The sequence below is a fragment of the Zingiber officinale genome, chromosome 10A (assembly GCF_018446385.1).
Source record: "Zingiber officinale cultivar Zhangliang chromosome 10A, Zo_v1.1, whole genome shotgun sequence".
In the NCBI taxonomy this organism is placed as follows: domain Eukaryota; kingdom Viridiplantae; phylum Streptophyta; class Magnoliopsida; order Zingiberales; family Zingiberaceae; genus Zingiber; species Zingiber officinale.
Window position 1 is genome coordinate 24,760,182 of NC_056004.1, and position 71,795 is coordinate 24,831,976.

A 71,795-nucleotide genomic window follows, 5' to 3' on the forward strand; every position below is an offset into this window, starting at 1 on the left:
GTAGCATCTCTGGTTCAGACTATATGACATACAGGACAAAAAATGCAGGAAAAAAAAACTGAAATCAAGCCCAGTGGCATTAGGACATCCATAGTGGAACCTCTTCATGAGCTCCTTCATTATCATATTTGTGTTATATTAAAAATAAAAAAATCTCACATATCTCTCCACTATAAAAAAAAAAAAAAAAAAAAAAAAAAAACCTTCTCACCAACTTCTCATGAATCCTAACACTTTGTTATTATATTTTATTTTATATATAAATAAAATTTAAATTGATATATTATCATTAAATAATATTAATAATTAATAATTAAATTACATTATTTGAAATAGAAGACCTAAAATAAAAAAAATTATTAACTTTTAAATTTAAATTAAAACAACTATTTTAATTTTTTTTTTTAAAAAAAGGAAGGACTGGGGTTCCTTCTCTCCCACTACGTCTACAATGGGAGCTCCTATTGTGAATGCTCTCAGTAACAGTGGTGGAACAAGTGCTTCCCAATTGAGATGGCACGTGGGCGTAAGTAAAAAGGGTTGCTGAGCACGAAAGTACCCACCTTTCCTCATGCCTTAACCTCCTCAAGGACAACACCCTCACTCAGTATACTACAGCAACAACGGTCGAAGGTTGAGAAGAGAGCCCAAGACACCAGCGGCTGAGGAGGGAAGGGGAGGGAAGGATGGAGACGGTGAATGATCCCATTTGGTGAAAGGTGGACTATTGATGGGTTTAAGTAGAGGTTGATTGGAAAAAGATTTAAAACTGGGAAGGAGGAAGACAACCGTCAATAAGTAGGTCAGGGATCTCTGGTATAGCTACTTCGATAATCAAGTTAAAATTCTAGGAAGAAGAAGAACAATGGAAAGAGACTCCTTTTATAATAATACTTTTGTGATCTCCACATTTAATAAGGCATCGCATCACCGTTAAATAGCATGTCTAATCATCCCTTATTGGCATATCAAAATGGTCACATTGTATATGTGTAATGAGTATCTTGTATCTTCATAGAGATACTGTTTCCTTGATTTCTAATAAGTCCAAGTGGGGTAATTAATTACAAAATAGGTCCATGGACCAGGAGGCTTGATGGACCGCTGGTCGTCTACCCTATTAGTAGGAAGATGAGTCGTAGACAAGGAGTCCAGTTTCCGGTTAGAGGTGACTAGGCCCATATGCAACTGAGTGAGGAGCCATGCTACTTGGATATATGATTGGCATTAGTCGATCGAGGTGTGATAGAAAGCAGAACCTTGTAAATAGTTGATCAAGGAGCTGAGCTCCGATGATGTCTGAGCAAGGAGTTGGGCTCTTGGGATGTTCGATCGACATTAGCCGATCAGAGTGTGATGGGAGCATGGCCCTATAAGTAACTAAGCAGGGAGATGAATCTTGATAGTATATGAGCAGGGAGTTGAGCTTTGGCATGTCCGATCGACATTAGTTGATCTAAGTGTCATAGAGAGTAGAGTCTCGTAAGTAGCTTATCGGGGAGCTCGACCGTAATTGATATTTGAGTGGAAGCTGGACCCCTAAGATGTTTGATCAATATTAGTTGATCAAAGTATGATGGAAAGTAAAGCCCTGTAAGTAGTTGAGCGGATAGCTGGAACTCGATTGATATATGAACGAAGAGTTGAGCCTCGATTGATATCTGAGAGGACTAGACTGTGCTGGTACGGGAAGAGTGTGTTGATCCCTTGGCGGTCGGCTAGAGGGGGATGAATATCCCTATAAATAAAAATGAACTTTTTTCGAACTTTACAACTTTATTAAAGCAGACACTTGCATAAAAAAATAAGAAGTAACTAAAGACAGAGGCACAAACGGAATTACTTGGTTTGCAATCAACGGATTGCTAATCCAAGGAAATTAAAACTCACTAAACTCATTAAAGTCTTCTTCAGGCGGAGAAGCCTCTTACAACAGTCAAAGCTCACAATTACAAAGCTAAATTTAAATACAATCAATTACAAGTATTAATTTGAGCTTCTAGGATCAGAGTTATATTTATAACCCTGATCGAGGCACCTGGAAAGGTTCTAGACACTTAGAATGAGATAAAACTTTATCCACGTCGCACCGAATTGCGACAATGCACGTTTAGATAATCTTTCTGGTCCCGTCGCCTAGAAGGGTTCCGGGTGTTGGACCAGGTTGACACAGCCCACCTGGGCGAGCCACCCAGGGGGCTCCCAGGTGATTTGGGCCCCCAGACCAAGTCAACCTGCTTGTTGACTTTTCGATCTGTGCTCTTGCTTCGGTTTCGCTCGCTTGGGTTCGGGACTCCTGCTCCAACTCTGCTTACTTGGGTGATTCCTGTCATGGGCTCACTCAAACCCATTCTCCGGCCTTCTCGAGCACTTCCGTCGACTCTCTCTCGTGCCGTCCTTCTCGCTAGCTGCATCCTTTGCTCAATCTCTTGTGCTCCTAAGTTTCTACACACTTACCCTCTGTTTGGATGGGGTGAGCGAAGGTTCATTAACGGAAAGGGAATGGAGGCGAATAGAAGGAAAAGGAAGAGAAGTAAAATATTTATATTCTACTTGTTTGGAAGGGAGGGAAGGTTTATTGACGTAACATGTGTAATCGTGTTTGGGAGGAAAATGAGGGTAATGAAGGTTAAATATATAAAATTATAAAATTACCCTCACTTTTATTAAAGACTTACGCGTTCAAAAAACTCAGTGCATCTTACATATATTTATTGGTTAAGACTCACACATTCAAATAATTGTAGCTCATTTGTTAAAGTCGGCATCAGCGTCGAAGTCAATGTCGATATTGAAGTCGGTGTCGGTGTCGAAGTTGGCGTCGGCGTCGGCATCAACGTCAAAGTCGGTATCGACAAAGAAAGAGTGTGAGCGTTGGGCAGTGCAAGTAGGGTGATGCGAGTGTTTTTCGTCGTGATAAAAAAATATCTAAAATAATGATTTTTAGAATTAATATAATAAAATAAGAATAAACTTGAAATATAATTTTTTTTAATTCCCTTTATCCTTCCTTACACCCCAAGTCAGGATGTAAAAAATTATTTCATTTTATGGGTAAAGAAAGTTAAAACTTACCCTTCCTTACCTTTTCATTCCGTAGCTCACTTCTTTTAAATAGGATTTCAAATTTCCCTTCCTTTTCTTTACCTTTCTCTCACCTTCTCCGAAATAGTCCATTAGACATATAGTATTGACCCCACAGGTCATCCGAGTTGGTATGTGGTGGGATGCTTGCCACATGAGGTCGCGGGGTCGAAACTCAGGGTAGTCGGGGCGTAAATCCCCGGTCCCTGTGCAACTCACCCCACCTGCCACATGCTCGCTCAGGATGCTGTGATTTACCTTCCTCATGATGGTCTTGGGTCGGATGCGATGGGGGCGCTGGGGACGAGTAATTTTGCCTTTTGCCATATTAGACATATAATATTAAAATATAACATGATCTAATTTGATTTATTCATATTAAAATTACTATAGATACATAGAGAGGGTATCAAATAGATTATTTAGACTTACCTACATTATCTTTGACTGCCACCTGTTCTTGCCAGTCGACGTTTGGACCTCATCTGAGCTCCTCCTAATCCATCATCCGCCGTATCAGTGAATCTTTCGATCGGAAAACGGTGGAACATACCGGCGCGATGGCTGCGATTCCAGTGGCTGATCAGAGCATAGATCGGCCGGCTTCAACGAGAGAGAGAGAAGGGGCAAGTGAACGATCTCGTCGACTCAACGACGGTCGATAGATACGATAACTTTTGGGTTTTACCGTCAGTATCAATTTGGAGAGCAAACTAGCACCATTGGAAGGAAATCCTGTATGTTGTTTGAGACACACGGAAGGAAAGTGCAAATTAATGCTCGGTTGCCGTACGACCGTATGTTCTCTATCCGACGGGTGGATATGCCCCTGGAGGCCTGGACCCAACATTAGGATTAGGGCGAGGTTTAATCATAGACCTAAACGGCAGATACGCCGCTACTTAAAGCGGCCCACTCAACTCTCATCGCCGACTCTGCCCTTCTTACTTCCTTTCCGGCTACTTGAGGTAGCGGAGACAATCGTCCTAATTTCTCTATATTACTTCTTTCTGTTTTGATATCTGATCAATGCTTTCATCATTTTGGTCGATGGATCGATCAAAATCGGGTTTTGACGTTTTGATATCTTTGGTTGACATGCAGATATCGTCCTCGAAAGGCAACATGTCGGACGAAGAGCATCATTTTGAGTCGAAGGCAGACGCTGGGGCATCCAAAACCTACCCGCAGCAGGCCGGAACTATCCGCAAGAACGGGTACATCGTAATCAAGGGAAGAGCGTGCAAGGTTGGCATTAATCAGACTTGTCCTCTTATTTATTGCTTCGATGTCTTTTAATCATGATCGTTTGGAAGCACAACTTACTTTTTTTCGGACTTACGGTGCTTTTTATACACAGAATTATCTGTTTTGAGTTTTGTATCTTTTTTTTCCTTTTTTTCCTTTTTTTGTTTGGTTGATTTGCAGTTAACTTGTAATGCTGGTTGCTTGTCTTATATGGTAGAGGATTGTATTGTTTTCTTTTTTTATTCAAATCAGTAGATGTAACTGATTGTTTTAAGAAATTGAAACAACAACAGCTTTTACAATTTTTTCCTTTTTTACTTTTTAATTATGAAGAACGGTTACTTGCATTTCTAGGAGTTACGTTGGTTTAAAGCTTGAGTGTACCATATAAGTTAATATACAAATCTATCCTAATTATTTAACTACAGAAGAAGGGAATAAGTGTTATAGTTTTCACTCATCCTCTATTTCTTATAGTCACAGTACGAGAAATTAATAGAATTGGCATAATTACATGATTACCCTTTTAAAATTATATACAAATCTATCCTAATTTATAATATTATGTATAATTACTATCACTTAGGCGGTGCCTACACAGCCGAGGCAGTAGGCAGTCACCGCTCAGTCAATGACTATTGTCATTTACAACACTGTCTTCTAGGAATGATCCCAATTGTTTTTTTTTTTTTACGAATGAGGCTATTCAGCCATATCAATCAAATCAACAATAGATTGACATCTGCATCATGTAGTAATTTTTTCTCAAAAAATGTGGCTACAATATGCATAGTTACTACCATCAATGAGTCTCTGCAACCATGTGAATTCAATCAAGTGCATACCAAGACAATTTAGGTTTCCCCACACATCCTCTGCGGGATGTTACCACATGCCTAGTCACATGCATATGCATGTGATTATCAAACAGTAGTGCATCTGATACCACATTTCCACTGCAGAACATTACCTAGTTTTTATGTGATACTGGTAGCAATAGGGGTGATCATGGATCGGATTGGTTCGGTTATTAGGATAAAAAATTATCTGACCCTACTAGATCAGATAATGTAATATCAGGACCTACATCCGACCCTATATCCAGCGGTTCTTATGTATCAGATATTCGACGGATTATCAGTTATTTGGATATCCGACCCTATATTTAATGAAATATAAAATATAAATATAAATATAACAAAAAAATAAAATATTTTAAAATGATAATAGACATTACTCATTATACGTTGTAGCAGCTAATCGGAAATAACTACTACAACGTGTAGCAGCTAATCGGAAATAGCTACTACAACGTGTAGCAGCATATCAACAGTAGCTGCTACAACGTATAGCAACTTATCAACACTCAACAGTAGTCCCTATAAGTAGGGATGATTGCGGATCGGGTTGGTTCGGTTATAGGATAAAAAACTATCCGGCCCTACTAGATCAGATAATGTAATATTAGGACCCTACATCCGGCCCTATATCCGGTGGATTATTTTTTTTCGGTTAGGTTCGGGTCGGTATAAGCGGGTTGGTCGATTTGGCGGGTTGACTGCTCACCCCTAGGTAGCAAGTAACTTGTCTGTTTAGGAACTCCTTTAAAACTTTGGTTTGAAACATTAAAGTACGACGAACTTGGAAGGAAGACTTAAATGTTGCACTATCCTTTAAATGACCACATATTTTACTGATTGAATCCGGATCAGTCCTAAACAACACCTCAAAACAGTCTTCAGTATTCATGATGATTACAAAGGATTATACAAAAAAAATATATTTGAAAGGAGTAGGATATAGAATTTATTGTGCAACAGATTGAAGGCCAACCTTTTAACAGTACTTTTTACAAAAAATTAAAGTACTCCGCTTATATATGTGGAGAATCTTTGCACGAGCATGATTTTTGAAGACATACAAGGCATCTTTAACTCGAGAATTGTCCTTTTTTGTGAAAGAAGTGGATATTTTGTTTGTTAATATCTGTAACCTTTGGAAATTTGGACATATTTTCTTGCTTGCATATGAGGAAATTGGATGAATTTTAGCAGTTCACTCAGTTCTCACAACAAGAATAGCAAATTTATGTGATTATATCATACAAATTCTAAGTTGTCTATTCAATTTATATATTCAGTGATTAGTTATTATTATTTTTCTTTTGTTTACATTGTTGATTGCTGCACTAGGTTGTTGAAGTTTCAACTTCCAAGACTGGAAAGCATGGTCATGCTAAATGCCACTTTGTAGGTATTGATATCTTCAATGGAAAAAAACTAGAAGATATTGTCCCATCTTCTCATAACTGTGATGTACGTGTCTTCAAATTTTCATCTCTATAAGTTTTTTGCCTAAGAATGCTATTGATGTTTTTCATTCAATTATAGGTTCCTCATGTCACTCGTACTGATTATCAACTTATCGACATCTCTGAGGATGGATTTGTATGCCGTCACTGTGCTTATTATCTCTTGTTTAATCTGTTCATTGGTTAAGCTTGAAGTTTTCCTTCTGCAGGTTAGCCTGTTGACTGACAATGGAAGCACCAAGGACGACTTGAAACTCCCAACTGATGAAGCTTTACTTGCTCAGGTTTTTTGTGCTTGCATTATCAATGTGTTCCTTATTCACTAGCATTGGCCATTTGGTTGGAACTTCTATGAATCTTCTTCACAAGAGCGCGTCTTATTCTATATTTGTCAATTCTCATCTCATTGCTAATGGCTAGTAGCAATTTTTACCTAGTTTAAACATGGGTTCGTTTGTTTATTTGGAGTTACTTCTATTGTTGCTCCGATATTATTTTACAGTTGAACTGAGTGATATTCTAAATAAAGAATAACCAAATCATTTGGAGCTCTAGAAGCGTAGCTTTTGTTTTAGAATTGCTGATGTTGTGAAATTGTGTTTTATCCTATCATTTGAGCATCTTTTGATTTGGTTGTTCTAGATTATTCTCTGTAGTTTATGCACAAATAACTTGAACGGGTGAATTTATACAAGAGCCAGTTTTTTTGCCCCTTTCTGTTACTGGCCACTGGAATATTTTGTTTATGCATCAATAGTAGCAAGTTGATACTTCAAAGCACACACCATTCAGAAGTATACCGTAATTCATGTGAATTGCCTCACCTATAGAAGACAGGTGGTAGAATCAATGATGCACCCACAATGTTTTACAGTGCTTTTATTTCTGAGAAGCATGCCATAAGAAAATATAACATCAATTCTGTTTTAATCGACATACAACAGCGAGCAATTCCATGGTTAGGATTAGGAGTGTCTTTGTAGGTTTTTAGTGGTCATATTCCTTGTCATCTAGCGGTTGGAATTTCCTCGTGTATGTTTTTCCGAGTAATGTTTTTGTGGATTAGAAGATAACTATCAAATTGTCACCAGTAACTGGACAACTGTGTTGGTGTTTGCAGAATTTCGAACAATAGCTTCAAATGTTCTGAAATACTTGCTACAAAAACCAACTTAAATCTAGCTTGGCCCTGCTCCCTAATTGTAGTTTTTTGCATGATGCAGATCAAAGACGGTTTTGCCGAAGGGAAGGACCTGGTGGTGTCTGTCATGTCTGCAATGGGCGAAGAGCAGATCTGTGCGTTGAAGGACATTGGTCCCAGGTAGATCTCATCCTATAGTGCTTTTGCATTTTAGCAATTGCTACTCTGAGCAACGAAGGCAGTTGTATTGCGGGAGGAACAAATGCCTAATTGCTGCAAGGATTTTAATTCATTCTATCTTGTCTTTTTTTGGATTATAACAATTTGAAGATAAATTAATTATTATTTCGTATCGGATCCGAACTGTAGTAGTCAATCATCGCAATAGAATAGGGGTTGATGCGTAGTACTAATATGGCTGTGGGTCAGGAAAAGGTTAAACGGAGATGCGTGGGACACTGTTCCTTGCACATTTGAGATGAGCATTGCTGAAACAGTGCCATGCTAACCTTGTGCTTCGCGTACCAAACTCTTCAATGTATCAATGTTTCTTTGCCTGGTCATTGAATCATGAATACCGTGAAGTACATGGGTCCGCTTCGATACACAGATCACCAGCTTGATGCTGTTGCGCTAGCAATTTCATTGACTCTTCTACCAACAATGCCAAACTGACAAGAGATAAAAACTGGCAGTCTGCAGCAATTTAGCCTCTAATAATAAAATGAAACCAGATGCTTTTAATAATCCACTTCTCATACTGTTCACGTGAAACAAATATAAATTGGATTTGCAGAGACCGTGCAGCAGATACTTGGCCACCCAGTGAGACTTGAATCACATGTAGTTAGCTGAACGCCTGGACCTAATTGGCGATGGTCCCCTAGGGTAGAAAAGGAGGGAACAAGAATTCCAAGTCTCACTTTAGTCAACTCAAAGCATAGGCACTGTGACCCAAGCATGCACTCTAAAGTTGAACCAAATTGATTGCATGTGATTCTTTCTGAAAACTGATTACGTAATGACCTTGAATTAGAGAAAAAACGATTTCTTCTTTCTTTCTGCCCACATCAAAAAGGGTAAACATGATGTCAGTACTAAAAATTAGGAAAGAAGTTTCTGATAAGCACTTTTCGATACTTAAATTAGTATATTAGCTGAGCGGAAATAAGAATGGTAGATGAGCGTGGATAATCGAGCGTAATTGAGAGTAAATGTGATTTTACGTATCTCGTTAACGGAGAAAACTCCTTCGTTGTATATTACCTTTCATAACCTTTGCAATCATGAAATGGCAGAAAATATCGGGTGTCAAAAGTTGTCGAGTAAAGAAATATGTACAGCCTAGGAGGTGTATGGTCACTTCTATTATTCGTGCGCACCCTTTTTGTAACTTATGTCATTAATGAGGTGGTTGAAGGAATATGTTGTCATAAGCTATCAACTGATGGAGTGTAATCATCTTCGAAGAAGGTTCTAATGAATGCTCATATTACAGTAGAGGAATATTCTCTGACAAAACGGTAGTTACTCTGATAGGTTGTTGTGATTCTTTGACTATGTTGTCTACCAAATGTATCTTGATTGGATTTTTAAACCGGCTAATTATATAGTCACCTTTCCCTTAAGCCGTTTGGTTGTGCACTAGGTGATGCCGGAGATCTGCTCTAGAAGTAATATGAAGCTAAGTCCCCTAGGTCCGATCGGTTCTTTAGCCGACCATCCATATACTGGGATACTTGTCTCTGATAAATAAAAAATTGAGTCCCAGGAGATTCGATCGGTACTTTAAGTCGATCGTTTAGATGATCGAAGACTTGCCTTTGAAGTGAGAAACTAAGATCTAGAAGTCTGGTCAAATTTATAAGGAGAGTTGCTTTATATTTATCTTCTGTACGTATAAGAGACTGGCATATTGAGTCGTATAAATATGACCAGAGTTATTAACGATCAACTATACAAAGGAGGACTGATATGTGAGAAAACTCATAAGGTAGACCTGCAGCGGGGTCGACCGGTTATATACTGAGAGACTTGTACTGAGTGGGGAGCTGGACCCTTTTACGTCGGCTAGACGTGTGATCGGCTGGCTCTGTGGTAGGTCAGACATCCCTTAAACTCGACCGGCCATCGAATGATCTGAGATATAATAGATGTCTTAATACATGAATGAAGTACTAGGTCCCCTAGTATGACCAACTCACAGGCAGATCGTCCTCATACGGAAGGCCTTAGTGCTGGGCGAAAAGCAAAATCTTGTTAAGAGTGACACGCTGACTGTCACGTCCCTTTGACTTTGACTATCACGTTACCTTGACTTTGACTTCCATGCCATACTCGAGTCCGTCCGATTATATGCTGAAAAACTTGTACTGAGTGTGGAGTTCGACACCTTTACATCGTTCTGACGTGTGACTAGTCATCTCTGTGGTAGGTCAGACATGTTGCCTATTTGTCAGCATGAATCAAACATAGGAAAAAGCTGTAACCACTCACAGTGATCTCCCGAAGAAATCGAAGAAGAATCGCTTAACATCGCTACTGTCGGAAGCATGATCACGGGTAATCGGAAAGTGCTTCAAGGTTCACGAGCCAAATCCCCAGTCTCTCGGACGTTCTCCTTTGCTCGACCAACATTGATCACCGTCGTCTCACCCCTTATGCTCTTTTCCCTTTCTTCTCATGGCTTGGACACGCCATTTATAAGAAGATTGAGGAAGACGAAGGAGAAAGGGCGTCCCTTTGTCTCCTTGGTGTTTGCAGCAAAGAGAGAAATGAAGGGAAAACGATGTCCCTTCGTCTCCTGCAACGCCCAATATCTCCCACTCGTCCAAGTCAATCCATAAGGTTATATAATCATATAGACCATGTCAGTCATATAGACTACTAGGTGATCATGTCATAATGCCAAAGCCAAATATTAATTGGTCACAAAGACTGATTAAGTCATATAGACTTTATGATGATCAAGTCATGAAGATCAGAGCATTAATTAGTCACAAAGACCATATAAGAACATCCGTTCAATACATTAGGGAAAATGGTTCGTGCAACAACAAGCATACTGAGTATTTATTGCTAAGAAGATTATTACACCTTACATAGCTGCTCTTTAGAACGAATAAGAGGCATCAATGACTTGTCTTTACCCCAAATTAAATTATTTACATCATTATAAACATCTCTAATCCCTCATATTGACTATATGTCAAGAGCATGTTCAACATCTATAATTAAACAAATTATTCACAATTACATTTTATGTACTGAACTAAAAATGTAACTGGTACCAGTGAATAAATGTCACAAATGTAAATCAATCTTAATATTCCTTTTTAGCTAGAATCTATTCATTCTAATCAGTCACTTTTCTAGTTATGCTCCATAAATCGAATCATCCATAGTCAATAGAAAACATGCTAAAGTAGCAGACACTGATCAGAACTTCAAATAGACAGCTAAATAGTCACTTAGGGCAAGATTAAGATTAACTTATAATCTCAAGGGTCTCACATAGTAGAGAAGCAGAGATACATTCTCCTATTACCCTTCTTGTTGCCATAGCACATGTGATATGAATCACTTGCTACGATGTTATTCTCTTTACTAAAAAGAGCGCATGTTTTTCTCAAAATTTAACATTGTACAGATTTCGATCTAGACATACCTAATGTCTAATCCTGAATTCAACACATGAATTCCAATATGGCCTTAAGCAGATCAGTAAATGATGGGTGCATTTACTCTAATCATTACATAAATGATCTCATCTTGACATAATTATCAAGACGATCTTAACTTACGGGTATGTCTCTATTCATAGCTACATAAGTTATCCAATAAGCAACAGTATTACCTTTATTCGTACTTAACAAATAGAGATGATTGTCCATATGAGTGGACCAATCTCAATCTGCCAATATGCTTATCGAGACTTTTTATTCAAATGTAACAAATACATATACACTGATTAGATCATGACATTTTCTATTTATCAAAATGTCTTTACAATAAGTTACATTCTTCGAAGTCCCAAAGACTTCACATATCCATGAAATGACTCTTTAGTCAATGACTTAGTAAAAGGATCAACAAACATATTTCATGTAGAGATGTACTCAAGAATTATCTTTTTCTTGTCAATAATATCCCTTACAAAATTATACTTAATTTCTATATGCTTGCCTTTGCTGTGATATTTGGGATCCTTAGAAAAAACTATTGCAGCTTGACTATCACAGTACACTATAACAGGACTCCCACTATCCTCAGCAATCTTCAGATGATTCAGGAGCCTTCTTAGCCAGACAACCTCTCGCACAGCCATTGCACAAGCCACATACTTAGCTTTCATTGTCGACAAGGCTACACAAGTCTGCTTCTTATTGTTCCATGAGATGGCGCCACCATTTAGCAAGAAGACATAGCTAGATGTGAATTTTCTATCATCAAGGTCCCCTGCCCAATCTGCATCTGTGTAGCCACTTAGGTTCATATCTGATCCTTAGAAACAGAGGTAATATCCGTTGTTCCTTTGAGATATCTGAATACCCTCTTCACCGCTTTCCAATGTCTCGATCCAGAGTTTGACTGGAAATGACTAACTAAGCCAACAACATAGCTTATATCAGGACGAGTACACAACATAGTGTACATTAAACTACCAATAACACTGACATATGATTTTTTCTTCATTTCGACTATTTCCTTAGGAGTCTTGGGATACATACTTTTGCTCAAAACAGTACCTCTCTCTATAAGCGTCTGTTCAATGTGGCAATTTGACATATTGAAGTGTTATATCATCTTAGTGATGTAAGCTTCTTGAGACAAACTCAAAAGCCTTTTTGATCGATCTCTAATGATCTTCACTCCTAAGATGTACTCTGCTTCTCCTATATCTATTATGTCAAATTACGATGAAAGTCAAGATTTGACTTCTATCATACACTTTATGTCACTTCCAGCTATTAGTATATCATCAACATATAATGATAAAATGACAAACTTTCCTTTTTTCCTTTCTAAGGTAAATACAATGATCCTCATTGATCATTTCAAAACCATAAGACAAAATGACTTCATTAAATCTCATGTTTCATTGTCTTGACGCTTGCTTTAGCCCATATATAGACTTCCTAAGTCTACATACTCTATTCTCTTGGCCTTCAGCAACATAACCTTCTGGTTGTACCATATAGATTTCTTTGTCAATATTACCATTAAGGAAAGTAGTTTTTACATCCATATGGTGTAATTCTATGTCAAATTGTGCTACTATAGCTAGGATGACACGTATTGACACAAACTTCACAACCGGGGAGAATATCTTTTCAAAGTTAATACCCTCCATTTGGATATATCCTTTTGCAACTAATCGAGCTTTGTATCGATTAATCGATCCATCTTATTTCCTCTTTATTTTGAGAATCTACTTATTCCCAATAGCCTAGAGGAAGATCGACTAAATCCCAAACTTGATTCTTTCTCATTGACTTCATTTCCTCATCCATTGCAATTTTTCATTTTTCTCTTACTGAGCTGCTCAAAGCTTCCTCAACTGTTCGAGGTTCCTCATCATCAACTGGGAGAATCATCAATGTCTCATTCTCAATATCAAACCTTCTCTAAGGAATAATCTAACGACTACTTCTTCGTAGGTTAGACTGTTGAGAAACTGACTAATTTAGTGGCAAATTACTCCACTAGGTTGACTAGATTCAGACATCTCCTGATTTGTTGATAAAGGAACACTATCCTCCTCCTTTATCTCATATAGAGGAATTATCTTATCAACTTCACCTCGTGTTGTGAACTCAGTTTCAAGAAAAGTAACATCTCTTGATTCTATTTCCGAGATGGTTACATCTTGTCGCTCACTAATAAAAACATAACCCTTAGAAGTCTCAAAATACCTTATAAAGATACACTTCTTACCTCTGAGTTATAATTTTCCATGTTTGTGAGTCTTATCATCAACGTAGGTAGTTGCCCCCTAAGGTCTCAGATTACTCAAATCCGGCTTTCTACCTGTCCAACGTTCATGTGGAGGTAGATGGAACTGACTTTGAAGGTACTTTATTAAGTATATAGGTCGCAACTAATAATGCATCTCCCCAATAGGAGATTGACAAATTAGCATGTGCCATCATAGACCTAACCATTTCAAAAAGAGTCCTATTTCTTTTTTCAGCAACTCCATTTTGCTATGGAGTTCCAGGGATAGTTAGCTGTCTAATAATCTCTTTCTCATTACATATTGTCTTGAACTGATTAGACAAATATTCACCTTCACGGTCAGTGCGCAAGGTTTTAACCTTATGTTCCAATTGATTCTCAACTTCGTTCAAGTAACGAATAAAGCAATTTAATGCTTCAGATTTATGAGAAATCAAATACACATGACCAAAACGTGTGAAGTCATCATTAAATGTAATGAAATAAGTGTTAGGATGTATACTAAAAGTCTAGCTTTTGGTATAAACATTTATCTAGAAATAAGAATCACATTGGTCAAATGTCTACATTTATGATAAATGTAATTGTTCAATTAATTTATATTGTAGATAACATGGTGTGTGGTGTCACACACAGAGGATCATGTTATCAGTACCTTATAAATTATAAACAGTAGCTCACGACCAAAATGGAAAGGAACAAACCATTGAAAGGTCGTAGTGTAATTAGGTATTAGTTTATCTTAACTATATAATTACACTAGTACACTTAGAGTGTATTGAGTAGGACCATTAGAGGTCGTTTCTTTTATACTGACTTTATAAAGGAACAAAAACCTCAGTTATTATGGAAGTGTGTACTCTTAATCCTAATATAATAACAAGCACATATATTTGATATTTATTTCTTTAATTTATCAATGGGTGAGATTTATTTCGATAAATCAATAAGTTCGATAAATCAATAAGCCCGATAAGTTGGGAAATGATATCACTTATAGTGTGTGTTGTTGATTATAGAAGGAAACTGTGTCCTAGTAATCTAGGTTGAGAATGTCCCCAAGAGGAGCTCATAAGGATTGTCATGTTAAACCCTGCAGGTGAACTTAGTCCGACATGACGATGAAGTTGAGTGATACTACTCTTGGAGCTAGATATTAATTAAGTGAGTTATCAGTAACTTACTTAATTAGTGGACATTTGTTATCTTAAACACAGGGAGACTAACACACTCATAATAAGAAGGAGCCCAAAATGTAATTTGGGATTGGTGCGGTAGTTCAATAATAGTTCTCTAATGGAATGAATTATTATTGATGAAATTAAGTTGTGTGTTCGGGGCGAACACAGGATGCTTAATTTCATCGGGAGACCAAAACCAATTCCTCCTCTCGGTCCCTATCGTAGCCTCTTGTATATAGAGATTTATACCCACCACATACCCACCTTCTTAAGCATCCAATGGGGCTGGCCAAGCTAGCTTGGAACCCAAGCTAGGGTCGGCCAAGACCAAATGGTTGAGCCAAGTTGGTGGCCGGCCAAAGCTTGGGTCCCAAGCTTAGGTGGCCAACCACTAGAATATTAAAAAGGATTTTTATTAAAATTATTTCTTATGTGGATGTTTTAAAAGAGAGTTTAAAAATTAAAAATTTTCTTTTATAGTTTTCTACAAAAGATTAAGAGAAGAGATTAATCTCTTTCCTTATTTGTAAATTAAAAGGATGGTTTTAATTTTTGGTAAAAACTTTCCTTATTTATAAATCATCTACATGTTTAAAAGAGAGTTTAAAATTTAAAATCTTTCCTTATTTGTTGATTAAAAGGTGGATTTTAAATTTTAAGAAAACTTTCATTTTTAACCATGTTCATGATTTAAAAGAGAGTTTAAAAATTAAATATTCTCTTTTATAAGTTTCTACAAAAGATTAAGAAAAGATTTGATATCTTTCCTTATTTGTAGATTAAAAAAGATTTTAATTTTTAGAGATAACTTTCTTTTTATCCACATGTTTAAAAGAAAGATTTTAATTTATTAAATTTTCTTTTTATAAACCAATCATGAAGGGATAAAAATTATTAGAGAAATTTTAAAATTTCCGGAAATAAATTAGGAAGGTTTTAATTCTTGATTGAATTAAATTTCCTTTGCTTAGATTATTGTGGCCGGCCATGTTGATTAATAAAAGAGAAATTGATTTTATATCAATTAAATTTATTTTTCATGGCAAAGGAATTAAGGAAGTTTTTTATTAAAATTTCCTTATTTGCCAAGACCAAGGATTATAAAAGAGGGGGTAGAGGTGCCTTCATGAGAAGAACTCTATTCTATTTTTCTCCCTCTTTTTCTTCCTTGGTATGGCCGGCCATCCTTTCCTCCTCTCTTCTCTTTGATGGCCGAACCTCATCCTTCTTGTGGAGATTCATATGGTGGCCGGATCAAGTTTAGAGAAGAAGAAGAAGAAGGAGAGAAAGAAAGCTTTGTTTCTAGCATCCCTTGAAGCATGGTAGTGGTGGCCGAACCTCTTCATCCTAGGAGAAGTTTTGATGGCCGAAACTTGCAAGGAAGAAGAAGGTGCTTGGTGGTTCTCGTCTCGGAAGATCGTTGCCCACACAACGTCCGGGATTAGAAGAGGAATACGGTAGAAGATCAAGAGGTCATTAAAAGTTCACAAAGGAAGGTATAACTAATATAGTTTTCCGCATCATGTTAGTTTTATCTCCATGTAAAAATATCAAATACAAGAGGCATGCGATTCTAGTATTTCGAATTTGTTTTCGATGTTGTGTTCTTTTGTTTTTCTTTTCCTTGTGATTTGATTGTTCTTTTCGGTTGACCTAAAGTTATTTAAGGAAATTAAATATTAGCTTTCCTTAAAAGACTTTGTCTAGGCGGTGGTGGTTGTTCCCATATCCAAGAAGGCCATGTGCCTCGCCATGCAGTCCTGAAAGCCAATTTTGGAAATTAATATTTAATGGAATTAATAACCTAGGTGATTTGGATCGAAAGTGTTAAGTTCCGCAGGAGATCCAAGTCTAAACCTAAAAGAACAAATAAATTAAACTTTGGATCAAACATATTAAGTTCCGCAGGCGATCCAAGTTTAATTTAAAAGAACACATGGTAGATAGGAAAAGGTTCAGACCTTTGTACAATTTTTTTGTACAGTGGAACCATTAGGCTTTCCGAGTAGCAACCAACAATAAGAACTCTGATTTCTAGCCTTCATATTCATTAGACCATAAATATTCGAATGAATTAACTGCAATGGTGATTCAACCCTAATATCCTTACCAAATGATTTCCTAGTCGTCTTTCCAGCAAGATAATGTTCGCATATATACAAGTTAATCTTAGCATGAGTGCCTAAAAGGCCCTCCTTAGTTAATCTATTCATTCGTTCTTGTCCTATATGTCCTAATCTAGCATGTCAAATTTCATCATTAATATCAGCATTACTAGTAAGAACAATGTTTGAAAAATAACCATCATTATTATTTGATTTTACATCAAGAATCATAAAACTATTTGTTACATAACCATGCCCAATTAACACAGAGTTAATTCAAAGTTCCACACAACGACTATCAAAATTTACACAATAACCTAAATCAAGAAGACAAATAATGGAAACCAGATTTCGTCGAATCTCATGAGTGTACAGAACATCATGTAGAAATAAGGTGCGCCCACCACGTAGGTTGAGCTTGCAAGTGTCAATTCCTTTGACTACAATTCTTGCATTGTTTCCTATATATCTGTATTTGTTACCAGTTGATACTCGACGATACTCCACATATGTAGTTCGATCACGTGCTACATGGTTCGTTGTTTCTGAATCTACAATCCACAAAGGATACGAATCAGCTAACAACACTATACTTGCAACATGATGCTTATGGAAAGAAGATAGAGATGAATCTATCTTTTTAGGCTCAGTACAATCCCGAGCAAAATGACCCTTCTTGCCACAGTTGAAGCAGGTCAACTTGCTCCAAGGTTTTTGTCCATATTTCTTTTCTTTCTTCTTGATTTGGTTTAACAACAACAACACTAGCCTCCTTTCCTTTCTTAAATCATCTTTTCTTATTTTTGGACCAGAACCTTCAGCTACAAAAGCTTGACCAGAAATCCTTGCGAATTCAATCCTCTCCGCCTCAAGTTCAACATGGCGTGAGACATTGGTGAAAGTCTTGATACTTTCACTATGAGTCAGATTCTGTTTCATCATTTCCCAAGAATCAGGAAGGAAACAGATAACTACCTGAACCTATTGTTCATCGGTCAACACATGACCAGTAGTATTAAGCTCTCGAATCATGTTACCCATCTCCTTGAGATGTTGAGCCATGGTAACATTCAAGCGTTTTTATAGCTATCAAATTTAATTGTTAGTTAACATAACTTACTGAGACTTACTCCACTGTACTTTTCTCTAAGGGCTACCCAGACAACATGAGATGGTAATGACTCATACTCAAATACCAGGTCATCCACTATTGAACTAATCAATATTCCCTTAGAAATGGAGTCCTTCCTTTTCCATACCTTATAGGCATCAAGGTCATGTCTACATACTCCGTGATCCTTTTCCATACCTTTTCCATACCCTTCTTGCTCTAGATTCCAGAACATCCAATTGAGTTGACCAATAAGCCTACATACTCCGTGATCCGGGTCATATTTCAGCTTCTTGATCTCCTCCCATAGCTCATGTTGTCATTCATAGCGACCATTCATTGTGTATATTGTTCTGGAATTGAAAATCATGATATCAGTACAAAACCGACAGACCAGTAACAAGTACCGATCAATATAGAACAAATATATACAGAATACACAAGCAATTAAGAAAAATAAATTTTCTTTATTTGGGGAGTCTTATGTGATTGACACATTGTATCGGTCGATCAGGAATCTGGATCTTAAGCTTAGTTTATTCCGTTTCCTCATTAGAACTAATCTAATTGGACAGAGATTTCTGACTTAGGTTATGTTATTGTTTAAGCCCATTTAAGTCAATTTCAGACTCATTGATCAAACTTAAGTCCGTTTGATTCATCCATTGGATTAAGTCTAATCCATTAGAACAAATCTAATCTTTTAATCAAATCTGATACAACAGAACTAATCTGGTCATATTTGATCAGTCTAACTTATGTAATCAAAACGATCCCAATTAATTCAATAATATACTGAACTGGTTAAATCAACAAATAATTTAAATCAGATCTAGGTATCATTGAATCAAGCTGGTATGCTTAAATCAACTAATAATTTAAACCAGACCTGCGTTTGATTGGACAAGTTGGTCTTATTCAATTTTTAGTTAATTGAACCATAAATTAATTAAATATATTTATTAATTAATAATACATTTCTATATACATTTAATTAATTAATAAATACATTTAATTAAATTTTACCATGTATGTTTGTGTTCATGCATGGTCTCACGTTTTTTTACTGTACTTCATCAAAATATTATTCATTGCATTTTTTTTTTCTCAATCGATTGAAGAATCGATTAAACACAAGATTCACTGTGCCATGAATTGAATCGATTCAATTCCTTATCAAATCGATTCAAATAATTGAATCGATTGAGTAATCGATTAAAATAAAAAATGTACTGTTCATCTTCTTCTCGCGACAAATGCGAGGCATCCCGCGGCCAACTTTCATTGGTATTTAAACGCAGTCACCGACGCTTCTCTGCCGCAACTATATGCCACCGAGGATTGTACGATTCCCATGTAGCCGGATGGAAATCGTGATTCGGGATACGATTCTGGCAGAGATCGCTGAAATCGCAATGTCACGATTTCTTCATGTTTTTTTTTTTAAAATGACTCTGATACCATTGTTGCCTATTTGTTAGCATGGATCAAACATAGAAAAAAGTTGTAACCACTCATAGTGATTTCCCGAAGAAATCAAAGAAGAACCTTCGGATGTTGCTGCTGTCGGAAGCATGATCACGGGTAACCGGAAAGTGCTTCAAGGTTTACGAGCTAAATCCCTGGCCTCTCGGACGTTCTTCTTTGCTCGACCAATACTGATCACCGTCCCTTCACCCCTTATGGTCTTTTCCCTTTCTTCTTATGGCTTGGACGTACCATTTATAAGAAAATCGAGAAAGACGAAGGGAAAGGACGTTCCTTCGTCTCCTTAGCGTTTGCAGCAAAGAGAGAAATGAAAGGAAAATGGTACCCCTTCATCTCCTCCAACACCCAACAAAATATCTTTTAAACTCGATTGACTATCAAATAATTAGAGATATAATAAATATCTTAATATGGAAATGAAGCACTGGATCTTCTAGGACCGATCGACTAAGTAAAATCCCAACTCCTTTTAACTTTAACTATCATATTTATTCGGATCCATCCGTAAGATTCCATATCAGTATGCATATGCACTATCCAGGTCCACTTGAAACAGAGTAGTATTCATTCTTGTGGATCCTGATTGCTGACTTGTCAGAATTGTATGGACCTGTTGAAAAATCTCAATTATTTAATCAATCAATTTAGAATTAATTCAATGGCGAATATAGGTTGTCTATCTGTTCACTCAACAAACACTAACGATGTGTATATTTGATCCTTATCCAGATTATAATTGATTCAAATCTGAACAAATCGTTGTCCGATGGTACACCCACACGTGAGTCTTTTGGCTGTGGGGACAGTTGCGAGAGACGTATTTTGAGGTATCAAACTGCACTCAATTTCGCACTGCGAGTTAAACAATTCACAGAAAAATGCCAAAAATTACAGCTCACGTCTCTTAAACAATGCAGGGGACAGAGATAACATAAGACGGCGTCTCATCTCTGTTCACAAAAACAGAGATTCCATGATTAGCAAGCAACGGGAACTACATGAGGAAGAGTTCCTCTTTTTCAGACATTTTTCACTAATTTAGAAGGGAAGAATCTTGTCTATGAATGAGTTCATCTGGAAGGGATACAGCACAAAGCACAAGCAGCGGCAGCTATGGATTTGTGCTCAAATGATTGAGGAAACGTGGACGCGACAAATGCAAGATGGCTTTTAGAAGGGGCAAAAAATTTCCGCAATTACAGGGGTATTTTGGCAGCTCAAATCTCCTGTCCCGAAACTCCCTGTCCCTCTGTCTCATGTAGAAAACGACAAATTTGAACAGTGTTTCTCGTGAGAAACACGTGACGAAGGTGTAAGTCAAAAAAGTCAAAAATCGCCGAACAGTTTAGCTGCGAGAAACTCTTTCAACAGCAGCCCTGCCCTAACCCTTCCCCAACTTCTGTCCCTCCAGCAGTCGACGGCAACAGGCGAGGCGTCTGTTCCGACGAAGGCGAGCTGTCGACGGCAACAGGCGAGGCTTCTATCCCTTTCGGCAGGTCCGCCGGTGCGAAATCCCCCTCCAACTGTCGACGGTAACAGGCGTCTCCTTCCCACCACCCCTTCCCACCTTCGACGGGAGATCCTGCTTCGTCTCCGCCGTTCCTCGTCGAACATCCTGCTTCGTCTCTGCAGAAAGGTAAAAAAATGGCTTCTGTTTGAAAGAACACAGCGGTGAAATCATTTTGTTTTTTATTAACACACTCCACTCTACGAATTGCTTCCCCGATACTTTTATTCTCTTCACTCTTTTTTTTTTAAGGGAAAAATAGTTGCTTTGTGTTTGCTCTTGGTTTTATCGGCAAAGAAGTGGAGTTTTTTTGGGCATATTCTTTACCATGTTAATTTTTCACATTACATAACAAGAGTTGAATACCTTGTTAATTAGTTGGATATTCTGATTGTTAGAACGTGCTTAATTTTTAGAAAGAGACCTTGTTAGTAAAGATTAAAGCTTGATTTAAAATAACCTAAAAGCTAAAAGCTAAAATACCTTGTTAGTTCTCACAAATTAAAATAACCTACAAGCTAAATAATTAAAATTGCGCTTGATTTAGTAATCTTATTTGTGGCCTGAACCATTCGAATTCAATTAGATTAATTATGTGGTCAAGGAGATAATTAAAAAAAAAAGATAATACATGTTAACAATTTGACGTAAATCTTGAAGATTGTAACAAAAAAAAAAAATGAAATAGAGAATAAGATAAAAGCTATGGCACTTTGAGCTTTTAAAGGAAGAATGAAAACTAAAATTTTTAGTTTTTCTTATTTCAACAGAATTCATCAGTTGTAATATTTTTTGCAGATGTTCTATAAAACTTTTACTAAATCATTGTTCTCTTTTTTAATGCTGTTACAAAAATTTTTATGCTGTTTCATTTTGTAAGTAGGTGTTACTACGTGATCATTTCTTTTAAGTGGGACCCAACTGGTTCCTTGATAATTATATAATTATATTTTAGCTTCAAATGTAGGACATGTTCAAGCATAAAGATAAATTTTAAAAAACTACAACATAAAGAAATAATCTTCTTTTTAGATTCATTTTGTAAACATTTTACTAAGAAAACACTAGTAGTTGAAAGGACATAATTTGTCTAGCATGTTTATCATAATGAGATACATCATTATAAATTGCATATAAATTAGATGATACTTTTCCCTTTACTTTGAAGATTCAATTTGTCTCATTTTAGATTCTGATGGATTCTCTTAATTAGCTCTAATTTTGTTGAATTTAATTTTGTAGGTTGATGTTAAATGGCATCATCAAGTAACAGCAGTTTCGACCATACCAAATTTGAAAATGTACAATGCAAGTACTGCGGAATAAAAGCATTGGTGCTAGTATCTAGATCAATCAACAACCCAGGAAGACTATATTATAGATGTAAGCAACATGGATGGTTAAAGTGGGTGAGGTCTGATACTAGACTAAATGAAGACATCAGTGATATATATTCAAAGATGTTGCCAAGAGTGGAGCCAAGGGTAGGAAGTGAATACATTGCTTATCCTGGACACAATATGAGAAATTGGAATGTACCGTTTATCGTCTGGATATTAGTGACAGTGGACTTATTTCTTTTGGCTGTATATTTGTTTTGTTTGTTAGTTGGTCTGGTTTAGTAGTAATGTGATAAAGAAATATAATTATGGATGATGTTGACATGTGCTTTTATTGTTTATGGATGAATATTAGTTATGTATTCTTCAGTTAGCTTCGTATGTCAACAAATGATGTTATGACATTATCTTTGCTTATCCATGTCTAAGGCATCTTTAGCACAGATTGTCGAGATTGCTTCCCACTTTGAATGTTGTTTCTGTTAATCTCAAAGATATTGTTGATATACACGATCATTTTTTCTAATGGCTTTTAGTGAATTTATAGGACTTGATCCATAAGGGCAAGGAAAATGAGGAATATGGAAGAATGGAAAAAATTCATGCTCAAAATTTTATCAGACTATCTTTAATTACACAAGAAGCAAAATTATAAGATGATAGTTCCCATGGATATGGATGTACATACTATTGCAAATTTGATCAACTTTATGGAGAAACATGATTCAAAATGTTCTTCTTGCAGCATGTGAAACAAATTGGCTTCTTGTGTGCGAAGTTGGCAAACTGAAACATAGCCAACTTCGCTTCTTGTGTGTGATTTAAAATCTTCTTCTTGCAGCATGTGAAACCAGGTATTCAATTGCTAGGAGAGTTCTACTGATTGAGAATATATACAACAAATAAATCGAAATGTTGCAATCAAAATAGAACGATTCAAGAATCTGAAAACAAATTCTGCAAAGTGCCTAAGAAACATGCATAAGATGAAAAGATCGCTCAACAAACAATTTATAACCAGAATGCTAATAATTATAGAAAGAGAGTTTCAAATATTAAGATGGGTTCTAAAACACACTTTGCATAGCATACAAAAACCTTAACTATGCATACTATTGCTATTACAAAAAGTTACAAATGTCGTTTTAGTTACTAGAACATAGTTTCACATGCATTAGAATGGAAAGGAGACATCAATCATCACTCTTTGTTGCGTAAGAATAACCCTCCTCTGACCTGCGATGTGCAAAAATAAGATATTCATAATTAGGAAACAATTATCTTTGTGTACATCAATACGTGCTAATTATATGATGATATTTTTTCTTCTCGGATTAAAAATATTGATGATTTTTAGCAAACAACAATCAACAAAAAGTCTGAGCATAATATTGTTTATGAGATAGAGCCATAAAACTAGGACCAATCAAACAGGCTTTAGGAAAACTAGGGGTCTCACTGAACAAGCAAAATAGGAAACAAACAGCTAATTATATGTCTAGAATCTAGATCTTGTGTTTAGATGGGATGAGTCAAATTAATCAGAACCCATGTGGGAAGTGGTAGAGGGAGACTTAAAAACTAGAAACTCAATGGACCTAAGGTAACATGGGATGTTGCTCTGTACATGTTCTGGAAACTCAAGGATTCAAGTCTTAGTCCATGTTCTGTACATCTTGTCTTGATATACCTTTATGTATCCAGGACTGACCACTGGTGCCTCCAGAATCCAATGTAGCAAATTTTATGCTCTTCTTTCAAGAATCTTTAATGAAACAAGATAAAAAAGTTAATGAACCAAGACAGAACAACAGAAAGAAATAAATCAACATATCAGTATGCAACAGAAATCAATAATGTAAGATAGTAAGAATATCTTACATTATGGTAAATAACTAAATAATACATTGACACTGATAATAAACCAATGAAAACAAGATACAAGGCTCTTAATTGGAAAATTTAAAAACTCACGTTTGTGGTACTGTGTGTGCTGATACAAGGCTCTCAACTTACAACTGGTGGCTGCTATGAAAGTTAAGTTATAAATATCATTGAATCCAAGAAGAAAAAATACATTTCTAATTCCAGTATACTTCTTACCATCGCTCCTGGTCATTTGTCTGAAAATAACCAATATCAGAGTGAACCTGAGATAGTTGTGTTGACAAAAGTGGTTGAAATTGAGTTTCGACCATACTCAAACCTTCAACACTAGGCATGCTGGATATACTTTCATAATGCTCTCCTATAGCCTGGTATACAAAAAAAAAAAAATAGAATGATTTAATTCTATATATTTTCTCAAATGAAATGACAACAAATAAACAAGACTTTAATAAGAAAGGGGGTGAAACCTTAACAATTGTTGAAGTTTGGTTATTTTTCCTCGCCGCTTTTCTTTTCTTTGAAATCTTATCCAAGCCACTTTTCAATCTCTTACCTGAAATCACTTTCTTCTTTGTTTTAATTCCTTTGACTCCAAGAGAGTTTCCTTCGCCAATTTCAAATTCTCTTTCAATAGAGTGTTGGACAGTTGGTTCATTAACTTGTAACCTCTCATCCACCATCTGAAACATACTCAACAAACCATCTTTAACAACCTTGTAAGTGTCTTCCCTCTCTGCTGCCTTGGTAACCAGTTGAACATACAATCCACTCAATTCTTTATATCGCATACTTTTGCAAGTTTTTGGATCCAAACTACCTTTGTTTGCAACAAGTTCAGTAACTCCAAAGTATCCATCTTTTGCTTTTCGTGTCCACCTTTTCAATATATACTCACTTGGGATTTCCATGATATTTTTCATCGTAAATACTTTCAAAATATGAGAACACAAAATCCCAGCAAAATCATATTTTCTACAACTACACTCAATCTTTTGACCCCATGAATAAAGTGTAACTATATGATGGTAACTCTTTTTGTGAGATGTAACTTTGTATTTTGTATGTGATCCAACATCCTCATAAATTTGTATAATAGAATCATGAGATTTGTACCACTCTTGTTCAAAACACTTGTATGCCTCAGGAGTATAAATAGAACATGCATGCTTTAAAATTTCAATTGGATACAATAGACATGGAACACTTGTATTTGATCTAAAATCAGCTTTTAACTCCTCATATCGACGATCATCAAGCAGTCTTTGGAAGTGATTGAAAAAGTCTAAAAACTTGTGTTGATAAGTGACATACCTTTTTAGAATACTATTCATGCTCTCACTTCTTTGGGTTGTAGTCATATCTGCACAAAACATATGTCGTCCATATACTAAAGCCCATTTTTCTTTTATGCAAAACATACGTCTCAACCAATCATTGTCTTCAAGTGCATACTTAGTTAACATCATATTCCAAGATGAAATAAAATCTTCTTCTTCATCAAAATCATATATACACGACGCAAAATCTTTAGTAAAATCTTTGAACTCAGAAAAAACTCTACTCAAATGTATTGCCGCATTTTGATAAATGTGCCAAATACACAAACGATGATGTGTTTCAGGCCATCTGGAAGTCAAAGCCTTTGCCATTGCTGCATCTTGATCTGTAAGAATAGTTATTGGTTTTTTTTCACACATAGCTTTAGTAAATGTATCAAACAACCACTCGAATGTCAAAGATGTTTCATCATATAATAAAGCTGCACCAAAAATTATGGATTGCTTATGATGATTAACACCCACAAACAACGCAATTGGACGACCTTCATTGTTCTTCCTGTAGGTTGTGTCAAAGCAAACAACATCTCCAAAATTGCCATAATCAGCTCTCATCTTAGCATCACACCAAAAAATATTAGTTATCAAATCATCTTCATCAACTTGAATAGCATAAAAAAAATTAGGATCATCAAACTGCATTTTCTGCAAATATTCCAATACACCTCCTGTATCACCAACTCTGATATTTCTTGTTCTTTTGGCTCGCAAGTAGTTGTTGTAATCTTGAGGAATAAAACCTAAATTATCCCTCCCACCTACTTGTTTCACCATAAGATCATGAGATGCTTTTGGATGGATTCCCACATCACTTGCCATCTCAATTTGTATTGCCGCAGAAGATGATATATTCCTATGACTTCTGTAGAGGTGAGTTTTGTTTGGACTTGAAAGATAATGGTTATGCTCTTTAACAAATTGCTCCACACTCAAGTTGCCATTTTTTCGACAACTAATCTTCATTTTAGCATCACAACCAAACCTTGTTTCAGGACGATGAGATTTCACATAAACATCTCGTTTGTCTTTTCCCCTTTTTCCTTGTGCACAACAACAAAAAATCCTATCAACTAATTTACCCGATTTATCATTGTGGCTTTTACTCCTTCTTATGCCAAATCCAACTTGTTTAGCATATTTCAAATAAAATTCATAGGCATCCTCTTCTGTCTTAAATTCCATACCGATTTTTGGCATCAATTCTTCTATGATAGATGTGTCAGAACTCATCAATAACATGGTAGAGTCCGTACCCTCATCAATAACATCAAACTCATTATCCCGACAGTCATCACTTGCATCAAAATTCAATCTACGACAACTTGTAGATTCAACCAACGACAATTCCATGATAATTACCTTGAGCCTGAACAAAAAAAACAATTAAGAAATGTATATATTTTCTACACATATCACAATGCGAATTCTACAATGTAAATTGGCACAAGAAAATTGGCAGAAATTGGCACAAGTGTAAATTGGCACAAGAAAACTGGTACTCTACCGTCATACTAGTGGATGTGAAATTAATCCTAAAATACATATAACTAATATCTCTAGTCACAAAAAACTCTAACAATATGTTGCTTTCTAGTGCATTTTCATTTAGGATTTTATGTTGCTCTAGGAATAGATCACAATTCTTATGCAGTTGAGTAAATCACAATTTGTCTTGACATTTAGTGATACAGAAACAAACTGAGACAAAATTTTTCAAGACCACAGTATGTACTTGGTGGAATCACACAGTGCAAATTCGATGGCACAGATTCCACCAGAAGCAGAAAAAAAATACATAAAAAAACATAATAAAAAATAAAATGATTCCACCGCTGTATTCTTTAAAAAAGAAGTCATTTTTTCTAGAACTCTATACATTGCTAGCTTTAATCTTTACTAACAAGGTATCCAACTAAAAATTAAGCACGTTCTAACAATCAGAATATCCAACTAATTAACAAGGTATTCAACTCTTGTTATGTAATGTGAAAAATTAACATGGTAAAGAATATGCCCAAAAAAACTCCACTTCTTTGCCGATAAAACCAAGAGCAAACACAAAGCAACTATTTTTCCCTTAAAAAAAAAAAGAGTGAAGAGAATAAAAGTATCGGGGAAGCAATTCGTAGAGTGGAGTGTGTTAATAAAAAACAAAATGATTTCACCGCTGTGTTCTTTCAAACAGAAGCCATTTTTTTACCTTTCTGCAGAGACGAAGCAGGATGTTCGACGAGGAACGGCGGAGACGAAGCAGGATCTCCCGTCGAAGGTGGGAAGGGGTGGTGGGAAGGAGACGCCTGTTGCCGTCGACAGTTGGAGGGGGATTTCGCACCGGCGGACCTGCCGAAAGGGATAGAAGCCTCGCCTGTTGCCGTCGACAGCTCGCCTTCGTCGGAACAGACGCCTCGCCTGTTGCCGTCGACTGCTGGAGGGACAGAAGCTGGGGAAGGGTTAGGGCAGGGCTGCTGTTGAAAGAGTTTCTCGCAGCTAAACTGTTCGGCGATTTTTGACTTTTTTGACTTACACCTTCGTCACGTGTTTCTCACGAGAAACACTGTTCAAATTTGTCGTTTTCTACGTGGGACAGAGGGACAGGGAGTTTCGGGACAGGAGATTTGAGCTGGTATTTTGGCTCCCTACACGGCTACACGTGGGAGGATGGGCTAGGAAAATTTCACTCACTCATCTGTTTTCTTATTCGGTTTGAAAACATTGTAGTTCTATTTCTGAGAAATAAAAGAAAGTTTTAGTATTATTTTAACTCATTTGAATTTATTGTGGTGAATAATATGATAAATATTTTTATAAATCTAGAATACTAATCCAAGTAACTATATGATCAAAAGCATTTTGCCCATCCAACACATAGACACTTTATGAAATGCTTAAAGATTTCTTGGAGATTTCAATCATTTGTTCTAGCTAGTCTTCGGAGAGATTGTATAGTCACGCTGATGAAGTATCTTTGTGGTTTTAGACCTGCCACCTAAGCAAGTGCCCCTCAAGTGTGCATGCGGATGTGCAGGGACAGATTCAGTAAAGGGGTGACATTGACGATCACCTCTCTTTATCAGCGATGGAACCCTTAGTATTATGGAATTTCATTAATGGAGATGGAAGATACCATCCTTAGATTCGTCGTAAAAATTATTCCTCTATTATTGAATTCCTAGATTCGTCATTGCGGACGCGCACATGAGGGTGCGTGGTGTAATAAATCTGTACTTTTGGGGTTTTTGAGATGTGTTTTTTTTTAATGTTTTTTATTTTTTGAGATTCTTGATTTGAAGAAGATGTCATAGGGCTTGAAATTTATAAAGGAGCTAGGTTAAAGTGAAACGAAGTTGGTTCTTATTTACTATTTAGTTTTTTCAATGAACCTCATCTATTAAAAAAAAATTAACAGTTAATCGTAGCCCTGACAATTTTTAGGTGTTGACTGATAGCGTATCTTGGTTAGTAAAATCTTATGTAATTTGAATATTATTTTTCTTTATATAGTTATCGTTCACAATAAAATTATCTAGACGAGGACGGAGGAAGATTTAAAAGGTTAGATTTTAAAAGAAAATACAATCTACCTGGAGCATCCACAATCAATAATATTTAATATTTTTTTCAAATGTCTATACATCCTACATCTATATTATCATTTAAATATCTCATTTCTTAAATATTTCAAATTTCATAATCAAATATTTCACAAATAAATATTTATTATATATTAACTTTTTTTATTAAAAAATAAAGAAAGATAAGTCTGGTGATTTTAAATTCCCTTCGTAATATTCTCTTCCAATTAAAATATTTAAGACAGAAATATTTAAAGAAATGTCTTCTTTGAATATCCATGCCTTTGGAATTTTGTTATTACTATATAAAAATTGTGTATTTAAATTTTCAAGGGAAAATATAAATGGTCTAAAAGTCCAATATCATTTGGTTGTGTATTCATTTGAATTTTTTTTTTTACAAATTCATCATAGTTAGAGGTCGAATACTCTGGTCCATATTTTGTGGATTAGGAGATGATCCACTTATATACATTGGTGGGAATTGATAATTCCCATCTATTTTACATGTGAAGGCCATCAATCCCTATCAATATATACAAATGGATCATTATCTGATATGTAAAAATAGACTAGAGGACCTCAATACCCATAGTTAAAAATTAAATCTGATCTAACTACGGATGTATAAGTGACAATCTAAATATTCCACTGCATCATGATAAACCTGAGGATAAAGTATACATAAGAAAAAAAAATTATGTTAGCTTCATTGACAAAGCATAACCAAGAAAGAACACAATAAAGATTTTGTAAGAAACTTGCATAAGAAAATTTCGTAAGGAATTTTACCACAGAAATGTACCGAAAGCTCTTTTATTTGGTTAACCCAAATCACGGCCAGCTGCGCTCCAGTCATGAACCAGACAGAGAAAAAGAGACCGGTCTGAGAGAGAGAGGTCACACTCTCACAGCGGCATTTTGTAGGCACCCAGCGCCCGCCCCATGTGCGTTCAGCCGTTGCCAATTGTCATCTCCTCTCTCTCCCATCGCCCGCCTGAACCCTGAAGCGATACGACAGGTCCTGACATGGACCCGACTGGGGATGCCCAAGCCCCAAGGGCAAAAGGGGTCTGCTGACAATTAAGTGAACGACGGAGGGCGTAAAAAGCAGCACGCCCTCCGCTGTATCTTCCCATTGATGACTTTACCTCCAGAGCATCAGCGAGATCTTTTGGCAAAGCTTCACAGGAGACGAACAACCAAACAGCTCATTGCTTCTCCCCATGTCTCTGTTCCTGCCACCGCATTTAAGCTCCTGAGGCAGGAATCTCCTTTCGCACTCTCTTTGTCAATTTCATCACTTCCGGGATTGTAGCGCTAGAGGCTTGTGGGTTGCAGCAGGATGCGTTGTAGTTTGATTTGGTGTCGTAAAATCTGAAACTTTCAACATCTCGGCTTTGGGGAACAAGCAGTGAGAGATGAGGAAGCATGGATGGCAGCTTCCTTATCATCCTCTCCAGGTCTACATATATTTTCTTTTCTCTATTTCTGGTTTGGTTGCGATTAATATTATTTTTTTCGCTTGGCTCTCTACAGGTGGTAGCGATAGCTGTTTTTCTTGCTCTCGGATTTGCTTTCTATGTGTTCTTTGTTCCTTTCGTGGGGAAGAAGCTGTTTCAGTATGTCGTAATGGGGCTCTACACTCCTCTGGTATGACTTACTTTTCACGAACTGTTCCTTTCTTTTGTTTTCTCACTTCTTGATAAATCTCTCGATTTTATATCTCCATCATTTGTTTTCTGAGTTCTGTCGTTTCCATCAATTAAATTATTCCACCTAGTTAGGTACAATGTGTTAGACAATCTTCATTGCCCGTCGGAGAATACAAGGAGAGTTGTTGCTGACCTGAGCCGATAATCTCATACGGTCAAATAGGAATGAAGAGTGGTTTGAAAAGCTAGGCTGCCTCGAAAACTTGGCTGAGCTGAGCTATCTGAGTTCGAACTGAGCTTCGGCCGAGCAAAACTACCCAAGTCTGAGCTGAGCTGTCCGAGGCTGAGCCGAGCTGTCTGAGGCTGAGTTGCTCGAGGCCAAGCTAAGTTGTCCGAGTGCTCTTGAGTGAATCCGAGTCGGCTGAGTACTCTCCCAAGTGGAGCCGAGTCGCTGAGTTGTCGAGTACGAGTCGGCCGAATGCTTCTGCCGAGTCCAAATTCGGTTGAGTCAGCTGAGCGAAGTACTCCTGTGTCCTAGTACTCCCGAATCTGCCGAGCTGAATACTCCCAAGTCTGCTGAGCCGAGTACTTCTATCAAGTCGGAGAGTAAGATGCTCAGGCCTAATTTTGACGCACTTTCCTTGAAACAGATTCGTCTCATCTCCGGCTATGCTTCGAGGTTGTTGTGGGTCGTCTGTTTCCCTAGATACAATGATAAACCACGAATATCACCAAGCACTGATGGCCGCGGCGAACTGAATTCGTACTTGAATGCTACCAACATGATCCATCGAATAGAGTGCTCAATAGAGAGAAAGGACGAGGGGAATGCGATGGACATATTTCTTTGCTTCTGGCTCTTCTTTTCTTGCTCTTGGTTACAACCTCCTTATATAGGAGCTTAGACCTTTGCAACATTCAAATGACTGAATAAAAGCCATTTATTGCCATTAATTTGCCCAATTGGAAATGTATGCAAGCAAAAGAATTATTCACATGACAAAATGTTGGATGATCCATATGAAAAATTTTGCTTTGACTTGTCTACATTCGACGCGCGCAGGTCGTGCTTTCACACAAGTCAACTTTATTTAGTGCAAACCAAGCTCTGGATTTGCACCCCTTTAGCACCCATGCGTGAGAGAGTCTCTTCCCATGCATATGTTCACAACATCAATACATGTGATACAATATAAATGAACAATAAAATCATAAAACTTCGGGACTAAAAATCCATGTACAATGAAGTGTCCTTCGTCCACCTTTTATTGTTACCATTTAAATTTTCAACAATCTTCCACATGAATAAAAACAGGGTATGTACATTCAACAGTTGAGTCCAATATAGGATAGGTAGACTTTACCTTTTGAATTTACTCTTGTGAAGATCTGTTTGCTTGAACTGTTCTACTGTTTGTATAAGTATTGACATATCTCACCCATGACTCGCTCTGATACAACTCAGTTCTTATAAGTGTATTCGTTCTTGACCATGAACATACCTGGTTTTAATAATTATGTCTTCAATTTTTTTTGCATCTCTTGGGAGTATTTTACATTACTCCATCATTAAAAGTCATATACTTAAGCTCTATTTTTCATTGGATAGTTCCCCCACTTAGTCAATACAGTTATGTTGTCCTATTGAATCTAGTTCTTGGGATCTCTGTCTGCATATGTTGGGTTTCTTTTGGACCAACGTTTTTTATTGGCATCAAATCTATCCTTCATGATGAGCTTACAAGTAACTCTCGATTTAACCCTTGAGTTAGTGAATCTGTTAGGTTATCCTTTGATTTCATATAGTCAACCGTGATAACTCCCATTGAGAATAGTTGTTTAATGATATTGTATCTACGATGCATATGTTTAGATTTATCATGATACAAATGACTTTATGCTCGACCAATTGTTGATTAACTATTACAATGTATGCAAATTGTCGGCACATATTTCGACAATATAAGAACATCTTAATTATCGTAGCCATTCAGGCTTTTCACTACATTTGTCAAGGGCTACCAACTCGAATTTCATTGCGGATCTGGTTATTACTGTTTGCTTAGAAGATTTTCACGAAATGACTACACTTTCCAAAGTGAATACAAATCCACTTGTAGACTTCAAGTCTTTCATGTCAAATATCTAATTCACATCGTTGTATCCTTCAATCACAGTAGGATATCTCGTATAGTGCAGTCTATATTCACGAGTATACCTCAAATATCAAAGTACTTTTGTTATCCCTTTTTAGAAGTTAACATTGGGATTTCTCGTGTATCTACTCAATTTACTTACCGCGTAAGCTAAGTCTCTCGTGTCATCAGGTATATCAAACTTCTAATCCCTCCAGAGTACTCTATTTGAGAGATACTTTCTTCTCGATTTTTTGATAGATGTTGACTCGTGTCTATCGATGTTCGTGCCGATGCAGTATTACTTTTAGTGAATTTCTTAAGAATCTTGTCTACGTAATAGGACTGAATAAAAACAAGTTCTTCTATTGTTTTAAGAATTTCGATCCCTAGAATCATATCAGCTAGGTTTATATTTTTCATGTCAAAACTTGAGTTCACCATGTCTTTAATAGATTTGATTATCTTATCATTACTATAAGTATACCATCAACATATAGGCACAAGATGACATAATCATTCTATATGACTTTCATGTAGACACATTTTTCACATTCATTGATTCTGAATCCACTTTCCTTCGTGACATTATTAAATTTTTTATGTCGTTGTTTGGTGATTATTTCAAGTTGTATAATGACTTCACCGATCTATAAATCTTGTTTTTGAATCTTCACACAGAAAATCCTTTAGGTCGTTTTACGTAGATTTCCTCTTCTAAATCTCCATTTACAAAGGTTGTTACAACCATTTAATGTAATTCCAGATTCCATAGAACGACGATAACCAATAATACTTTGAAGTTATTTTCTACATCGGAGAATATGTATCAAAGTAATTAAGGTTTTCTCGTCGTCGGTAACCTTTAATTTCCAATCTAGCATTGTACTTATCAATTGTGCCGTCTAATTTCATTTTCTTCTTGAAAATTCATTTGCAACCTAGTTGTTTACTTCCTTGAGAAAGATTCACAAGTTCTTAAGTGTGATTTTACAAGATAGAGTTTATCTCAAATGCGATTGTCTCTTTCGAGTGAGGTATATCAAAATGGCTTATTCTTTTGAGTAACTTTAGGACTCACTTGCAACCTAGTAGTTTACTTCTCTAAGAAACATATGCTCAAAGAACGAGACATTTTTCGATTATGTCATGGAGTTCTTGTGTATATCTAGTATTTGTGACTCATACACAAACAACTGATACACAGTGCTATTATGTGCATATCCAATAAATATGCAATTAATAGTTTTTGGTTATATCTTAATCCTTTTCGGATCGGGCACCAAAATCTTTAGCAAGACATCCCCACATTTGCAAATATTTGTAGGACAGTCGTCTTCCATTTCACAATTCATAAGAGCTCTTATCTATTTTTTTTTGGATACCTTATTTAAAATGTAATTAGATGTTAACACAACTTTCACTATAAGAACTCCGACAGTCCAGCTCAATCAAAGAGCATTCATCATCTTTTTTAGGTACGATTCTTTCGCTCAGCACCCTCATTTTGCTGAGGAGTATAAAGAGTTATTTCGTGTCTGATCCCATGTTCAGCACACAACTCAGCGAACGGTGAACCATCTTAATCTTTTTTTTTTAAAGTTGGTTTTAACCTCATTCTTATAGAGAATAAATTTTTCTATAGTTTCATTCTTACTTTTGAGAAGATACATATAGCAGTATTTTATATTACCATATATAAAAGTGACGAAGTATTTATTCTTACCACATGTCGGTGTAGCATTTAGGTCGCACACGTCGGTGTGAATTAACCCAAGTAGTTCGTTGTTTCTTTTAACATGTTGAAAGGATGACCTTATCATTTTCGCTTTAACACAAATCTCACACTTGTCTTTTGGGTAAAGGTGGAATATAAGTATACTTTGTATGTTAATCAATCTACGCAGCATATCGTAGTTAACATGTCCTAGTCTACCATGCTACAAACACGAATACTCGAGTATATAAATAGAAGATTTTTCAATTTTATTAACCTTAGGCCTAATAGCCATTACACTAAGCTTGAATAACTTAACGGTTATATAACTCTTTCCTAAAAACACTCCATTTTTAAATAGAACAACTTTGTCCTACTAAAAAATAATACGGAAGCCATGCTTGCTCAAAAGTGATCTGAACGCTAGATTTTTCCGAATTTTTGGAACATGCAACACATTGTTTAGAGTGAGCTCCTTGCCCAAGATTATCTTCAGCGCTACTTTTGTTTGACCCATGATGTCTGCAATTGCTGAGTTCCCCATGTATAACTTGCCCTCATCTTTGATGTCTTTAAAGTTGTGGAGTAACTCTTTATTGCAGCATACATGTCTGGTGGCACCGGTAATGATTCACTATTGTCGCGGGTTTAAATTGATCAGATTCAGTTTAGAGACCACTGCGTAGAGGTCGTCTATTTCTGATCTCTCGTTCAGGTTGACCACCTGCTTTTTTTCAACTTTATGCACTTCGAAGATTTGTGATCAACTCTGTCACAGTTGAAGCACTTCCTAGAGAACTTCTTGCTTTTGCCTTCTCTATGTTCCATCTTTGAAGACTCGGGATTCTTCCGTTTCGAATTTTGATTGTGCTTGACTACGTTGACTTTAACAGTATAATTTTCTCTCTAAACTCTTTTCCTCAATGCGAAGTCTAACAACGAATTCTTCTGCACTCATCTTCTTCCGTTTATGCTTTAGGTAGTTCTTGAAGTCCTCCATGATTGCTGCCACCTGAAAGGTTCCACTTAGCACTAGGCCTTATGGGTGAATCTCTTGTATAATCACCTGAATCTCTTGGACTTGGCTGATAACCATCTTGGAGTCAACAATTTTTATAGTCCACGAATCGACTTATAATGAATTTCCCGTATCTTCCGTTTTGTACTTCATGTCCAGAGACTCCCACAACTCCTTCGTCGTTCTCTTCGTGCTATACACAATGTATAACGAGTCGACAAGGCCGTTGAGGATGTAGTTTCGACATAAGTACTCGAAATGAGTCTATGCCTCCAATACACTGATGGTCTGGACATTAGTAGCATCCTCATGCTTGGGATGTTCCTCTTTTAAGAACCGAGCCATATTCAGTGTAGTCAAGTAGAAGAACATCTTCTGCTTTCACATTTAAAGTTTAACCAGTGAACTTTTCTAGCATTTCCTCGTGGTTGATTGAAACAATTCCAATCGGGACGGAGGGATCTTTCATGTGATGAGTCTGTTGCACCTGAACACGACCATCTCAATGGAAATAAATCTAATTTAAGACGGTTAGACAATCTTAGACAATGAAGATTGCTTGATGGAGATTACAAGGAGAGTTGCTTTGAAAAGACTTAACAGTCTTTCTAGCAATTTTTCTTTTCTTTAGAATAATTTTTTTTATTATTATTCTTTACCCCGTACTACTAAACCCAAGACAAAGTCTTGGAAATCTCGGTTATTCTTTTCATATACCAGAATGACAAACCTCCACCAAGAAGGCTATAACACAGTTCGTCTACCCCTCTTTAATGGAGAAGATTTTAGCTATTGGAAGAGGATGATGGAATGCTTTCTGAAGTCCGATATCAACATGTGGTTCAACAATTAAAAGGGATACAAGTCACGTAGTAAAAATGGAGAATTATTAGAACCAGAAGAATGAGATCATGATATGAAGAAGAAGGTTCAGATCGACTTCAAAGCCATAAACATCCTCTAGTGCGGCTTGACAAAGGAAGAACTAAACCGAGTCGGGCCCTTTGAAAATGCAAAAGAATTATGGGATCGATTAGTCAAACTACATGAAGGAACCGACGAATTCAAGATAACAAAAAGGGTCTTCTTCTGAATCAATTATTTAATATTAAAATGATACAAGATGAAACAACAACTCAACTACACGCACAAATTAAAGACAATCAACGGATTCCACCTCGTCCACCATCATCTAGAAAACCGCGATGTAATAAGGTATGCGTTAAACTCTTTCCCTCGAAATGCATTGTGGGTATCAATGGTAGATGCCTATAAAGTTTCGAAAGATCTTTCAATTATAAAATTAGATGAACTTTTTTTGCGAATTAGAATTACAAGTCGGATATGGAAGAACCGAAGCAATCAAGTCATCTTGCACTTATGGCTATGAACAACGGATCCGAGTACGAGTCCGAGTACGAGTCGAGCCACGGATTTGTATCCGTTTCAGAAGGACCAAAAGAGGTAAATTTATTTTCAGAATTTAAAATACGCAAAATTATTAAATGTTTATTAAGAAATTAACTAAATCCGAGCCTCAGAATGATTTGCTACTTAAGGAAGTCAACCACCTCAAGGAGCAAGTCAACTTGAATCTCTCAACTGACCTTGTTCAAGAGATAACTTCAACTCAAGTTGTAAAACTTGAGGAAGAAAATTCTAACTTGAAAGGTCAAGTAGAAGGATTCAAGAAAACGTTGGAAAAGTTCAACTTGGGTTCCAAGTATTTGAATATGATACTTGGATCTCAACGAGTTGTGCACAACAAATCTAGACTTGGATATGAAATTAACTCAAACAACAAATCCTATATGTCTATGTTAAGTTAAAATATTAGAAACCTAGTCCAAGCATGAATTCCGAAAGCTTCTCTAACAAAGCAAGTATGATCAAACCGATATTTTGTATTAAAAAATAATATTTATTACTTAAAACATGAAATCAATTTTTTAGGGGAGGTGACAAACTAGTTGCCACCTCAATAACATAACTTACTCGTCTAGGTATTTTGGACCAATATATTAGGGAAAATTTTAACTTAGTTCTAGAAGATTGGGATGATGGTAGGTTAGGGAAGTTAAGTCGAAAGCATGTCTAGGAGAATCATGTGTTCAACCTAGTGCAATCAACTTAGTGAAACTAACAGAAGATACCCTTATCTAGTCTGAACTAGTTGGACCAAGACTTAGCATTAAGTCCTTTGGGCAAGACTATTTTGAGAAGTATTTAGAAAGTGGTCCACTGTTGATAATCAAGACGGTCATATGTCTCGTCACTGATTGAAAACTTACTCTTAAAAAACTTAGGGGGCGTTTGGTTTAGGGTAATAGGAGTGGGGAATAGGAATGAGAATAATTGATTCCCATTGTTAATGTTTGGATTATAGGAATAGGAATACAAATAAGGGAATGAATCCTTGAAATTGGGTAATAACTCATTCCCATGTACCCCCCTTCAATGAGCCATTACCCTATTTTCATCAATCAAAATATTTCCTTATTCCAAAAATACCCTTGACTTAAAACTAAAATTTTCTCCATTAATATCAAATATCAAAATATATTTATTTATTTTTTCTTTCATATCACTTATCTCTCCTTATTCTCTCTCATTATATTTTCTTTCTCATCATTTTATCGATCACACACTTTATCTCCTATCACACTCTCTTTCCTCTTTTTTTCTCATTATACTTTCTCTCTCATCATACTTTCTCTCTCCTCAATCTCTTCCATCGCATTCTCTTCCTTCTTTTTTTCCTCATCACACTTTCTCTCTCATCATGCTTTCTCTCTCCTCAATCTCTCCCATCACACTCTTTTTTCTCATCACACTTTCTCTCTCATCATACTTTCTCTCTCCTCAATCTCTCTTATCACACTTCCTCCTTTTTTCCTCAACACACTGTCTCTCTTATTATACTTTCTCTCTCATCATACTTTCTCACTCCTCAATCTCTCTTATCACACTTACTCCTTTTTCCTCAACACACTTTCTCTCTCATCATACTTTCTCTCTCCTTAATCTCTCTTATCACACTTCCTCCTTTTTTCCTCAACACACTGTCTCTCTTATTATACTTTCTCTCTCATCATACTTTCTCACTCCTCAATCTCTCTTATCACACTTACTCCTTTTTCCTCAACACACTTTCTCTCTCATCATACTTTCTCTCTCCTCAATCTCTCCCATCATATTCACTATTCTTTTTTTCTCTCACCATACTTTCTCTCTCCTCAATCTCTCTCATGACACACTCTCTCCTCATTTTTTCTCACTATATTTTCTCTCTCTTCATCCTCTTGCATCATACTTTCTCTCACATCATATTTTCTCTCAGCACGCTCTCTCCAATCACACTCTCTTTTTTCATTTTCTCTCATCACACTTTCTCTCTTTTTATTTTTTCTTATCACACTTTCTCTCTCATAATACCTTCTCTCTCATCATTCTCTTTCATCATATTTTTCTCTCACATTCATCTTTCTCTCACATCTAATTTTTTCTCTTATTTTCCTTTAAGGGTAAAAAAGGAAACTTTGATTTATTCCGATAGAAGATATAAACTAACCAAACATTGTTTTTAAGAGTGATATCCATGCTCATACCCATTCCCATTCCACAATACAATGATTCCCATTCCGATTCCTATTCCTAGGAAAGAATCAAACGCCCCCTTACTTGATTAATCGAAAGTTGAGTCTAAAGCACATATTAGCTAAAATTATTTCTTAAAATTAACTAACAACTAAAATTGAATTGAAATTAAATTAAAATTAAACTAATTTAAAATAAAAATAAAATTAAATAAAACTAATTAAAAATAAAAAATAAAACTAGAATTAAAATTAAATTAACTTAAAACAAATTAAAATGAAAACTAAAATTAAATTAAATTAAAATTGAAACTAAAATTAAATTAAAATTAACTAACTAAAATTAAAATTTAATATAACTTAATTAACAACTGAGAACTTAAATAAACTAAAATCAATTTTAACTTACTCAATTTTTAAAATTTTAACTCCTAATCAATTATCAACTTAAATTGAAAAGATAATATCAAACTTAATGCAGTAAATTATCTAACACAATTAAAATAAATATTAACAGTCGACCAAACCCTCGATTCGGTCGACCAAACTCTCAACATTTTACTTGTGTAATGGCTGCCTCGGTTGACCAAAAATCTGGTTCAGTCGACTGATAACATAAATCGACCTATCATTAATATATCGGTCGACCGATTCCTTTAATAGATCGACTGAATACCGAACAATTCTTTCTGATTGGGTGATAACTCCAAAAATTTTAAGGGATCAGTTGATCAAGCTTTATATAAGCGAGACCTGGGCAGAAAGCTTGATTCATCCAACACTTTTCTCCTCTTTCACCTTTTTCTCTTTACCTCGCTGCCTATAAGCTTTCTCAAAGTCTTTTTACAACCCAATCATGCCTCAATACGATTTCAATATCTTTATTCTTCATTTAAGCTATGTTTATTTATACTTTGTATTCTTAATTGTAGCGAAAAAATATGTAACATTGCACAAAATGAGGCTAGCTCCTCGAATCCCAGCCAGAATTCTAAGTTTTCCATAGATGACCTATACTAATCCTTTAGCAACAAAACCTTCTTAGTTATAGGAACTTGATGCCTTGATCTTCTCTTCTATTAGACCTACTGTCCTAATATTATAGATATAATAGTCTAGTCTTCTATAGACATGCATACAATCCCACATTATATACTGAATTCTATCATAATCTGTGTGAGATTAATGCTCATCGTTATAAGACTAGAGTTGCATCAAGGGATATGATATTTGATTTTAACATATTCCTTCGTTTCTTACGCATGCACCCTTCGCTTAACCAGAGTTTTCCCTATCTGTCATACCCTAATATTTTACTTGATCCATTCTCTCATTTAACCCTCGATATCATGTATGCTGACTTTTTCCAAGGCCCTCGACCAACGAAGATGTCATCAGTACCTCTTAGTCCAAAAGACAACACATTTTACAAGATGGTTGTCTCATGCATTCATCCTCTTTCATTTAGAAATTAGGCAGTCCTGCGTCCAGTCCATCTCTTCCTGATGTATGCACTTAAGAATAAACTGGATTTGGATTTTGGTTATTGGATTTTTAAGTCCATCTACTATTCGGGATATTGTACCTCATATAAGGTCCATATGGTTCACTGTCACATCCTTACCGCTTTTATAGCAAGCATCATTAGGGGTAGGAGTCAGACTTGGAGAGTTGATAGAGTTATCTAACTTTGACTTAATGGATATCCGTCAAATGTCCTTGGCTGTGATCAAGGCTAGTTCTCAAGGTTTGGTATATAAGCGCACTCATCGTGTTACGTTCGACCTGCTGGAGAGGAGGTCAATATTGAGGATGTACCTATAGCTGTTGAGGAGCCCTATGTTCCACCGATGACTCAGGAGTTCTCTCTGACTCCATACTTTGATGCAGCTTAGGAGACATCATCCACAGTTCCTCCATATACTAGTGATCCTTTTAGTCAATTTTGAGATGATATTTTTGGTTATTTCGACCTTCTTTAGACTATGATTCAGGATCAGTACATTTCTTTCCAAGGGCAGCTTGCAGATTTCTGCCAGGACATGACTAAACGAGTAGATACTTTAGAGGCACAATAGAATAGGATGTTTGACTATTTTTGAGTTGCGCGCGATCCTCCGTCTCCTCCACCTGATGCATGATTTAGCATACTTCTAGACTATTATTTCTAATGTTATGTTTGACCTTTTGTTGACATTTTGATTATGTCATTATGTATTCAGTAGTAATGTTTTATCATTTTCTATATGCTCATTCTCTTTGTAGAATAGGGATTTATTGTATCATTTTTAATTGTTAATTTTCAAAAGCTTCTTTTCTTTTATACCCATGTTTTACAAAAATTAGGTTTTCAAATATATCAGGATGGAATTAGCTTAGGTAATACTGTAGAAAGCATGATCTGATAGCTTTAGGAAACCAGCATCTCATAAACACAATAGGATCTCTTGTTTGTGTATTGTAAAACGTAGAATGGGGTGAGATGTTTAGGCCATAGTCTAGATTTCAGATGTTTTTATCAGTGTATCGATAAAAATCCGGGCTTTAAACTTACATTGATCAAGTTGGGTGATCTTCCTTAGTTAAAACTAACTAGAATCTAAAACACTCAACTTGACTGACTTTAGTGACAAAGACTGATATCTTATGGTAAACAACCAAAAGCTAAAGTTAGACATTTCAAAATAAGAACTTTTTCTAGATGTTTCCACTATGCATGCTTGGACTTTAGGATATTTTTTCAAGGGGGAGCACTAACATCAATTTTGGAAGAAACTTATTTTCAAATAAAAAAAAAACTATTTTTGAAACTATTTTTCTTTAGAAATTTCAAAATCTATTTAGAATTTTAAAACTTAGAAATTTAAAAATCTATTTCAAATCTATTTTGAAAACTTGAAAAATATGGGGGAGTTTATCTCAAGGAGGAGAAAAATTAAGGAGGGACAATAGTTTTGGAAAATAATTTTTGCTAATAAGTTTTGAATTAAGAATTGAAATTTAAAATTCTAAGGGAAAATAATTTTTGCTAAAAAATTTACTTCCCCTGAATATAACTTCTCTCCCTTTGACATACATCAAACATTAGAGTTACAACACAAGCATCAATTTTGACAAAGTTTTGAAAACTTTTTGAATTACTACTAAGTTTTGAAGTGCCGAAGTTATAAGTATTTGAAAAACAATATTTGAAATTTTATAATTTTGGCTGTTCAAGAAATTTAAAATTTTCTATGTAAAATTTTGAAATAATAGTTCAAAATTTTGAAAATGTTTTGAATTAAATCTTCAATATTCTGAAGGAAAAATAGTTTTGGAAAATATTTTTTGCTAAAAAATTGAACTTAAATTTTTAAGAAAACATTTTCAAGTTTTTCGAAATAGATTTGAAATAGATTTTGATATTTCTAAATAGATTTTGGAATGTTTAAAGAAAAATAGTTTTTAAAATAGTTTTTTTTTTAATTTGAAAATATGGAAATAAGTTTCTTCCAAAATTGATGTTGGTGCTCCCGTTAAAAAAAATCCTAAAGTCCAAGCATGCATAAGGAAAACATCTAGAAAAAGTTTTTATTTTGAAATGTTTAACTTTAGCTTTTGGTTGTTTACCATAAGATATCATTTTTTGTCACTAAAGTTAGTCAAGTTGAGTGTTTGGATTCTAGTTAGTTTTGATTAAGAAAGATCACCCAGTAGGACCGTTGCGGTCGGCTAGAAGGGGGGGTTGAATAGCCTGAAAATAAAAACGCAACCCTTCTCAAACTCTTAAACTAACACTTGCATAAATAAAGTAAACAATAAAACATAAAGGAAGTAAAAGGCAAACATTACAACTGGGGAGGTTGTTAATCCAAGGAAGATGAAGCACTAGTATCTCCTTCAGGCGGAGAAGCCTTTTACCGCGTTTAAGCACTGAAACAGAAGCTCAACTCTAAACTAAAGCACACAAGCGTTGGAATTATAATTCTTGAGTTCGTTAAAAAGCTTCTGGACCAAAGCTATATTTATAGCTTTGGTCGGGGTGCCCCGAAGGGTTCCGGACATCCTGGGGGGATAAAACTTTATCTCCAACGTTTAGATCGAGTCAAATCTCGAACCGGTCAAATATCGACTTTCGGGCGCCCCGGTACGTTCCGGGACCTCGGACTGTTCCGGGCGCCTCGGGCGGGAAAGTCAACCTTGTTGACTTTTTTCAGCCTGGGTCTTTTGCTCCGGCTCTGCTCGCCTCAGACCGAGTCTTCCGCTCACTTGGGTGATCTCTGCCATCCGGAATAGGGCTCGCCCGAACCCAACTTCCGGTCTTCTCGAGCAGGCTTCCACTCCGGCTTCTCGTCCCTCGGAATCGCCGCGTGGTTCCTTCTCGTCCGTCAGCGTACTCATCCGCAGTCTTCGTCCCTCAGTCGCATCCCGTGCTGACCTTCTCGCTAGCTGCGTCTCTTGCTCCTCGAGCAGTCTTCCGCTCCGGCTTCTCGTCCCTCAGAACCACCGCACGCTTCCTTCTCGTTCGCCGGTGTACTCTTCCGCAGCGCCTCGTCCCTCGGACGCACCATGTGCCGTCCTTTTCGCTAGCTGCGTCTTCCGCTCGATTACCTGTGCTCCTAAGCTCCTGCACACTTAGACACAAGATTAGAAACACACAGGACCTAACTTAATTTGTTGATCACACCAAAACAACCTTGGGGTTCCAACAATCTCCCCTTTTTTGATGTGATCAACCCAAGTTAAGCTAGGGTTAAAATAAATATAAAAATAAACAATTTATATTGCAATAACGTGCAACAAGATAGAAAAATTAAATTTCAATTTTTTTTTTAATTTCTACCTCCTCTAGACTTATACTTTTTCTTCTCCCCCTTTGATCACATAAAAAATTGGGGTTGCAAGAAAATTCTAAGGGTTGACATTTAGAAAAATCATAAAAATCTATATCAATGATTTTCTTGAAAATATTTCTTAGTCAAGGGAAATTTCTAAGTCAAAAATAACTTTTGAAAAAAATACTTAAGTTTTCGTCATCAAGAATTAAGAACTTTCTAAGCCGAAAACTTTATGCAAGAAAATTTTTTAAAAAATTTTTGAGAACATTTAGAAAATAAATTTCTATGCATTTATTTTATTTATTTATTTATTTAATTCTAATATTTTTATCAGAAAGTTTTAAATTTCTATTTTAATTTATCATAACTTCTTAAATCACACTTTTTCAGATTAAAACAACCAATATTAAATATGCAAAAAATTGTATCGTGTTAATTTCTATTATTAGTTTGTCGAGATTCTTTAATCGACAAATTATTTCTTTTGACTTAATATTTTTTGTTATATTTTGAATTTCTAATTTATAAAAATATTTCGATAATATAAATTCTAACTTGATAAAGTTTTTCGACAGTATTTCTAATTTGTAAAATTCGTTCGACAAAATATTTTGTAATTTGTAAAATTTATTCGACAGAAGATTTTCTAATCTGAAAAACTCTTTCGATGATTCAATTTCTAATTCGCAGAATTCTTTCGGCGACTTTTCAATTGATTTAACTAATTGTTCAAAAGGTGGAGACCATACCTGACTTACATTGTCAGCTGTTGATTCTCCCCCTGTCAAGTTGCTTTCTTCCGAAGTCTCTCCCCCTTCATCGATGCTCATCTGGGATGAACTTTCTGTTGCTTCGAGATGGAGTTCGGCTGTCTCGACAGTTTCCTCATTCTCGGACTGTTCTGACGGTGACTTGGTGTCCATCGAGGAGTTAGATTCGACTTCAGCATGTACTTCGTAGATCTACAAGAACTTTTCCCAAAGTTCTTTTGCGCTTTTGTATTCTCTGATTCTGTCGAGATCTTCATTTGGTATTACGCTTAGCAGGTGAAATTCTGCCCGAGTGTTTGCCATACTCTCCTCACGTTGCTTCTCGGTCCAGAGATATTTCTTGATTTCTTCTCCATTCGTTGTCTTTGGTGCTTCATAACCCAATTTTATTATTAAAGAAATACTAAAATCTGTGTTTAGATATACCTCCATTTGTTGATTCCAAAAAGCAAACTCCCCCTTGAATGCTGGTGGGTAGACGCTAGCTTCGGCCATCGTTTTGTTGCTTCGATCGGCGGTTAGTCCTCCTGAAGCGCCTCGGCTCTGATACCACTTGTAGGACCGTTGCGGCCGGCTAGAAGGGGGGTTGAATAACTTGAAAATAAAAACGCAACCCTTCTCGAATTCTTAAACTAACACTTGCATAAATAAAGTAAATAATAAAACATAAAGGAAGTAAAAGGTAGACAGAGATTTAATTGGTTACAACTGGGGAGATTGTTAATCCAAAGAAGATAAAGCACTAGTATCTCCTTCAGGCGGAGAAGCCTTTTACAGCGTTTAAGCACTGATACAGAAGCTCAACTCTAAACTGAAGCACACAAGCGTTGGAATTATAATTCTTGAGTTCGTTGAAAAGCTTCTGGACCAAAGTTATATTTATAGCTTTGGTCGGGGCGCCCCAAAGGGTTCCGGGCGCCTGGGGGGATAAAATTTTATCCCCAACGTTTAGATCGAGTGAAATCTCGATCCGGTCAAATATCGACTTCCGGGCGCCCCGGTACGTTCCGGGCGCCCCGGTATGGTCCGGGCGCCTCGGGCGGGAAAGTCATCCTTGTTGACTTTTTTCAGCCCAAGTCTTCTGCTCCAGCTCCGTTCGACTCTGACCGAGTCTTCCGCTCGCTTGGGTGATCTCTGCCATCCGGAATAGGGCTCACCCGAACCCAACTTTCAGTCTTCTCGAGCAGGCTTCCGCTCTGGCTTCTCGTCCCTCGGAATCGCCGCGTGGTTCCTTCTCGTCCGCCAGCGTACTCATCCATAGTCGCACCCCGTGCCGACCTAATCGCTAGCTGCGTCTCTTGTTTCTCGAGCAGTCTTCCGCTCCTACTTCTCGTCCCTTGGAACCACCGCACGCTTCCTTTTCGTCTGCCGGTGTACTCTTCCGCAGCGCCTCGTCCCTCGGACGCACCGCGTGCCGTCCTTCTCGCTAGCTACGTCTTCCACTCGACTACCTGTGCTCCTAAGCTCTTGCACACTTAGACACAAGGTTAGAAACACAATGACCTAACTTAACTTGTTGATCACACCAAAACAACCTTGGGGTTTCAACACACCCAACTTGATCAATGTAAGTTTAATGCCCGGATTTATATCGATGCACTGATAAAACATTTGAAATCTAGGCTATGGCCTAAGCATCTCACCCCATTCTACGTTTTACAATATACAAACAAGAGATCCTATTGTGTTTGGTAGATGTTGGTTTCCTAAAGCTATCAGATTATACTTTTTACAGTATTACCTAAGCTAATTCCATCTTGATATATTTGAAAACCTAAGTTTTGTAAAACATGGGTATAAAAGAAAAGAAGCTTTTGAAAACTATCAGTGAAAAATGATACAATAAATTCCTATTCTACAAAGAGAATGAGCATATAGAGTGATAAAACATTAGTACCAAATACATAATGACATAATTAAAAGGGCAAACATAACATTAGAAATAATAGTCTAGAGGTATGCTAAATCATGCATCAGGTGGAGGTGGCAGAGGATCGCGCGTAATGCGAAAATAGTCAAACATTTTATTCCATTGTGCCTCTAAAGTATCTACTCATTCAGTCATATTCTGGCAGAAATCTGCAAGTTGCCCTTGGAAATAAATGTACTGTTCCTGAATCATGGTCTAAAGAGAGTCGAAATGACTAAAGATGTCTCAAAAAGTGACTGAAAGGATCACTAGTATGTGGAGGAGCTATAGACGATGTCTCTTGAGCTGCATCAAATTATGGAGAGAACTCCTGAGCCATCAGTGGAACATAGGGCTCCTCAATAGCTATAGGTACATCCTCAATATCGACCTCCTCTCTAGCAGGTCGAACGTAGCACGGATGAGTGCGCTTGTATATTAGACCTTGAGAACTAGCCTTGATCCCAGCCAAGGACATTTGACGGATACTCATTAAGTCAGATAACTCTATCAACTCTCCACGTCCGACTCCTACCCCTAATGATGCTTGCTATAAAAGCGGTAAGGATGTGACAGTGAACCTTATATGAGGTACTATATCCTGAATAGTAGATGATGGACTTAAAAACCCAATATCCAAATCCAGTTTATTCTTAAGTGCATACATCAGGAAGAGATGGACTGGACGCAGGACTGCCGGATCTTAAGATGAATGCATGAGACAATCATCTTGCAGAGTGCGTTGTCTTTTGGACTAAGAGGTATCGATGACATCTTCTTTGGTCGAGGACCTTAGAAAAAGTCGGCTTACATAATATCGAGGGTTAAATGAGAGAATGGATCAGGTAAAGTATCAGGATATGAGGGATAGGAAAAAATTCGGTTAAGCGGAGGGCGCATGCGTAAACGAAGGAATATGTCAAGATAAAATATCATATCACTTGATGCAACTCTAGTCTTATAATGATGTGCATTAATCTCACATAGATTATGATTGAATTCAATAATGCATGTCTACATAAGACTAGACAATCTAAGGAATAATGCTGTAGTATATCTATAATATTAGGACAGTAGGTTTGATAAAGGGATTCAGGTATCGTGTTTTTACAACTAAGAAGGTTTTGTTGCTAAAGGATTGGTGTAGGTCCTCGGTGGAAAACCTATGGCCCTAGCTGGGATTTGAGCTAGCCTCCTTATGTGCAATCTTACATATTTTTTTGCTACAATTAAAAATACAGAGTATAAATAAACCTAGCTTAAATAAAGATTATTGAAATTGTATCGACACATGATCGGGTTGTAAGAAAACTTTGAGAAAGTTTATAGGCTGTAGTGTAGAGAGAAAGAGGAAAAAATGTTGGATGAATCTAACTTTCTACTCGGGTCTCGCTTATATAAAGCTTGATCGGTTGACCAATAAATGGATCAGTCGATTGATCTTTTAAAATTTTCAGAGTTATCGCCTAATCAGAAGGAGTTGTTTGGTATTCAGACGACCGATTAAAGGAATCGGTCGACCGATATATTGATGATAGGTTGATTTATGTTATCGATCAACTGAACTAGATTTTCGATAAACCGAGGTAGCTATTACATGAGTTAAATGTTGGGGGTTGGGTTGACCGTATCGAGGGTCGATCGACTGATAATATATATATTTTTTTAATTGTGTGAGATGATTTACTGCATTAAGTTTAATATTAACTTTTCAATTTATGTTGATAATTGATTAGGAGTTAAAATTTTAAAAATTGATTTTAATTTATTTAAGTTGTAAGTTGTTAATTAAGTTAAATTTAATTTTACTTTTTTATTTTAGTTTTAATTTTAATTTAATTTTTGTTTTTATTTTAATTTGTTTTATGTTAATTAATTTAATTTTTAATTAGTTTTATTTTATTTTTAATTAGTTTTAATTTAATTTCAATTCAATTTTAGTTGTTTGTTAATTTTAAGGAATAATTTTAACTGCTATGGGCTTTAGACTCAGCTTTAGGTTAATCAAGTAAGTTTCTTAAGCGTAAATTTTCAGTCAGTGGTGAGACATATGACCTTCTTGAGTATCAACGGTGGACTACTTTCTGAATATTTTTCAAAATAGTCTTGCCCAAAGAACTTAATACTAAGTCTTGGTTCGACTAGTTCAGATTAGATAGGGGTATCTTTAGTTAATTTTACTAAGCCGATTGCACTAGGTTAAAAACATATAATTCTCCTAGACATGCTTTCGACTTAGCTTCCCTGACCTACTATCATCCCAATCTCTTCTTGAACTAAGTTAAAATTTTCCCTAATATATCGGTCCTAAATACCTAGATGAGTAGGTTATGTTATTGAGGTGACAACTAGTTTGCCGCCTCCCCCTGAAAAATTGATTTCATGTTTTAAGTAATTAATATTATTTTTTTATACATAATATTGGTTTGGTCTTACTTGCTTTGTTGTTTAGACTAGGTTTCTAATATTTTGACTTAACAGAGACAGGATTTGTTGTTTAAGTTAGCTTCATATCTAAGTCCAGATTTATTGTACACAGTTTGTTGAGATCCAAACATCATATTCAAATACTTGGAACCCAAGAACTTTTCCAATGTTTTCTTGAGTCCTTCTACTTGACCTTTCAAGTTGGAATTTTCTTCCTTAAGTTTTGCAACTTGAAGTTCCCGCTTGAACATGGTCAGTTGAGGGATTCAAGTTGGCTTGCTCCTTTAGGTGATTGATTTCCTTAAGTAGTAAATTATTCTGAGCCTCAGATTTAGTTAATTTCTTAAATAAATATTTAATAATTTTGCTTATTTTAAATTTTGGAAATAAATTTACCTCTTTTGGTCATTCTGAAACGGATACGGATTCGTGGCTCAACTCAGACTTAGACCCATTCTTGGATCCTTCGTTCATAGCCATAAGTGCAAGTTGACTTGATTGCTTCGATTTTTCCATATTCGACTCCTCCGATGAAGATTCGTCCCACGTTGCCTTAATGCTTTCCTTCTTCTTGCTGACTTCGTCTTCTCCTCTTTTAGGTTGGGGCACTCGTGCTTGTAGTGACCCTTCTTGTTACATCTGAAGCAAATTATCTCTGATTTTGATGTAGTTGAGATGCTTTGTACTTTCTTTGCATTCTTTCTATTTAACTTCTTTTAAGTAAATATTCTTCTTACCATGTTACTATTTCTTCTTCGTTGTTTGAATCTGAATCTAACTCACTCGTAGGTTCTTTCTTTGACTTGGACTTAACCTCCTTGATCTTGTTTTGACCTGCATATAAAGCTGTATCTTTCTCGGCTCGACTAATGTTAATTTGCTGTATTCACAAAAAAAGTTCATCTAATTTTATAATTGAAAGATCCTTCAAAACTTTATAGGCATCTACCATTGATGCGTGTGTTTCGAGGGAAAAAGTTTAGCGCATAGCTTATTATGTCGCAATTTTCTTGATGGTGGTTGATGAGGTAGAGTTCGTTGATTATGTCTTTAATTCGTGCGTGTAGTTGAGTTGTGGTTTCTCCTTGCATAATTTTAATATTAAATAATTGATTCAGAAGATCCCTTTTTGTTAGCTTGGAGTCGCTAGTTCCTTTGTGTATTTTGACTAGTCGATCCCATAATTCTTTTGCATTTTCGAAGGGCTCGACTCGGCTTAGTTCTTCCTTTGTCAAGCCGCATTGGAGGGTGTTCATGACTTTGAAGTCGATCTGATCCTTCTTCTTTGTATCATGATCCCATTCTTCTGGTTCTAATAGTTCTCCATTTTTGCTAGGTGGCTTGTATCCCTTTTTAATGCTGAACCACATGTCGATATCGGATTTCAGAAAGCATTCGATCCTCCTCTTCTAGTGGCTAAAATCTTCTCAAGTGAAGAGGGGTGGACGAACTTTGCTGTAGCATTCTTGGTGAGGGTTTGTCATTCTGGTATATGAAAAAAATAACCAAGATTTCCAAGACTTTGTCTTGAGTTTAGTAGTGCGGGATAAAGAATAACAATAACGAAAAAATTATTCTAAAGAAAAGAAAATTGCTAGAAAGTTTGTTAAGTCTTTTCAGAGTAACCTGCTCTATACCAATTGTTAGATCGTGATAGACGAGATAGGGGGTGAATCTCATTCGTTTGAAATATTTTCTTTTCGTAAAAACAGATCAAAGTAAATAGCAGTGGAAAATAAAGAACACCTTTGTTTTTACTTAGTTCGCTGTCCCATGACTACTATTCCAAGACCCGCGGTCTTTGACCGTACTCATTGGGCAGACCACTAATAATAGTTCTTCCAGAGGAAGCAAATTCGTACAAGTATGAATACAATGAATATTCAAGTATGAAAAGAATTTACCAAGAACACAAGTATAAGATTTAGCAAAGTTGTTGGAGAGCTTTCGGAGCAGATATATTTTCACTTGCATTGCATGAATAGTAGCAACACAGAAGAGACGGAATGAATCGGAGTGAAAAGTTGTGTTCGGCTCGAGCCTAGACCTTCTTTTATAAGCTTCATTCAATCGACTGAAAAACCCTTCGGTCGACTAAATTTATCAGTCGACTGAACCTCCTATCGGTTGATTGAACTCCGTGTCTTTCGTTGTTTGCCTCGATCTGATCTGTCTGATCTCTTGATTTCCGGTGTTCCATGACTACTATTCCAAGACCCGCGGTCTTTGACCGTACTCATTGGGCAGACCACTAATAATAGTTCTTCCAGAGGAAGCAAATTCGTACAAGTATGAATACAATGAATATTCAAGTATGAAAAGAATTTACCAAGAACACAAGTATAAGATTTAGCAAAGTTGTTGGAGAGCTTTCGGAGCAGATATATTGTCACTTGCATTGCATGAATAGTAGCAACACAGAAGAGACGGAATGAATCGGAGTGAAAAGTTGTGTTCGGCTCGAGCCTAGACCTTCTTTTATAAGCTTCATTCAATCGACTGAAAAACCCTTCGGTCGACTAAATTTATCAGTCGACTGAACCTCCTATCGGTTGATTGAACTCCGTGTCTTTCGTTGTTTGCCTCGATCTGATCTGTCTGATCTCTTGATTTCCGGTGTTCGGTCGACTGATCAAGTCTATCAATCGACTGATTATTGAAAATTCCTTTTTCGCTAAGATCCGATCTTCCGCGTCATCAATGTCATTTAATGTTCGATCGACTGATCTCTGGGTTCTGTCGATCGATACGTCGGAATACCAAATGTGCTCTACGCGACCTGCACTCTGTGTCATGTCAGCTTAGTTTTGTCGACTGAACCTTCCTTCAATTTTTGCAAAACAGAGTTAGTTTGATATAACAATAATATTTCTGTAAAATAGAGTTAGCGCAGTATGAAATAATGCATGAGTTAAAAAAGACAGTAAGACCTATCTTGATCTCAACTTGGAGACTTCTATCTGTTTCTTCAGTTGGATCAGCACTTAAGGTTTGTCCCTTCGGACACGACCTCACCACACTACCTCCAGTAGCTTGGCTCAACTCACCTGTTAAACATCGGGCCCTCCAGACCTGTTTGGACTTGGCTGCTCAGCATCAGATCGGCTGCCAAGACTTCCACTTGACTTGATATCGGGTCCTCCAGACCTATCGAATCAACCTGTCAGATGTCAGGTTCACTTGACCCATCTGGATTTCCTGCCCGGTTCCACGATCTGTTGAGACTTTCCTTGTCTAGTATCGGGTCCTACTGACCTATTAGGACTTTCTGAGTTGAGCATCCTGCACACTAGATTAACTTATCAGATAACAATAAGATTTAACTTGAACCTTTGACAACATCGTATGGTTCGATTACGGTGCTCTTTGCACCAACAAGAACAACTGCAATTCATTGATCCTTGAGCATATGATAATGTCTCCTGGGGTAACTCAGCTTGTCACCTCTGGTTATCTGTGGCTCTTATAAGTGCAATTACTATAACAGCTCCTCGATATATTTCATCAACCAGGCAGACCTTTATGAGATGGTGTTCATAAACAGATAAACCAATTTGGATTGTATTGGACGTTAAATCTTTGATAATATATTTATTCAAAAGCAAGTTCCTGACCGTTACCATGTTTTTATGTATGCATGAAAAGGTCATGATGTATGATCTTTGTAAATATTTGTGATTATTGATTTTAGATGGTACTCATTCCTCATATGTTGAACTTTCAGGTGGTCATACTTTATAAATTTAATGAAAAATTGCATATAAATATCAAACAGTTTTCAGCTGCCTTATATTTTATTTATATCCAATTCCTCAATTTGAAGGGGAGTTTGGCGTAACGGTAAAGTTGTTGCTTTGTGACCAAAAGGTCACGGGTTCGAATCCTGTAAAGAGTCTCTTGCAAAAAGCAGGGTAAGACTGCGTACAATGGATCTTTCCCCAGGACCCCGTATAGCGGGAGCTTCATGACCGGGCTGCCCTTGATCCAATTTCAGAGACAGAGAGAGGAGTATACTCTGATGCCTTCTGTGTTTTTATTTTTCAGGTTATTTCTGTATTCTTTCTATACACGTGGTGTGCAGCAACAGATCCTGCTGATCCTGGCATTTTCAAACCTAAGAGGTCTCTTAAAGTAGGGGACTACAGAGAACAAACATTTTCCAAGGAGTCTAAACCAGAAGATTCAACCAAGGAACTAAATGCTGAAACAACCACTGCAAAGCAACTCGATGGGAGTGTCAATTCAGCTAGGAATGAATTGAATTCAGAATTTGAAAGTGAACGATTGCCTGGATGCACTACCACATTTTTGGCAGTAGTTTTGAGCTGGTGTGGCTTGTCTTTTCTGTGTAATTGGTGTCAATCACAAGAGCAGTCTTCTGAACACCAACTTAGTGAGCAAGGCATGTTTTACTGCAGCCTGTGTGAAGTTGAGGTATGAGATTAAAGATTATATAAAGTTTCTTCTCTAGTCTACGGACCTATTTTTAAGGAAAGTCCACAGTCCATTCTCTTATCCTTAACATTGTTTCTTTCTATAGTTTCTATTATGAAATCAGTTTAAGAATCTAGAAATTTATATTATGTTGGAATATTTGTATTGCTATTTGTTGGGAGTCATGAAAATTATTGTCGATGATGGTTGACAACTGGTGTTCCTTGAGTTGGAATGTGCAATTATACATCCACTCTACTTCTTTTGCTTTCAGGAAAATGAAAGCTACAGTTTGCTACTAATGCCTTTTTAGTTCCAGCTTTATCGTCCGCTTCTATTGCTGTTGCATACTAAGTTGTTTCCTTGAAAGTGATTTGGAAGGTATGGTGGCTATACTGACAAGAAAACTATCTTCCATTATGTCCGAGGCATCAAAAGTCATTGTCTCATCCTGATCAATAAATTTAATTTTCCATATTGCCTTGGGTTCTATTTCTTTACCATTTCCTGTTTAGGTAATTTTCCATATTACCTGATCAAAGTCATGTATGGACTGAGGAACTGTGCAATAATTCATTGCAAAATTACCTTTCAGATTGCAGGTGATAAGTTGCAATTTGTAGGCTAAGCAATTTAAGAAGGGAAGTCTAAAAAGCAATGAGGGTGCTTCCCATGTAGCACAATAGGATATTATTTGAAAAAAAAAAATTAGGGCAGTTAAGATAGTATTTTACAATTTTCAATTGCATGATCAAAATTAGATAAGCATTGTATGGATGCATAACTAAAAAACCGATTACTAATTCAGATTTTGGGTTACTTAAGGAAAATGAGATATTGAGATGTCTCGATCATGATAAGTCACACATGCTTTTCAAGAAAATAAAATTCTTATGTTCTTTATACTAGCTTGATTCTTTTCTAGTAATTCCTAACTGTATGTATTGCAGGTGTTAAAATATAGCAAGCATTGTAGAGTCTGTGACAAGTGCGTTGATGGATTCGATCATCACTGCAGGGTCAGATATTTCTCCATTCACAACCTTAAATGTTTTGTTCTCTTGTGGTAATATACGATACCCATCTTTATTTTGTAGTGGATCAATAACTGTATAGGAAGAAAAAACTACAAATGGTTCTTCATCCTCATGGTGTTTGCTCTTCTCTTGGTAAGCACAAATATTTCCTAGCATTCAGATAGTTGCATTTGTCATAGTGAGTGATACTATTTTCTTAGGCATAAATAGTATCATCTGTGTACATCAGTTTAGAAGATACTATTTTCTTAGTACATGAAGGACCTGATTATAGAATGCATTTTATGTCAGGTCCTTTTCATTCTGATTGACTATTGCTTTGTGCACCTTGAGACAGCTTATTCTGCAGTGGGCAGTTGGGATACTTGTGCTGGTACTGTGTTTCCTTGAGCGAAAGCGATTTTCTGCTGAAATTGTTTCAAAGCTGGGCAGTAGCTTTTCTTTGGCACCATTTGTCATTGTGGTGGTGAGTACTCTGGAGAAATTGAATGAACACTAGACATATCATAATGAGGAATTATCAAGGTTCTGCTTCTAATTTAATGCCTTGTCTTAAATTGCAGGCTCTGTCTACTTTATTAGCCATGGTTGCTACTCTACCAGTTGCACAACTTTTCTTCTTCCACATTCTTCTAATAAAAAAGGTACTCTTTCTTCTTTCTACTCTGATGCAGCAAGCACTTTACTAGTTACACAACTTCTACACTCGAAGGAAAGAAAAAAAATACACTAGTGCTCCAATATCTTTATTCTATTTTAGGATATAGCAAATATTGACTATTTTCATAAAGATTTCATATTCTTTATATTCATCCATATGCACGGAGCTGTGCTGAAATCTACAAGCCAACTGAATTTTCACAACTAGTAATTTGGATATAATAGATTTTCTGTAGAGTCTGAAATAAATAGCAGTATAGGAATCATGTAGTGTTGTTGGTTCATCAATGCTGGAGAAAGTTAACTCTTTTAAACTTCCTCTAATGCTTTGCATGGATGTGCCACAGGGACTCAGTACGTATGATTACATAATTGCTTTGAGGGAGCAAGATCAGGAGCAGGAGCAACATGCTGTTGGTGGTCAGCAAAGTCCACAAATGTCCCAAGTGAGCTCTTATACTGGACTTAGCAGCACCAGTTCGTTCAATGCATTCCATCGGGGTGCATGGTGTACTCCGCCAAGATTATTCCTTGAAGATCAGGTATTGTTTTCTTGGGTTCATTCTCTAGCAGTGGCTTGTGCACACATAATTGACCAAAACTAAGATTACTTTTGAAGAATCTTTCCGTGAAGACCATTTTTTCACTGCTTGACGCGAATCAATTTTGATCCAAAAGTTTGATCTTCTTGCCAAGATGAAAAACAGTTGTTCATGGCTTGCATATGAGCTATATCTTCCTTGTTAAATCCTGATTCTATCACAGCCACTTAGCTATTCCTGAGACTCTCCACCAAAAGTTTCATGAGTACTAGTACTCCAAGCACCCAAAGTTCTAAGTGGAATGCATCTTTTGGTTCTTTATTAAGTAGAGAGTGATATGGGTTGATATCATAAAGGACACACAAAAGGAACAATCATTATTGATTGTTAAGATGCCATGTCCGTGGATAACTGGTATCAGATTGCACTTTGTATTCAAGTATGAGGTTGGCTCAAGCTAGTTTTGAACAGAGAGCTCTTTTGGGTGGTGGGCCATGAGCTGCAATAAGAAAATTCGTAGATTTTGGCAGAGGAGAATGTCATGAAGTGACTAAGGACATTTGACTCAATATTGGTTCGGATTCCATGTCTGTTGTTGCATAGATGTACAGAATCACCCCAAACTTCCAGGATTTGTGTTTTTGTCCATGCAGGTCTATAATCGAAGGGAAGATATCTATATTTAGGCCTAACTTAAACAGAAAAGTGACATTTGTATAACTAGCAAAAATACATTATTCTGTTTGTGTTTTTAGCTTTTGTTTTAAGACTCATGGGGTTCCTCCTTTTCCCAGTTTGATGTAGTACCCCCAGAAATTGGCTCATCTGCATATCATACAAACAAGAAGGTGATGGAGGAACCAGTCAAGAGGAGAAATCCTGGAACAGTAAAAATTAATCCGTGGACACTTGCACGCCTAAATGCTGAAGAAGTTTCAAAAGCTGCTGCCCAGGCAAAGAAGAGATCCAAGATACTGCAGCCGATTGTTAGACGAGAAACTTTGCAGGAACAAGACACAGAAAGTAGTATTGGTAGTGCCAGTGACAGAATGACCCTGGGGTCTGATAAGTGGAGGCAAACTAATAAAAGGGGAATGGTTCCTGTGGATCTTCCTCTTGAGCCTCTAGCAAAAATTTCTGCTAGTGCAACTGACAGCAATGCCAGTGACCTGGCTCCTGAGACATCCACCAGTTTAGCACCTCTGCAGCTTGAAGCTAGGAATGCTTTTGGACCAAACATGCCAATGCCGTCAGCCAGAGCTGTTTCCTCCTCCCCCGAGAGCAGTTTGGATTCCCCTGATCTACATCCATTTCGGATATCCTCATCAGGTACTGAGGAAGTACAAGGCATGAATTCTTTTTCATCTTTAGGCAATGCTCCTCCCAAGGGTATTCAGCTGTCAAGATCAACCAGTGATGGATACGAAGCATCTGGAGGTGAAGATAGTGATCGGATTCCGTCAAGAATCATTCACAGATCATCAAATTGGGCAAACATTGTTCTTGGCTCGGAACATAGTCAGATAACAGATGATTTAAAATCATACCCTAGACAACATTAATGCATCATGCATTTTGAAACCTATGTTAATCTCGGATTGGATTAGACTAGTTTATGGGATGACCATTTTTTTTTTGTCAAGGAGATGGCAAAGGATGGAATCTACGAGCCTGGATTTTGTCTCGCAAGAATTATTTGATATTGCAACTTGCAACTATTGTTTGATATGTCGTGTCATTACTTATTCTACAATCTGTGTTGTCAAGGCTGAGCCGGGAGATACATATGCTGAGTAATTCTCTGCTACAATTACTTGTTCTAAAATCTTTGTTAAGGCTAAGTGGACTATTTTATGATACTATGGCGGAAGCGGTTTGGATCGCTAGGGGGAGGTGGTTTGGATCGCTAGGGGGAGGTTTGCTGTTCGGATCGTTAGAGGGGAGGGGTAAATAACATGTAAATTAAAAATGTTCTTTTTCTCTGGTTAATGACTTAACAATGATACACATATTACAAATAAGATGAACACATAAAAAGGAAAGAAGCCATGAGAAATTATATGATTATAACCTGCATGTTGTTAGTCTAAGAATGATGAAAGTTCTATTATTTTCTCCTTCAGAAGTGATTTGAAGGCGGAGAAGTCTCTTACAATGATTAAGTATGAGAATAATAAAATTGAATTGAAAGAAAATGAATACAAATGTGTTGTGTGTATTGTTCTTTGAGCTTTAGTCATATCTATAGTCTTCATCTTGATTTGACCATCATGTTGACGTAGCATCTTCAGTCGATCAAACCTATTTGGTCACTTGGACGATGTTGACATGTAGGGATGGCAATGGGGCGGGGTCGGGTTTGTAATTCCCATCCCTACCCAGTTTTCATTTTTTCGGGTTCGGGGATTCCCCGAACTCGAACCCACGGGGATCAAATCCCCATCCCCACCTCATTTCCAAATTTAATTTATATTATTATTATTATTATTTAATAATTATTATTAACGACAATATTAATATTAATATCAATATTAATAACATTATTATTAATAATATTTTCAAAAATTTTAATATTAATGTTCCTGTCTGGAAGCTGAGAAAACGAACCTGCCAATATGACGTGTCTGGAAGGTTGATCACATCCTCTTGACCCGGTGGTGATCTGTCCGCTGCATTGACCAGATCGTCAGAAGTCCTTCTCCGGTCAACTGTACCTGCATCCAGCGACCGAGTCGCCCCGGCCTCTGGTACCTCGGTGCTCGAGGCGAATCCCACAAATATATGAGTATCCGCATAATAGTATAGTAATAAAATGAACAGACACCGAGTACGAGAACGTACCCTGGCCCAGGGGGGCGCCCTCGGATGGATGAATGGGTTGGTCGGGATATCGATCGAGTCGTCGCGGCTCTGAATAATAGATAAATGTCCGCTCGGTGAGTAGCTGGCTCCAGTGGCTCGGAGTCGGACGCGATATGGATCCGTAGGATGATGCACTGTCCGACTACCACCTTGGCTCGCAGGCCGAAATACGACAATGGCTCGCAAGCCGGAACACGGCACGTAGGCCGGATAAACCCAATAACCCACCATGATGATAACGATGCAAAGAGTAAAATACCTCGGCGCGATGGCCAGAATTACCCAAATAGTACCGAGCTGCGGCTACCTGGAAGGTGACGGTATCTACTAAAAACAGCGGCAGTAGACGCGTGAGGGGGCTGTTGCGGCTATCGGCGATGGCTGTGGCCGCGGGAAAAGGCAGCAATGGCTGTGGTCGCAAGAGATGATGGCGGAGCCCGCTGGGGGCGGCGACGCACGCTAGCGGCAGCGGTAGCGGTGCTCCTCGTCGCCGTCCGCCGGGAGACCGAAGGAGGAGACGGCTCGACTCCGGTAAATCAACGTCCTTCTGCTCGCCGGCGGTTGAAAACTCAGTCACGAGGAAACACTTCCTCCTCATGAAGGCGGCGGCGACGCTAAGAGGCTAGAGGAAAGGAATAGTGGAGAGGAGGAGGGCGGCGGCTGTCCGTCGGCGCCTGCGCCAGAAAAACACGCGAGAGGAAGGGGGAGAAGAAGTGCAGTGGCGGCGGGCTCAAAAAACACGAACTGCAGAAAAAACCCCCCGCCCCTTTTTCACGAACCGGCTCCCAAATGCCCCCCTAACCCTCCACCTCCTAAATGACGCATATGCCCCCTCTCTTCTCCCTAATCCCCTCTATGCCCTCTCCTGTGGTCCGGATCACAAGCCTCCCCCTCAAGTCCAGTCGAAGGAGGCATGAGTCCGACTGACTGGACAGTCTATCGCTGAGACTGCATCATTCTTCATATCGACATCGAATCGTTGAACTCCTCGCATAATGCCTCCCACGCGTTCGCGGATGTCGAAAAATCGATCAAGCGCCGAGCGAGACTGAGTGATATCGAGTAGACGCTCGGGCGACGTGGAGCAAAGCGATCGGCGCGATCGAGCAAACGACCAAGAGATACTGACCAGATGGCTATGAAGATTATGAGCGAGCTACGAGAAATAATACCAAGACAAATGACCTGATGCCGACCGAGCGACACATTGATGCCGAGTAGACCGAGCGGACAAGCGATGCTGAATGTGCGACCGTGGAGATGCCGAATGTGAAACAAAAACATCTTTGCAAGTGATGACGATGCTGGGCACACAACACCGAAGATGCTGAACGTATGATCGGAATGATGTCAATCGGACGGATAGATGCCGGGCGGACGATGCCGAGCGTGCGATCGGGATGATGTCGATCGGACGGATAGATGCCGGGCGGACGATGCCGCGCGTGTGACCGAAATGATGGCGATCGATCGAATAAATGTCGAGCGGACGATGCCGCGCGTGTGACCGGAATGATGTCGATCGGTCGAATAAATGTCGGGCGGACGATGCCGCGCGTGTGACCAGAATGATGTCGATCGGTCGAATAGATGCCGGGCGGACGATGCCGCGCGTGCGATCGGGATGATGTCGATTGGACGGATAGATGCCGGGTGGACGATGCCGCGCGATACCGGTCGGACGGCTATGAAAGTGCTGACTGCGCAGCCCATAGGATATCGAACGAACGATCGTGAAATGTCGACCTGGCAATCGCGTGGTACTGAATAGGACGATGCCGAGTGGATAGAATATCTTAAGCTTGTCCTCGACCAGTGCCGACCGCTCGACCCCGAACGGGGGAGATAGAATATCTGAAGCTGGTCCTCGACCCCGAACGGGGGAGATGAAATAACTGATGCGCTCAACCCCGAACGGGGGAGATAGAATATCTGATAAACTCGTCCATGTAGCGGTCTTCAAGCCGGGGTTTTATAGTCGCCGGTTCGACTCTCGATATTTAACGTCGGAGCTCGACGGTCTTCAAGCCGGGGTTTTTATAGTCGCCGGTTCGACTCTACGGTTTAACGTCTGGGCTAGACGGTCTTCAAGCCGGGGTTTTTATAGTCGCCGGTTCGACTCTATGGTTTAACGTCTGGGCTAGACGGTCTTCAAACCGGGGTTTTTATAGTCGCCGGTTCGACTCTACGGTTTAACGTCTGGGCTAGAGGGTCTTCAAGCCGGGGTTTTTATAGTCGCCGGTTCGACTCTACGGTTTAACGTCTGGGCTAGACGGCCCTAAGGGCTAATTCAAACCCGGCCGATCGGCTCGGGGGTCTTCACCATCGAGCCCGTGGCAGCCACGGGCTCGTATATAATCCTCCCGGCCGATCGGCTCGGGGGTCTTCTCCATCGAGCCTGTAGCTCGTATATAATCCGCCCGGCCGATCGACTCGGGGGTCTTCGCTATCGAGCCTGCAGCTCGGATATAATCCGCCCGGCCGATCGGCTCGGGGGGTCTTCGCTATCGAGCCTGCAGCTCGGATATAAACCTCCCGGCCGATCGGCTCGGGGGCCTTCGGCTTCGAGCCCTTGGCTCGGATATAAACCTCCCGGCCGATCGGCTCGGGGGCCTTCGGCTTCGAGCCCTTGGCTCGGATATAAACCTCCCGGCCGATCGGCTCGGGGGCCTTTGGCTTCGAGCCCTTGGCTCGGATATAAACCTCCCGGCGGATCGGCTCGGGGGCCTTCGGTTTCGAGCCCCTGGCTCGGATATAAGCCTCCCGGTCGATCGGCTCGGGGGCCTTCGGCTTCGAGCCCTTGGCTCGGATATAAACCTCCCGGCCGATCGGCTCGGGGGCCTTCGGCTTCGAGCCCCTGGCTCGGATATAAACCTCCCGGCCGATCGGCTCGGGGGCCTTCGGCTTCGAGCCCCTGGCTCGGATATAATCCTCCCGGCCGATCGGCTCGGGGGCCTTCGGCTTCGAGCCCTTGGCTCGGATATAAACCTCCCGGCCGATCGGCTCGGGGGCCTTCGGCTTCGAGCCCCTGGCTCGGATATAAACCTCCCGGCCAATCGGCTCGGGAGCCTTCGGGACTAGTACAGATCATATAACTGACAGAACAAATAACAGAAAAACTGACTGTGGTCATGAGGATGGCAGAACTATCCGGCGTCGTTCATCTTCACGTTCCAGATCAGGCGCGTTCCCACAGACGGCGCCAATTTGTTCCTGTCTGGAAGCTGAGAAAACGAACCTGCCAGTATGACGTGTCTGGAAGGTTGACCACATCCTCTTGACCCGGTGGTGATCTGTGCGCTGCATTGACCAGATCGTCAGAAGTCCTCCTCCGGTCAACTGTACCTGCATCCAGCGACCGAGTCGCCCCGGCCTCTGGTACCTCGGTGCTCGAGGCGAATCCCATAGATATATGAGTATCTGCATAATAGTATAGCAATAAAATGAACAGATACCGAGTACGAGAACTTACCCTGGCCCAGGGGGGCACCCTTGGATGGATGAATGAGTTGGTCGGGATACCGATCGAGTCGTCGCGGCTCTGAATAGTAGATAAATGTCCGCTCGGTGAGTAGCTGGCTCAAGTGGCTCGGAGTCGGACACGATATGGATCCGTAGGATGATGCACTGTCCGACTACCACCTCGGCTCGCAGGCCGAAATACGACAATGGCTCGCAAGCCGGAACACGGCACGCAGGCCGGATAAACCCAATAACCCACCATGATGATAACGATGCAAAGAGTAAAATACCTCGGCGCGATGGCCAGAATTACCCAAATAGTACCGAGCTGCGGCTATCTGGAAGGTGACGATATCCACTAAAGACAGCGGCAGTAGATGCGAGAAGGGGAGGCTGCGGCTGCCGACGGCGGTTGTGGCCGCGGGAAAAGGCAGCGAGGGCTGCCGGCGGCGGCTGTGGCCGCGGGGGAAGGCAGCGGTGGCTGCCGGCGGCGACGCACGCTAGCGGCAGCGGTGGCGGTGCTCCTCGTCGCCGTCCGCCGGGAGACCGAAGGAGGAGACGGCTCGACTCCGGTAAATCAACGTCCTTCTGCTCGCCGGCGGTTGAAAACTCAGTCACGAGGAAACACTTCCTCCTCATGAAGGCGACGGCGACGCTAAGAGGCTAGAGGAAAGGAATAGTGGAGAGGAGGAGGGCGGCGGCTGTTCGTCGGCGCCTGCGCCGGAAAAACACGGGAGAGGAAGGGGGAGAAGAAGTGCAGTGGCGGCGGGCTCAAAAAACACGAACTGCAGAAAAAACCCTCCCGCCCCTTTTTCACGAACCGGCTCCCAAATGCCCCCCTAACCCTCCACCTCCTAAATGACGCATATGCCCCCTCTCTTCTCCCTAATCCCCTCTATGCCCTCTCCTGTGATCCGGATCAATTAATATTAACACTATTATTAATACTTTTTTTAAAAAAATCATATTATTATTTATTAATAATAATAATAATATTTGGGGCGGGTTCAGGGATGGGGATAGTATTCCCATATCCACCCCGAACCCGTCCCAGCCCCGAAAAATCGAGGATCCCCATCCCGATTTCGAGTTTTCCCCGCGGGGCCCCAAACCCGCGGGGAAAATTGCCATCCCTATGACATGTCCTTAGGCTTTATCCGCTTTGACAACGGTTCAATAATGACTCTGGATATCTTAGCCCCTTCTAATTGATTGGAGGATCTCCGAGTGCTTGGAGACTTGCTGATGTGACTATTTTGATCCGTTTCAACGACTTTTACTGACGTAGCGATAACATTCTGTCGCCTAGAGTTTTCCCGTCATCTAGAAATGGTCAATCTTAGACTTGACATTTACGGACTTCACCTTCTTGGTAGCTTGGATGATTCGTGATTACTTGGACATGTAGTTGTCCAGACATCGTCTTGTGCAGTCTTCTTTCCGACTTTTCGTCTTTCAGATGCACCAAATCCTTCTTACTCACTCCTATGTGTCCTTACTCCATTGGAGTACTCTTCTGTAGCTCATCCCTCAGATCTATCAAGCCCGTCGGCTCTATTCTGTACGATCCTTCTCGCTTACCTACGTCTTCTACCATCCGGTACCTATATGTTTTCCTAAGTCCTTGTACATTTAGACGTACAAATTAAAACACAACAAGATCTAATGTTAAACTTATTTGACAACATATCAAAACACACTAAGGGTTCTAACATTCTCCCCCTTTTTAAGTTCGTCAAATTAAGTTTAAATTATGGTAACTTGAAATAAAATAAGCATTGTGTAAATAAGTTAACATAATGAAAATAAATTGAATAATTTCAACTCCCTTACATTTGTGCTTAATTTCTTCCCTTTGACGACAACAACAAAAATGTAATTTGAGAGAAAATTTGGAAAAAATATGTCAAAATTATAGAAAAAAAATATCAAGTGAAAACTCAATATATTCTATGACATAACATTAAGTTTAATTAACAATTTTTTCAGAAATGTTCTAATTTCAATATACATATTTTTTCAATTTAGAAAATTTTCTAACCATAAAAAAATCATGAAATTTTGATTACTTACAAAACACTTATCATATTTTAAGAAAAATAATTTTCAAGAAATTTTTTAACAGAATGTGCTGAAATAAAAGACTTATTTTTAATTATACATAATGATTCAACCATTTGTTAAAAAATATTATTCCTTGACTATTCTAAAATTTTCTAAGTCATCAGAATAGATGTTATACCCAAAATAAATTTATTTCTATTAGATTTATCAAATATTTCATTAGAATAAAATGTTTTGGTACTTTTTTAAATTGACCCCCAGGATATCTAAAATTACATTTGGTCCTCTATACTCTTGACTAAATTTTGTTCTCTGATTTTTTAACATCATATTGAAATTATTTGACCCAATAATTTTTTTTTTCTAATGCCAAGTTATGAGTTTGTATTTATTCCTTTAATTTTGTAATTTTATCCTTAACTTTTTCAAATTCTTCAATTGAACCAGAAATAGCTAATTTATCTTTTAATTCATATTTAATCTTCTGTAGTTCCATGCATTTATTTCTGACCTTACACAATAATCTAGATAATATTTTAATAGTATCATATAATTGATCTGAGGAAAAATATCTTACCTTATTTATCATGTCAGACTTATAGATTGAGGTTATTATTACTCTCTTCACTTGATGAACAATTGACTCTTCATCTGTTGCCATTAATGCAATATCAGCTATGTGCTCAGTTTCTAAATCATCTGACGATGAGGTGTCGCTTCATGTTGCTTTCAGAATTATTTTATTGGGTTGAGTTTGCCTTGTCTTTGCCCTTTTCTTTGGACTTTCTCTTGAGCTTAGGACAGTTGTCCTTGATGTGACCCTCATCATAGTTGAAGCATCTTACATTCCTTTTTTGCTTCTTTCGAAATTTGGTTGCTTGTATCATGCCAAAATTGTTGTCTTAAAATATTTTTTTCAATTTTCTTATCAAGTATGCTTGTTCATCTTCATCCATTAAAGACTCTGAATCTGATTCACTCTATTTTGCTTATAGAGCTATGTTGTAATTCATCTTCTCTATTTGTTTTATATATGTACATTTAGATTTGTGCAATTCCATAGTAGAAAAGCTAAGAAATCTTCTAAAAACACTTATCTCGAGATTCTTCGAAATATAGTACAAATCTACTATAGACATTCATTCCCTAATGTGCGGGAAAGCATTTAAAGCATACCTCAAAGTGTCCCGATTTGACACTATTTCTTAGAAATTTTGGAGATTTGTTAAGATATTATTGAGCCTACCATGTAGTTGTTAAGATATTATTGAGCCTACCATGTAGTTGCATTGCCTTTTTTCTCTTTTCCAATCAGAGGTTGCTAAGTTGATTCCTTAGTAGATCCTGTCTGACTAGTTTTACCATCGAGATGCCTTCATGGAGCTCTAAAAATTTTCCGTTTAGTTCTTTGGTGGAGTTATAAGTGTCAATCCTATGTAGTTTTTGCATTGATAATATGCTAAATAGGTGGAATTCGGCCTTACCATTTCCATGAATTCCTTTCATTGCTTTTTGGTCCATCTAAGTTCCTTGATTTCTCACTCTTGGGTATTTCCAAGCCATATTTTATACAAATTATAATTTCAAAATAAATTTTAAAAAATACCTCCATTTTTTCCCCATATTATGAAGTTGCGTTCGAACTTTGGTAAATGGATACTTGATCTAGTCATTCCTCCCATTCTAGTTACTTAGTTAGCAGTTAGTCCTTTTGAGCGGTTCGACTCTGATACCAATTGATAGTGCGATGGAAGCTGTTCGGATGGCTAGAAGGGATGGGTGAATAGTGACCTATAAATTAAAAAAGATCTTTTTCTTTTTCTAATGACTTAGTAAGGACATATACATTAAAAATAAGATGAACACATAAAAAGGAAAGAGGGCACAAGAAATTAATTACTTGGTTACAAACTCGGGTTGTTAGTCCAAGAATAATGAAAGCTCCACTATCTTTTCCTTCTTTGGAGATGATCTGGAGGCAAAGAAACTTCTTACAACGGTTAAGCATGAGAATAATAAAACATAACTGAAAGAAAATGAATATGATTATGTTGTGTATATTGTTCTTCAAGCTTCAAGTCTATTTATAGTCTTTATCTTGATCTGACAGTTATGTTGATGTGACATGTTTGATTGACCGAACCCTCTCCAGTCGCTTAGACGATGTTGATGTGTCATCAGGCTTTATCCCTTCGACAATGACTCTGGATAACTTAGCCCTTTCTGATCGCCCGGAGGTTCTTTGGTCGCCTAGAGACTTGTTGACGTGATCGTTCTGATCTACTTCGACGACTTCTGTAGGATCAAAAGAGTCGAGAGACGGGGATGAATCTTGTTCGTTAAAACTTTTTCTTTTTATTTTATCTTTTCATAAACTGAATTAAAGTAGTAGTAGAATAATATAAAATGAATAAGAACACAGTTTGATTTTACTTAGTTCGTAGTCCAGCAAGTATTACTCCAAAGCCTGCAATCCTTGATCGCTTCGATGGACAATCCACTATAGCTCTTTCACTTCAAAACCTTTTAGAAAAGAAGCATACTTGTACAATGAAAGAAGAGGATAGTAACAACACTACTATCTCCTTTAAATAAATGCAAGTGAAAATAAGTATACTGACAACAAGATGTACGAGATGAAGCGTCATTGTCGGAGAGTCTCTTGGCGTCGTAGTAGGAGTACTTGTAAGAACAGAAGTAACCGAAGCAGATTGGACAACTAGAGAATTGTTGATGAGCCTCAGACCTCAATGCTTGTTTTTATAGGCTTCGTTCGGTCGATTGAAACACCATTCGATCGACGGATCCTTTCCATTGACTAAACCTTCATTCGTCGACTGATCTTCACGCCCTTCCTTGTTTGCTCCGATCTGATCGATCCCATAAATCATGTTGTTCGATTGACTGAAAAATATTTTCCATCGACGAAACCCTAGGGTTTCCTTCCCTATGACGATTCGATCGTATTCAGAACTTATTTCCAAAAGGAGTTTAGTCGACTGATTCCATTGATCAGTCGACAGAACCAAGGTTTCCATCTTTGCAGAGATACATTGATCTTATTGTGCTTATCTACCTAGATGGGTCGATTGATCGTATGCTTTGGTCAATTGAACCCCTCAATCAACCTGATTTCCTATTTTCTACAAAATAGAATTAGCATAATTAGAATAATATATAATAGTCTTGTAGAACAAAGTTACATAACATATGATAGTATGCATGCGTAATATAGACAGTTAGGATTGTCTTGATATCGATTTAGAAATTTCTGTTGGTTTCTTTAGTCGGATTATTGCTTAAGTTTTGTCTTGACTGGGGCACAACCTCATTTTTGGGAATACAATCATGGATGAATATATAGAACAATTATTATGGGTGATGTCTCCCTGGATGAACAGTACAAAAAGCGCTTAACAAATTTAAATTTTAAAATTAATAAGATAATTTAACCAACTTAATTAATTCAAAATTAAAATTTGAGATATATGAATTCTTTCGGTCCCAACACTCACCACTCTACTCCACTCCACTCTAAGAGCTTACCTTAATTTATCCACCAAACATCGGGTCTTCTAGACCTGTTTAGACTTCATCTTCTCAATATTTGATTGGATTGATCCACTAAAACTTTTCCTGCAATACTAAATTAAAAAAATAGCAATAATTGTAATGTAATGTTGGTAAAATTGTACTTAGGTTTATCAAAGTCCATTGGTTCAGTTGACCGACAGACTCCACATTACATAAAGTTACTTCCCCTTAGGGTTTTTCCCTTACTTAGAGTTTACTTCTTCAAAACTTCTCATTACATAAGGTTACCTCTCTTATGATTTTCCCTTGATCAGAGTTCATTTCTCTAAGACTTTTCATTACCTAGGGTTACCTCCTCATAGTGTTTTCCCTTGCTTAGAGTTCACTCCTCCAAGACTTCTCATTATATGGGGTTATCTCCCCCTAGGGTGCTTAGAGTTCGCTCATCTAAGACTTCTTATTACCTAGGGTTACCTCTCCTAGGATTTTCCTCTTACCAAGTATCTGGTCACCTTTGACCTGCTTGAACTTTCTAGTCACTCGGTAGACTACTTGTCCTTGTTAGTCATCTAGTCATCTTGATTTGCTTGGACTTGTTAGTCACTCGGTAGACTATTCACCCTTGTTGGTCATCTGGTCAACCCTAACTAGATTCCATTAAGTATATTGTTAAACAAACATTAAAACCCTGGGGTCGATTGTACTAATAAGCTTTTGCTAATGTGGCGACGACATCTGATCGCCTAGAGTTCTCCTGGTCGCTTAGAAATGGTCAACTTTAGACTTAACCATTTGTCGGCTTCACCTTCTCCAATCACCTAGATGATTCACGGGCATCCAGACATGTAGATGTTCACACATCGTCTCGCGTAGTCTTCCTTCCGACTTCTCATCACTTGGATGAACCAAGCCCTTCTGACTTGCTTCCATGTGTCCTTCTCGCTCTGTCGGAGTACTTTTCCACAGTACCTTGTCCCTTGAATGTACCAAGTCCGTTGACTCATTTTCTATGCTATCTCCCTCACTCGCCTGCGTCTTCTACCATCAGGTGCTTGTATATTTTCCTAAGTCCCGATATACTTAAATACATAGATTAAAATATAATAAGATTTAATGTTAAATTTATTTGACAATACATCAAAACACCACAGTTGTAACATAGGATACACATTGAACTAACCATCTGCTACCAATTCAACAATTTTGATGTTGTGGATGCCTTTTTGTCATTATAGTATAGGTCAAGAGTGCTATTTATCTTTTATACTTTTTTTTTATTTAAATTAGCACCAAGTATCTAATTTTTTTTGAACTGATTAATTTTGGGATGACATGTCTGTCTCCACCGAAGTTTTCTACCTAGGGTAAATCCCCTTTAATAAGTCGTAGTTGAGTCTCAATCCGAGATATCTGGGATCAGGGTCTTTTCTGCATTCTTGATGAGATAACAATGAAGGGAAGAGGGGTCATGGTGGACAACGAATTAATTTGTCCACAAGTACATCTAAACCTGAAATCAGTATACAGTACACAAAAACCATCCATTTTCAATTGATAAGAATCAAAATCTACAGGGCTGGGGGCCAGTCACCCTAATTACTCCATTAGAAAAACTAAATATTTGGATTATTAAAAAAAAATCAACCCAGGTGCAAGATTTTCTAAAAGTCATTCCGAGCTCGTCGAATTGCCACGGCTACTAGTATAAATTAGCTTGCCGTTTGCGGATCAGTGATTACTGGGGCCTGCGCCGTCGTTGATGGCGGCATTGATGGCCGCCTTGAGCGCAGTCCTGAAGTTTGAGTCCGCCATAATGTTCCTGACCACCGCGTCGAACGCAGAGGGCGTCATGCCCTCAGCAGTTGGCTGCCCCGCCGCCAATTGGGCAACAGCGCCACCAACCATGGCGGACGATGGCACCTGGAGCTGGGAAGCCAAGGCGCTGTTTTGAGCTTGCGTGAGGTCCAGTGTCACGGTGGGAACCGGCGCAGAGGCGGAGATGCTGACGGTGCCGCCGGAGGCGAAGGGGATCGCCGGGTTCATCAACACGCTGCCACTTTGCACGGAATTCGACAACATCATCCTCGCCGCAGCAGAGGTGGCGTTTGCCATCATTAAAGCCGGCGGCGGCAGTGGGTGGCTGTGAGTCCCTTCGTACGTGACCACCAATACCGACTTATCCTCCGCGCACCTTTGCAGCTACAAACTCATTATCGATTAAATCATATGGATATATAAAACACTGAGAATTAATCGAAAAAACAAAAAAGAAAAGAAAAAGACGATCACCTTCTTTCGAACGGGACATTGATCGGCCATCGTGCAACGGTAATAAGCACGGGGGGCCGGATTTCCTTTAGCCTTCTTCTGCCCATACTTCCTCCACTGGCAACCATCCTGATTCTGTTCAATCGAACTCCATCACATCAGAATCAATATAATTAAACATAATCGATCAACAAATTGTTCTTACCTTGTTTTCTTCAGTTTTGAGTCGAACAGAGACGCGAACTTTTTTCGTCGCGATTCCTTCTGGATCCCTGTCATTGGAATCACGATTGGACGGCGCAACAACTCCGCCTCGATTGCTTTGGAGACGTTCTTCGTCGTAAGCGATTCGCCTTCGGAGGTAGTCGTTCATGATGGTGCGGTGTCTCAACGCCTCTCTCAGTTCTTTGTTCTCTTCCTTCACCAGTCGTAGCTGGGTCTCCAAGAACGGCGGCGGACGATTTCCATTGACTTGGTCGTCCTCTTCCTCCTCTGACTCGACGTCGTCGGCCGCCGAATCGTCCGTGCTCGCGAAGAACACCCGCAATCTAGTCTGCAGAAAATATACAAATTGCAAGATTTTGTAGATGATCGATGCTTATTTATGACACCGATTTACAGATATATAGATGAGAAATCATTGTGTGCGATGATCGACTCACGTCGACTGGGGGCTTGACCATGTCGTTGGATGCCGTCGTCTTCTCCGTACAATTCACTAATTTACAGAAATAGAAAGAGGTAGAGACGGCGGAGGCGGAAGAAGACTCGGTTAATTGCTTGAAATTAAGAGAAAATTTTGAGGGTTTATAGGACTGCCGTTGGAGGTTTACGTACGGTAGCCGATTCGAAGTATTTATGGCGCTTGATAATTTCTAAGAATTTGTTGACTAAGTCATTCAGAAATTTGACTGAGCTTATCAATTATTTGTCTTGTCTTGTGCTTGTGCAGTTATATTCTTTCGATTCGGATATTCAATTCATTGACGTCATCAGTAATTCTATCTTGATTGGGCTTGTTAATTATGATTTTAATGATTATTTAGTGTTTATCCTTTACAAAAATATTTAATATCAATTTGTACTTTTAAATTTACATCCTGCAATCGCGGATCGTAGATAGTATATTTATATTTATTGAATTAAATTTATATGATATAAATTTTTTTAATTTCTGTGTTAAAATAAAAAGTTATTGAAGATGCAGAATAATTATACAGTTGATCGTGCACGTTAATAAATCGACAACGGCTTATGTAGAAATTGGAATTAAGTTAAATTTACACTATAATAAATTGGCAAAAAATTGGAACTAACTTTTGTATTTTGGATTTATTTAAAACTGAGAAAAATATGTCTATTTCTTATCGTTAAAATTATATATTGTGAAAAATAATTTCAACCTTGTTGAATTCTTTGGAACGAGAAATTCCAAAAACATGATTGAATTTCGAAATCCTAAATTTTTGACATAAGAATTTCTGAATTCTCAATGTATTACCCACCTAGTAGAAGAATATATAGAGTTGGTAATGTTTTTTAAAAGATTATGGAAATGAAGAATATCACTCTTTTTAAAAGATAATACTGGAAATGTTTTTTAAAATAAAATCTA

General features: G+C 37.9%; 5 protein-coding genes across 10 annotated transcripts; 3 read left to right on the top strand and 2 right to left on the bottom strand.

The window, feature by feature from the left end:
* The first annotated feature begins 3,816 nt into the window (after positions 1–3,816).
* LOC122028227 (eukaryotic translation initiation factor 5A-2-like) lies at positions 3,817–8,136 on the top strand. The gene is made up of 6 exons (XM_042587257.1): positions 3,817–4,052; positions 4,189–4,332; positions 6,525–6,647; positions 6,723–6,779; positions 6,853–6,927; positions 7,867–8,136. The coding sequence occupies exons 1-6, from the start codon at positions 3,861–3,863 to the stop codon at positions 7,966–7,968; spliced, it is 693 nt and encodes a 230-aa protein (XP_042443191.1). The 5' UTR covers positions 3,817–3,860; the 3' UTR covers positions 7,969–8,136.
* Positions 8,137–20,687: 12,551 nt separating this feature from the next.
* LOC122026535 lies at positions 20,688–22,878 on the top strand. The gene is made up of 3 exons (XM_042585273.1): positions 20,688–20,748; positions 20,938–21,263; positions 22,377–22,878. Exons 1-3 carry the CDS (start codon positions 20,688–20,690, stop codon positions 22,458–22,460), a joined length of 471 nt encoding a protein of 156 aa, XP_042441207.1. The 3' UTR covers positions 22,461–22,878.
* Positions 22,879–23,490: 612 nt separating this feature from the next.
* Positions 23,491–28,197, bottom strand: LOC122028269 (protein FAR1-RELATED SEQUENCE 5-like). Of its 5 annotated transcripts, none has more exons than XR_006124688.1 (6): positions 27,902–28,197; positions 24,832–27,067; positions 24,578–24,729; positions 24,449–24,499; positions 24,165–24,239; positions 23,491–23,710 (listed from the first exon to the last, which is right to left on the bottom strand). XR_006124688.1 is itself a non-coding variant. In XM_042587307.1 (5 exons), the coding sequence occupies exons 2-4, from the start codon at positions 27,049–27,051 to the stop codon at positions 24,487–24,489; spliced, it is 2,385 nt and encodes a 794-aa protein (XP_042443241.1). In that variant the 5' UTR covers positions 27,052–27,067; positions 27,902–28,197; the 3' UTR covers positions 23,491–23,710; positions 24,449–24,486. The 5 variants fall into 5 exon arrangements, 2 of the variants coding, with proteins under 2 accessions (XP_042443241.1, XP_042443240.1); XR_006124686.1 differs by having other exon boundaries at positions 24,449–24,502; XR_006124687.1 differs by lacking the exon at positions 27,902–28,197 and having other exon boundaries at positions 24,449–24,502; positions 24,832–27,886.
* Positions 28,198–30,244: 2,047 nt separating this feature from the next.
* Positions 30,245–57,716, top strand: LOC122027184 (probable protein S-acyltransferase 22). 2 transcript variants are annotated; one of them, XM_042586092.1, is made up of 9 exons: positions 30,245–30,736; positions 30,813–30,926; positions 53,362–53,751; positions 54,702–54,770; positions 54,849–54,920; positions 55,138–55,254; positions 55,352–55,432; positions 55,796–55,990; positions 56,785–57,716. In XM_042586092.1, the coding sequence occupies exons 1-9, from the start codon at positions 30,695–30,697 to the stop codon at positions 57,550–57,552; spliced, it is 1,848 nt and encodes a 615-aa protein (XP_042442026.1). In that variant the 5' UTR covers positions 30,245–30,694; the 3' UTR covers positions 57,553–57,716. The 2 variants fall into 2 exon arrangements, with proteins under 2 accessions (XP_042442026.1, XP_042442024.1); XM_042586090.1 differs by having other exon boundaries at positions 30,247–30,736; positions 55,126–55,254.
* An 11,924-nt stretch (positions 57,717–69,640) lies between these two features.
* Positions 69,641–70,863, bottom strand: LOC122026536 (probable WRKY transcription factor 31). The gene is made up of 4 exons (XM_042585274.1): positions 70,843–70,863; positions 70,386–70,733; positions 70,202–70,315; positions 69,641–70,111 (listed from the first exon to the last, which is right to left on the bottom strand). The coding sequence occupies exons 1-4, from the start codon at positions 70,861–70,863 to the stop codon at positions 69,641–69,643; spliced, it is 954 nt and encodes a 317-aa protein (XP_042441208.1).
* Between the last annotated feature and the right edge of the window lie 932 nt (positions 70,864–71,795).

Bases quoted from the DNA above. Each gene is read 5' to 3' on its own strand.
- LOC122028227 (XM_042587257.1), top strand. From the start codon at position 3,861: ATGCTCGGTTGCCGTACGACCGTATGTTCTCTATCCGACGGGTGGATA. The intron at 4,333-6,524 runs GTTGGCATTAAT...TTGCTGCACTAG, and splicing joins TCAAGGGAAGAGCGTGCAAG to GTTGTTGAAGTTTCAACTTC. The intron at 6,780-6,852 runs GTATGCCGTCAC...TTCCTTCTGCAG, and splicing joins ACATCTCTGAGGATGGATTT to GTTAGCCTGTTGACTGACAA.
- LOC122026535 (XM_042585273.1), top strand. From the start codon at position 20,688: ATGAATGAGTTCATCTGGAAGGGATACAGCACAAAGCACAAGCAGCGG. The intron at 20,749-20,937 runs GTGCTCAAATGA...CACGTGACGAAG, and splicing joins GCAGCGGCAGCTATGGATTT to GTGTAAGTCAAAAAAGTCAA. The intron at 21,264-22,376 runs GTAAAAAAATGG...TTAATTTTGTAG, and splicing joins TGCTTCGTCTCTGCAGAAAG to GTTGATGTTAAATGGCATCA.
- LOC122028269 (XM_042587306.1), bottom strand. From the start codon at position 27,051: ATGGAATTGTCGTTGGTTGAATCTACAAGTTGTCGTAGATTGAATTTT. The intron at 24,730-24,831 runs GTTTCACCCCCT...TTTGTATACCAG, and splicing joins AAACTTCAACAATTGTTAAG to GCTATAGGAGAGCATTATGA.
- LOC122027184 (XM_042586090.1), top strand. From the start codon at position 30,695: ATGAGGAAGCATGGATGGCAGCTTCCTTATCATCCTCTCCAG. The intron at 30,927-53,361 runs GTATGACTTACT...TTTATTTTTCAG, and splicing joins TGGGGCTCTACACTCCTCTG to GTTATTTCTGTATTCTTTCT. The intron at 53,752-54,701 runs GTATGAGATTAA...TATGTATTGCAG, and splicing joins GCAGCCTGTGTGAAGTTGAG to GTGTTAAAATATAGCAAGCA.
- LOC122026536 (XM_042585274.1), bottom strand. From the start codon at position 70,863: ATGGTCAAGCCCCCAGTCGAC. The intron at 70,316-70,385 runs GTAAGAACAATT...TCGATTGAACAG, and splicing joins TCAAAACTGAAGAAAACAAG to AATCAGGATGGTTGCCAGTG. The intron at 70,112-70,201 runs GTGATCGTCTTT...ATGAGTTTGTAG, and splicing joins AATGTCCCGTTCGAAAGAAG to CTGCAAAGGTGCGCGGAGGA.